Raw genomic sequence first — 72,089 nt, forward strand, 5'->3', positions numbered from 1 at the left:
TCTAGGACATAATTTTTATATGGATTTGGAATTGTAATTATTATTATTTTTGAAACAATTTGTAAACTCTTGTGTTTCATTTTTTTGAACTTTTATTATTGTGGATATCGAAGAACATTTACAAAGTTTTTATGTGAACCTTTTTTACCAATGTTGAAAAATTTATTTTATAACGTTGCATTATTCCGATATATGAATTGAGGTAGTAAAAGTGTCACAGTATTATTTTATATATTTTGGAATTTTGTATTTATAGTTTTTTATTGTATTATTTTGTATATTTTAGATTTTTTTAAAAGAGGAAAAGAGTTGTATTTAGAGTTTTTTTTTTTTGGTTTTCGTTTCTCAAAATATCTTCACATTTAAATATAACTAGATAGATACTATATTGTCTAGAAAATTGTTAAAGAACTTATAATATTACTTTAGCCATAATTTTCTAGACAATATATAATAGTTTTATGTTGTTATGGTTTTTATATTAAAATTTATGCATTTCCTGTCCAACTTTTATCTATTAATTTTACATCATGTGTAGGAAGTTTTCTTATGCTTTGTTACATAAATCTACAATAATTTAGTGTTAAAAAATAGTAAATATAGTATTCAGTAATATAAATCCATAATAATTTGTATATAAAAAATTATTTACATTTTTAAATAATATATATTTTTTAAAATATTTATAAAAATATAACTATTTTAGAGGGATAAAATTTAATTAACATAAAATTTTAAAGGAAGTTTTTTAGAAGATTTTTTTGAGGGAAGAAGTTGTTCAGTTTTTTGAGAGAAAAAATGGTTCCCTTTATAAAATTAAAATTACAAAAAGATAGTGGTTGAATAATAAATTAAAATGATTTTAATTTTTTTATATAAAATTTATATATGAAAACATGTTGGAGGGAAGTTTTAGAAGGAAACAAATACTGAAAAACTTATTTTCTTTATATATGCCATAGATATAAATTAATTTATGATATTTCTCTCTCGATTAATTTTTTAAAATCTTATTTTTAACTTATATAAATTAATTTAATCATACTCAGGCCGCTTCATATATATCCTTAGTAATTGAAAAAAAAAAAAAAAAAAAAAAAAAACCTTTTCCATCTCGTGAGAATGGGAACTGCAAATTAAGTCATCATGGTTGATTCGATTCAATTCATCAATCCAAAAACCAGTGCACTTTTTGGAAATGATAATTTGAAGATGAGAATGAGACCACTTGATCATCATCATGGCATGCCACACAAAAGCAAGTTGAGAAAACAAACAAGCAAAATAAAAATAAAAATACTCAATATATACGTAGTATGTTCTCTATTATAAAGGAAAAAAAAACATATTTTTATTTTTAAATATAAGTAAATTTAACTATTTTTATCTTATTTAATAATATTTTTCTAAAATATTTTTTATTTAAGATATAATTTTTTAATTCTATTATTTTTTTATATACATTTATAACAAAGATAATTTAAAAAGAATCATGTGAATAATAAAATTTAAGATAAATAACTAATTTTTTTAATATGTGTAAAATTAGTTGTTTTTAATAAATAAAAAAAATGGAATAAACATTAATATATTGCAGTTGCTATCCATTCAGGGCGTTAGCAACTTAGCATAATTTAACTTTATTTTGTCCTTGTATTCCTCATGATGAAATTTTAGCATCATGGTCATGGCCGAACGGAAAAGTAGAAAGAAATAATTTTGAACATGCAATTATTAAAGGAATAACAATGATGTTAAGCTGTTTAACATGAAATTTAAGATGGTATCATAATATATAGCCTATCTCCATATATATTCTCCCATTGCAACTTATTTTAAGAAGGTACCATAATATATTTGAGTATATTCACATAATATAGCAACCTCGGTTGCGACGGGACGGCAAAAAATAAATTGAAAAAGAGGAGTCGCCACTAATGTTATTTTTTACGGAAAAATATTGGAAAAGCCATAAAATAGAAAATAGTCTATGATAACCAAATTTTTGAGTTCGGAAGTCGATTACGTGTGAAGAAGGTATTAGCACCTCACAACGTTCGTCCTAAGACGATTACCTTTAATTAATTAAACTAATTATTTATAATTTATAAAATATTTATCTCACTAAAATGATCAAATATATTTTATTTAACTAATTATTATTGTATATATATAAAAAAAAAAGTAAAAATTATTATTGTTATATAAAAAGGAAAATAATATATTTTTTATTTTTTGGCTCGACAAGATTTAATTCTTGCTCCTACGTATCTTCATGTGTAATGAAGAATCAGAGTCACGTAGTTCTTTAGTAGAAAATATTTATGTGTTGATATTTTTTAATTAAATTTTATTTTTGTAAAATATAGGATTTTTGAACTGTCTCAGCTCATTCACCCTAAAAATATAAAATTGACTAAGGTATACACCAAAGTCAATTCAATAAAATTTTAATTACAATTATTGCTAGAGATGTTATGATGTTAAAAAATTTATTAATTGGACATTTTCATTTTTGGAGAAAAAATTTAAAGATAAGCTGTCACAACTTGTACTTTAAATTCAAAGGTTAAAAAGATGTCACATCTAGTTAACCATTCCTTCAATAAAATTTTTAATACAATAATTTCATATATTTACATTAAATATTGTAACATTATATTTTGATATTTAATCACATTTTGGATTTAAATAAAGATTAATGACAGGTATTATTAATATAAAAAATAATAATAATAAAAAGAAGTGAGTTCGATGTACTCACTATTCTTCGTCCAAGAAGTGGTAACTCGCTGGTCTCTTCCTCCGGGTTCCCTCTGGTCCAAGGTGGAGATGTATGTGTCTAGGTTAGGGGTGGGTATACGGACCGGTCCGGCCGTTTAAGGCCCGGTCCGTAAAACCCGCGTTTTATACGGGCCGGATAAGTCCGGTCCGTAAAATAAATGGACTTATTTTTTAAGTCCGTATCCGGCCCGCCAAAATCCGCGGATAACGGGACCGGTCCGCGGGCCTAAATAATGGTTCAAAAAAATAAATTTTTAAAAATAAAAATGCATAAAATTAGAAGAAAAAAATATTTTTTATTTATAAGCTAAATTTTATCATACTAAAATTTATCAATAGTTAAAATAGTTTAAAATACTAAATATTAAAATATTAAAATAAAAATAATTACAAATACTTAAATAATAGTAGCAAACTTTCAATAATAAAAGCATCAAAATGTCATAAAAATCATTCAAATGACTAATATATACCAACTAAACATAATTTTAATGTCATAATAATTTTAAAAAATTAAATACACAACTTAATATTAAAATCATAATATTTAAAAATATTAAATGTGAAGTCCGCGGACTAGCCCGCGAGCCCGCGGATTAAATCCGCCAAGTCCGCGGACTTAACGGACCGGGCTCAAAAATTAGACATAATCATACGGATTTGAAAAAACGAGTCCGTTATCCGTGAAATCCGCGGGCTTACGGACCGGTTCGCGGACCCGGGTCCATCTACCCACCCCTAGTCTAGGTGTTTGTAGGTGTGTCTTTGGGAAGGCAAGGGCCACTATTTATAGACTTTCAGGAGGGACCGGAACGACTTGTTCTGAATCCGGAATGGCCCGTTCCGGGGTTACAATTTTACTCCCAACGGCCAACTTCGGAACGGGCTGTTCCAATTTCGGAACGTCCCGTTCTGGGCTAGAATTTGGAAACGGCCCGTTCCGGGCTAGAAATTATAATTCTTTTTAATAGGTTGGAACGGTCCGTTCCAGTTTGGGAACGGGCTGTTCCAATTTTTGGGAACAGCCCGTTCTAGGCTAGAATTTATAAGTCTTTTTGGCAAGTTGGAACGGCCCGTTCCATTTTGGGAACGGCCCGTTCCAGGCTAAAAATTTTAGGTCTTTCTAGAAGGTTGGAACGTCCCGTTCCAGTTTTGGAACGGCCCGTTCCAGACTAGAAATTATTGTTGTTTTTGGAAGGTTGGAACGACCCGTTCTAGTTTTGGAACAACCCGTTCCGGACTAGAAATTATAGTTGTTTTTGGAAGGTTGGAACTGCCCGTTCCAATTTTGGAACAGCCCATTCCGGACTACTAAAATCATATAAAATTACTAAATTACCCTCCATAAAAATATAAAAAATGAGGTGTTACATTTGGCTTACATATTTTGTCTTTTTTATTCTTTCTTGTATATACCTTTTTTGCTTTTTTTTAAACAAAAATTGACATTTCTCGAACGAAATTGGGTTACTACACATAATCTCAAATTATTTCAATTTAGGTTATGGAACTTGAAAAACCTTTTGAATCCAACTTCACTGATTCATTTATTAACTGTTTCTAAGTTATAGGAACTTTTTTTATATATATATAAATAAATAAAAGGAAAAAAATGCAAGGATTTACAAGTTTATTCAATAAAAATTCGTTAAAAAATAATAACAACAATAAGTTTAATTGAATAGTTTATATATGACTTTTTTTATTTTGTTGATAAAATAGTTTATTTTTTTTTTAGGGTAGTTTATAGGAATTCAAAGTTTGAATACTACAAATATACTTGAAAAAAAAAAAGGTGAAATTAACCGTCAATATTTTCTATATATCTTGTGCATTAAGTGCCTTGGTTAAGATGTTACAGAGAAAAAATTGGTAGAACGAGGTTAAAGAAGTTTAAGAAAGAAAGAAATATTAATTATCACAAAGATAGTAAGAAAAAAAATGTGTATTACATTAAACTCTTTTTTTACTTCGATTTTTCTAATCTATAATCAAGGTGCATCAGGATTGAAAAACTGATAAATAAATAAAAAAAAGTTGTCTTTAAATATTTGTCAGATTTTTATATAAAAATATTTTTTAGATACTCCATACGTTTATATCATATTTAGTATTGGAACTTTCTTATATCAACTACGAAGTTGAGTATAGTAAAAGGAGTTAGTTTTTCATAAAACGTGCCGAATTAAATTTTGTATTTTTACTTTAAAACGTTCTTATTTCTAGTGTCTAATAATACATTAAACAAAATTATCTCTAAAAACAAGTACACGTAGAAAACAATGATGAAGGATTAGGAGCAAGATAATATACGTTAATTATGATGATTTCAAGACCCACAAAAATACTAAATTTTCAAAACACACGAGGGGGGAAGATAAGATTCTCAAAAGACATCATGGGACGGGCCATAATTTCTTGTTAGGTTTTATAGTAGTTGTGTTATGCATCATAAAGGTCAAGGAATATTATTTTATTGTAAGGTAAATTAAGTTTGGCATAATAGATATTTTATTGAAAGGTGAATTATGTTCGGTATGATAGATATTTCATTATCACTTATATTACTTTCATAAAGGTCTAAAAGTTGGTCTTTTTAGTTAAACACGCTTCTTAAAAAGCTTAAACCCAATATTTTTAATAAACAAGTTAGATTAGATCACATCTTATGTAAGTTTTGAACAATTTTTTTACCTTGATTAATAATTAAATCTTATCGTGAATGATCAAAGATTAAAACAACTAAATTGGACAAGATTTTTTAAAAGTCATATGACATTTAAAGTTGTCCACATATGTGTTAATAGTTATTTTATGAAAATTATATTAATTTTTTATTTTTAATTTAAGCTTGAGTATTTCTCTTTCATACACTACAATAACACATGTTAAATATATGTAAATTTAAATAATTATTTTGAATTAAAACAAATTTAAAAGTATTCTTCAACAAAAGTATTTTTATAAGAGTATCTAATCAACGAAAATGATTTTAAGAATTTTTTTTATTGTTAACTTATTAAATTTTAATTTTTTTTAAAGTTATCAATAATTTTGTATTGAATATTTAATCATATATTTAAAACATAATTTATATATTTAAGAATTAAAATTTTAAATATAATATATATATATATATATATATATATATTCCAAGTTTTTGTATATTATAAATTTTGTGTCCAGATACCTTTAAAAATTCTCAAAATCAATTGAATTTGTATTTCAAGAAATATAACATTCACATATTTCTATGAGTCATAACATAAATTACTACATTCAAGCCTTTATTTAATAAATGAATAACTAATTAATTATATCAATAAAAAATTATTTTAGTTAATTTTAATTAATAATATATTAATTTAATTTTTATTTAAATATATATTTTGAATTAAATAATATAAGAGATGATTATATTTAGCAATATTACGTACTAGAAAATTGTAAAATAGCGACCGAAATTTATCAGTCACTATTTAGGGACTGATTTAGTGACCGATTATGAATAATCAAAATAACGACTGATTTAGTGACCAAAATAAGTCGTTGCTAGAAAATCGGTCGATATTTCGGTCGTTAAATAATTTTTTTTGATTTTTTTAGTGACAGAATTAAATTTGGTCGTTATTTCGGTCGCTAAATAAAAAATTTTGATTTTTTTTGTCGCTAAATATTAGTTAAAATTAGCGACGAAATTTTATTCGGTCGCTAAATATTAGTTAAAATTAGAGGCAGAATTGAATTCAGTTGCTAAATTAGAAATTTTGATTTTTTTAGCAATAGAATTGAATTCGGTTGCTAAATATTAGTTAAAGTTAGCGACAAATTGAATTTGGTCGCTAAATAGTAGTTAATTTTAGCGACCGAAGATATTGATTTTTTTAGCGACAGAATTAAATTCGGTCGCTAAATATTTGTTAAAATTAGCGACGGAATTGAGTTCGGTCGCTAAATCAGAAATTTTGATTTTTTTAGCGACAGAATTAAATTTGATCGCTAAATATTAATCACAATTAGCGATGGAATTCTATTCGGTCGCTAAATATTAATTAAAATTAGCAACAAAATTCTATTCGGTCGCTAAATATTAGTTAAAATTCGCGACGAAATTCTATGCGGTCACTAAATAAAACTTAAAAAAATTTATAAATTGCTTTAAAGTGATGATAATATTGTTGTTGAGTATCAATCCCATTTTATTTTTTTGTAAGAGCAAGACATTAATTTATAATAAAAAAATATTTTATATGCACTCCTACATAATTAATACCAATAGTTATTTATGTGAAAAATATTTAGAGATTTTTTTTTACGATTAGATTTTTAGGCATTTTTTTAATTAGAGTATATGAGTTTTTTAAAATTTCTTATTTATTTTGATCCATATTTATAATATATATTTCTAACTTATGATAACTTTATTTTTAAATAAATTTTTATATTTAAATTTTATTGATAAAAGAGATGTAATATTTTAAGGAAAAAAAGAATTATAACATCTTCTCTTTTTCTAATAGGAAAAGTACAAATGTATTTTCTTAACTATTAGTATTTCTTTATTGTTGTGTGATAAAATTGTTTATTTTAAATTATTTAAAATTATTTAAGTAGAGTCTTATTAATAATTTATTATATGATTTTAATATTTTTGTATAACTAATATCTGATTTTAAACTTGATATGAAAATATTATGATATAACTAGATAAGATTTTAAATTAGTATTTTATTAATGATTGATAATTAGAAAATAAAACAAAGATAAATACATTTTTTGAATTTTATATCTTAGATTTAAGATGAATAAATATATTAAGTTAATTAATAATTTATTTAAAATGTTAAAAATTTAATTTATAAAAATAATATTTTAAAAGAGAAGGGTTATAATAACATCGGTGTAACTTTTACTAAGTATTACATCGCTCAATAACTTTATAATAAATGTGAATTTTATATATTCAACCGTTAGATTGAAAGTTTTTTTACTCTTAGATCATATATACAAAATTTTATATGAATTCAAGATGATTTGATACTTCATTCTTATAAAATAAAATTGACGTAATATATACATTTCAAATAAAATATGAGCACTTTGATTACTTTTAAGTTGTTATTAAATTTTAACAAAAAATGATATAAACATATAAAGTGATATGAAATTTCAATCTAACAATTGAATTTACAAAATTCACATTTAATATAAAGTTATTGAGCGGTGTAATACTTAGTAAAAGTTATACCAGTGTTATTATAACCTTTCTCATTTTAAAATATATAAATTATTACTTAAACTTTTAAATTTATAATAAATAATTTAAATAGTATCATAAATTTATAAATAATGATTAATTAAATATAATATAATTATTATTATTAGTAATATAATTATTATATATATTATTATGTATTTATAACGGTCCGGATACACCAAAATGATAAGGATCCAAAAATAATATAAGTATGAGATTGGATAGTTGAGGATGACTTAAATGAATTAATTTGTACTACTTATACTAACAACATGCATTTGCTTTTCGGTAGCTTATCTCATCAGAACTTCATAGTTAAACGTGCTTGACTTGGAGTAATATAAGGATGGGTGACCTTTTGGGAAATTTCCAAAAATTGTGTAATTAAGGACAAAACATGATAAAAAGTTAAGTATTGTGAAATAAAATCCTTAAGAGGCCAAATATGAGTGGTTCGTAGCGACCAAATTTGCGACGTCTATAAAATTTAATAAAATAAAAAATAAATATTTAGCGACCGATTTATTCGGTCACTAAGTTGGTCACATACACTTTAGCGACCAAAATAATTGAAACCATTTTGCGACCGAATTAGCGACAGAAAATTTTTCCGTCGCTAAATAGCTTAGCGACCAGGGTTTTAACGACTGATTAAACAATATAAACACCTTAACAATTATTATGGATAAAAATAATCATAGATTAAGCAAATAAATGAGGTTAGGGACACCTCACTAGATAAAAATAACATAAATATAAAAGTATATGAAATTAAAGAGATAAAGTTCTCCTCCCCCTTACCTTAGTAGATATAAAATTGTTTCTAACACAGGGTCTTTCTTTTTCACGTACTTCTCTTTCTACGTTCTTGTTTTTTTTTCACAATGCTTGAACGGTTCAATGGTAACACCTATTTATAGGGGTGTAATACCCCTTGAATTACGTAAGGGCCTGCGTAACCTCTGTGCTCTTCAATTAATTACACTACACATTTACATGTTATACATTATCTACTGCGGTACTTGCTTAGCTTCTCCACCTCCCGTTTATATTTATCTTACTCATCATTTCACTGTCCTTATATTCCTTTTTTATCTATTCCTATTTCACATGCCACGTATTCACTGCACACACATTTTTATCTATTCCTATACACGTATAGCATTCTCCCCCCATCATTCACTGCACACACATTACACGTACCCCATTCACATTATCTACACTTACACACACACGTAATACGTATTACATCACTTGTCTTTTATTTATTTATTTTAATTATACCAATACATTTACTTTCTTGTTAATATATAAGTTATCATATACATTATAATAGACAATCTTATTTATAATTATAATATTATAAAAATTTATTGGATGTCATCTATATATATATATATATATTTAAATATGACTATTTATATATATATATATATATATATATATATATATATATATATTTATATGATGATTAAAATATTATTCTAAAAATGTAAATTATAATTATCCAAAAAAAAATAATAGTACCACCAAATTTATTTATTTTAAATAGGATAACTAAAATTTAAAAAGAAATATTATTATTATTATTATTTTTATATATAATATAATATTATAAATTCAGAATATTCTCTTTTATATATATATATATATATGTATGTATATATATTATCATAACTAAAAATTTTAATATACTTAATAATAATGTTGAGAATATTGTTATCTAAAAATATTAGGATATTACAAATAGCGACTGATTTTAGCAATTTAACGACCAATTTTGATGGCCGCTAAATTGCATATGTTTTGTAGTACATTTAATTTAAAAGATAACTTTTTTTATAAATGAGTTTAACTTTTATTATTATTAGACAAAAAAAATTACTTCAATTTGGTTGAAGCTTGGATAAGTATTTTATTAATAAATTTTATCAAAATTTAATAATGGAGAGTTTAGAGTAGATAAAGACTCAAACGCTATCTTCATTATTTTTATTGTACATAAAAAAATAAAAGCAACATAATTAAAGAATATAAATGAAAATAAAAAAAAAATGGTATAGTATGAAAACAAAGTAACAAAGGAAATTAGACAATTAAAAGGGAATCCTCCCCTACTACTTGTAAAGTAAAATCTGGAGGACTCATCTATCCTATATTAAAAGCATAATTTCTAACATCCATCTTACTAGGGTGTAAGTAGGTATGGATAATTTGTGAATTCAAATTGATACAAACTAATCCTATGAGTTTGGATTAAATTTTTTCAGTGTTCAGGTCAGACCCAATCCAATCCGATCAAAACCTGACACTGTACGGATCGGGTGACAAATTTTGTATTTTTAACCTGTTACCGACCCGACCATACCCAATCAATAATAATAATAATAATAATAATAATAATAATAATAATAATAATAATAATAATAGTGTTTGAATGATCATCTGCTCAAGACAATATTCATTGTCACTCTTACTTAATAACAAGTTTTGTATTTTAGTTTGACAGTATTATAACAATATAATATATTTATTTTAAATTTTATTTTGTATTAATTAATGTTGAGTTTTTGAGTTGATAATAATATAAAAAATTAATAAATTTATTTTAGAATTTAATTTGTATCATTGTTTATTTTATAAGTTGATAACATTAAATTTGTAACAATGTATGAAATGATTTACTTCTATTTTATAATATTTACATTTTAAAAAATAAATAAATATAATTATGTTGGCCCGATTAATCCAACTTAACTCGTTCATGATTAGATTGGGTTGAATTGATTTTTTTTTTAAATTTCACAAATCCAACCCGTTAAATTTTGATTAGGTCGAGTAACGAGTTTATCTAAACACAAGCCAACACAACCCGCTTACACCCCTACATCCCACAAGAACATGGGCTACCGAGTTGATTTCTTAAGGAATGTTGACAACAATGACCATCCAATTCCGTGCCACCATATCCTCAATTATGTCAATGATGTCATCGGGTGTAATGCATATCTTCCCTTTCTTGTTTAACTCCTTGGACTGCATTCACAACTCCTATGTAGTCTAATTCATAATTTATGTTTCTAAACCCTATTTCTCAACCAAAAAAAGGAGACCTTCTACATTGCTAAAAGCTTAGTTCAAAGAGAATCTCCATCTTTGAATTAGCTTGTGAACCCTCCCTCCATTTGCCAACTATATCTCTTACTACCCTGTCAACACCCATGATTCTTGATTGGCCAAGCCAACTATATATCATCCGCATTCAGTTTTAAGCATGGATGATGGAGAGGAGACTAGCTTGTGTTTGTTGTCCATAATACATGTTTTTCTAGGTACATATTATTTCGTGCGGTAGATATTGCAATCATGCACTTCATGTACTACATGGACCAAGGTTGGCCTTGAAAAGCCACATTGTTCCTCTAGATATCCACCAAGTGATCATGGCTAGTCTAGTTGCTTTCGGGTGTAAAATGATTACTTTGAATCACGCAAAGCATTCGTTGTTGTAATAACCCACCATGACCATTACACTTACAAATTACAACTACAAGTAGTGGAACTATCTCATATTGAAGAGTTTATACTCAAAATATTGGATATGCACACTATAACATTTATATAAATATAAGTAACAAATAACAACCCTACAAATATATAGAGCATATGTACAATCATCCAGTATAAAGACAATATAAAATTCTAAGTACTAGTCAAACACAACTATATACAACTACCACATGGAGTTGTATATAAAAGTATCGTCATTCACCATATGGCCTCCACTGCTTGTAACATCCCAAATTTTAGTCAATGAAAAGAAATATTTTTTATGTATTTATTATGTGAATAAGTATTTTATTTATGTATTTTACTATTCACATATACGTATTTTACTATTTATGTATACGTATTTTACTATTTATGTATACGTATTTTATTATTTATATATACATATTTTACTATTCATATATACGTATTTATGAATAGTGTTTTACTATGCAAATAGTGAATGGCTGCGCATGAGGGGCGGCTACGAGGGGCTGCGGATTCTTAAGTTTCAAAATTATAATTAATTTGAATATTTTAATGAATAGTGCATAGTAACTTATAATATTATTTTAATAAATAGTGCATAGTGCATAGTAACTTCAAAATTTCTATAAATAGGGGCCTAAGGTTTTGAAAATTCAGAATTCTAGAGAGAAGGAAATTCTGGAGAAATAGAGAGAGAAAGTAAGAGAGAGAAAAGGAGAAAGAAAAGGAGATTCTGCTCTAGTGTCTTGTTTAAGGAGAAAGAAGAGGAGATTCTGCCCAAGTTTCTAGAGAGATATTGCACTAGTTTCAACTCCTACTTATCTAGGTAAGGGGGAGGAGAACCTTATCTTTTTAAAATTTTATATACTATTATGTATAATTATTTATGCATTTATTTGATTATATTTATTTAGTGGGGTGCCCCTAACTTCACTATATTTATATATTTATTCAGTGAGGTGTTTCTAACTTCACTATATTTATATATTTATATATTTATTCAGTGAGGTGTTTCTAACTTCACTATATTTATATATTTATTCAGTGAGGTGTTCTTAACCTCATTTAACTACTTAACTTTAATGTTTATTTATGTTATTGTTATATTTATTCAGTGAGGTGTTCCTAACCTCATCTAACTACTTAACTTTTAATTACTATGTTATTGTTATATTTATTCAGTGAGGTGTTCCTAACCTCATCTAACCACTTAACTTTTAATTATTATGTTTATTTATTTATGTTATTTTTATTATTTAGTGGGGTGTTTCTAACCTCATATATTTGTTTAACCTTTAATTACTATTACTTATTCTATGATTATCCTTATCCATAATAATTATTAATATATTCATATTTTATATTATTTAATTATTTTATAATAAATATATTTATTATCAACTATGACATAGTTCTGTTAAAGTCTCTCTGACTCAAATTGTTATTATTTCTTCACGTATTTATGAAGATAAATATTGTTCTATGGCCATAGACGATAAAGTTTGAATTATTTGTAGCTGGAGGTTTAACCTTGGGGATTTAAATGAGTAAGAAATGGAGGTGAAATATCTTTTGTTGGTTGGTGTTATAATGATGCTCATTTATCCTGACTAGTCACTACAAGTATAATTCAAATTTTATTGTATCAAGAAAATCTAATATTTAATCTGTATATATATATATTTATATATATATATATATGTTAAAATTTTGTTTATAAATAATTATGTTTATTCGTTCGAATTATTGTATTTATTGGATATTGTTCTTACTCCTTTCTTTTCTTTGTTTTTAAATTAAATATATTTTAAAATAGATGGATCAACTTGAGATTCCAGATCATTTTGCTGTTATTGTTACTGCTGTCCTACATGGAAGGAAATTGGAATATGGAGGCTATTTGATGGATCTGTTATAACTTACTTGTCAATCATATTATTTTAATTGTAATTTTCTTTCCGTTATGAATATATATATATTTTATTAAAAGAGTAAGGAAGAGGAATAATGTGTAAAATAATACGTTATTCTAAATATTTTAGAAAGATATGTCATGTATTAAATTCACAAAATATTCTTTTCTTTACTTTTATTTTTATTAAATAAATATATAGATATTGTTAATGATATAATTTTGAAAAATAATTATAAAATTTTATAATTTGTATTAAATAAATTGGGTATTAGAATTAGGCGTTACATTAATGGTATCAGAGCGGTCAATCCAATCGGCCGTGAGTTATGAGTTTACTATGCTTGTTTGGTAAACGAAGTCTATAGTTGCAGTGATTAAATCCAAGGAGGATGTATGTCGAGAATTGGAGTTTTAAATTTTTTTTTTTTAAGGCTAAAGTGTACAATGATGATGTTTGTCTTGTGTTGATGTTGTTGAATTTGATATTGCTAAGTTAATTTGTAATTAGAGGAAAGATAGTCATGATAGTGTTAGCCAACTCGAATTATTAGAACCTTGGATGGGAGGTGATATATTGAGTGTACTAAGAGTTTATGATTGGTGAAGTTTCTGACATCTATAGTTGTAGCAGGTTGAATCTAAAGGTGGTTGTCTCTTTGGTGAGAGATCGAAATGATGGTAATTCCCTTAAGTGTTATTATTGGTATGTTAATTATTTAAGGTTTAGGTAGCATGTGAGTTGTTTTGATTAAGAAAAGTAAGGAGACTTGAATGAGAAATTAAGGAGTGAATTTGGAAAGAGTTGAGGTATTTCGTGGCATTAGATATATTGATACATTATTGCTATTTGGTGTCGAAAATATTTTCACTATAGTTTGTTGTGATAGTATGAGTATTATATCGACAAAATTTATATTTTGAGGTCTTTATGAAGAATATGGCATTAGATAGTATCTTTTCAATAGAACTAGGATAAGATGAAACAAAAATCTAGAACTTCAAGTTATGACTGCCTTGGTTATTAAAAATTTAGTAAGCACTGAATTTATTAGTGGTGATATTTAAATCTTTAGCTAAAGAGATTATCTCTTGGAAATCTTATGTCTTCATAAAGAGTTGTAGCTTATTCACTTAACTTTCGTTTGAGATAGGTTTGAAATCACTTGGATGAATACAACTCTGTGTGTCAGGTAGATATATGCTATCATGATATTTTGAGTTGTTAGGCATAAAAATAGATTTAAATATGATATTTTGAGGTTTTGTATTTGATAGGTCGATTAAAATGATATAATGCAAAGTAGTAAAAAGTTGGTTCTTGTACATGCTATAGGATGTAAACAATGATCAAGTCATACATGCTTAGGAATGATATTTATGAAAAAGGTATTCTAATATGATTTGATATACATGTATGTAGAAATAATAATAGATGACTTTATGGATCAATCAGTGTAGGGGTGTGATAATAAAATGTTTTTGACCTTAGGATGTGAGATGATCATATTAGAGTATAGATTTAAACTAGATTGTCTAAGTATGAATTTGGATTGTATGAGGTGAGTATTTTAGACCATGAAATTTCTTGCGGAGGAAGATCTACCTAAGTTGTGCTTAAATGAGAGATACTTGAGTCAATTAGTAAAATCAGGAGTCTTGTTTGATAGTTTATATGAAAATTCAGTGAGTAATTTTTTTTTTAACAGCTGTTCATGGTTTAAACTGCTCTCACTATAAAAATTGCTTTTGCCTTCGTTTCTTTGGTTATTAAGATATTTCAGTTCACTAGATTGTTTCTTGCCTACCCTTGGAATTAACCGTAAGGATAATCTATATCAGGAATTCTTGAACCTATGTATATTTTTAAATACCCAAATCATTTCGTTGCTTACTTCTTTGAATTACTTATTATTACCTTTGACTGAATTGACTAGAAAGGAGTTACATTAGTATGGGATAATAATTGAGGAAGTAGTTTTCAAACTCTTAAGGAAAGATTGACTAGTGTTAATATTACTAAGATTTGGAGACACTAACTATATGATTCTATGGTTGAGGTATTTAGTGATCATAAGAACCTTAAATATCTTTTGACCAAAGGGGTTGAATACGAGATAAAAGAAGTAGTTGAAATTTCTTAAGGAGTAAAATTTTGATCTTATTATTTGGCTAAAGCCATTGTGGTGATTGATGTTTTGAGGAAATCTTTATCTTTCATTATGATTAGAGAGATGAATCTTTTTGGCTCAGATTAGAAATTTAAGTTTGGATTATAAGGTTACTTCTAGTATTGTGAGATTAAGTATGAATAACGAATGGATTGTTGAAGAAAATTATAGGAGCATAATTAGTTGATTTATTTTGGTAACAAGTTATAAGGCTATAGGTTAAGGTGATGGATATGATTATGACTTGGGTGAAGATGAAATGGTGAAACTAGAAAACTGATATGGATATCGAGTGTACATTATGCTTAGGTACCTGATCTTTAGAATTGATCATAGAAGAGTTTGAATTGGTTGTAGATGAAGTAATAAAATTAGTGATCTGATATGTGTATCTAATGATTAGGTGTTGATATTGTGGCAAATATCTGGATTACGATGATAACCAAATTATTATTTTGATGATTTAAGGATTGAATTTGATTGCAGAATTTAGAAACTTATGCTTGATGTATAAGATTACCTTAGTAGCATTGAATTATTTATGTTGGAAGTAACTATCGGATTAATAGATAAGATTAGAGGAACTAGGAGTTAGATCCTTTATTAGTGACCCAAGTAAGCAAGAGATTAAAAAGGACACAGTTGGATGTTTAGTTATAAAACTTGAAAGGACATAAGAGTACCCTTAACATTTATTTAGGAGTTACTAAAATGTATCAGAGTGGCGCAGGGGAAGCATGATGGTCTAATATAGAAAGAGAAGTAGAGAACTTGAATCAAGGTAGGAGAGTGAGTTTAAATTTGGAGTGGATGGAGTTTTGAGATTTAAGGATAAGTTGGGCATTCCTAGTGTGCTAGAATTTAATAAAGCAATCCTAGAAGAAGGTCATAAGAGTATCTTTAGTATCCATTCAGAAACTACTAAGATGTACCAAAATCTTAAGAAGATATTTTGTGACCTAAGATGAAGAGAGGAGTAAAGCAATTGTATATTTGTGGTTAGCATACTAGAAGTTTTTTTTTAAGAATCTTGTAGCACTTAGATGCTCCATTTTGGAAGTAAGATGGTGAATAGATAGACCCTAGTGGAAGATTTGTCTAAGACGCTTAAGAAATTGATTTTGTTTGTGTTTAAGTGGATAAATTCGTCAAGATCTTTCCCTAAGCAAATCCTTTGAGGAAATTGATAAAAGTTGTACATCAACAAGGTAGTGATGTTGCATAAGAATTAGAAGTAAGAATGCGAAGAGTTTACCATTGCAAAAATTTCGGGGACGAAATTTCTAAAAGGAGGGGAGAATTGTAACATCCCAAATTTTAGTCAATGAAAAGAAATATTTTTTATGTATTTATTATGTGAATAAGTATTTTATTTATGTATTTTACTATTCACATATACGTATTTTACTATTTATGTATACGTATTTTACTATTTATGTATACGTATTTTATTATTTATATATACATATTTTACTATTCATATATACGTATTTATGAATAGTGTTTTACTATGCAAATAGTGAATGGCTGCGCATGAGGGGCGGCTACGAGGGGCTGCGGATTCTTAAGTTTCAAAATTATAATTAATTTGAATATTTTAATGAATAGTGCATAGTAACTTATAATATTATTTTAATGAATAGTGCATAGTGCATAGTAACTTCAAAATTTCTATAAATAGGGGCCTAAGGTTTTGAAAATTCAGAATTCTAGAGAGAAGGAAATTCTGGAGAAATAGAGAGAGAAAGTAAGAGAGAGAAAAGGAGAAAGAAAAGGAGATTCTGCTCTAGTGTCTTGTTTAAGGAGAAAGAAGAGGAGATTCTGCCCAAGTTTCTAGAGAGATATTGCACTAGTTTCAACTCCTACTTATCTAGGTAAGGGGGAGGAGAACCTTATCTTTTTAAAATTTTATATACTATTATGTATAATTATTTATGCATTTATTTGATTATATTTATTTAGTGGGGTGCCCCTAACTTCACTATATTTATATATTTATTCAGTGAGGTGTTTCTAACTTCACTATATTTATATATTTATATATTTATTCAGTGAGGTGTTTCTAACTTCACTATATTTATATATTTATTCAGTGAGGTGTTCTTAACCTCATTTAACTACTTAACTTTAATGTTTATTTATGTTATTGTTATATTTATTCAGTGAGGTGTTCCTAACCTCATCTAACTACTTAACTTTTAATTACTATGTTATTGTTATATTTATTCAGTGAGGTGTTCCTAACCTCATCTAACCACTTAACTTTTAATTATTATGTTTATTTATTTATGTTATTTTTATTATTTAGTGGGGTGTTTCTAACCTCATATATTTGTTTAACCTTTAATTACTATTACTTATTCTATGATTATCCTTATCCATAATAATTATTAATATATTCATATTTTATATTATTTAATTATTTTATAATAAATATATTTATTATCAACTATGACATAGTTCTGTTAAAGTCTCTCTGACTCAAATTGTTATTATTTCTTCACGTATTTATGAAGATAAATATTGTTCTATGGCCATAGACGATAAAGTTTGAATTATTTGTAGCTGGAGGTTTAACCTTGGGGATTTAAATGAGTAAGAAATGGAGGTGAAATATCTTTTGTTGGTTGGTGTTATAATGATGCTCATTTATCCTGACTAGTCACTACAAGTATAATTCAAATTTTATTGTATCAAGAAAATCTAATATTTAATCTGTATATATATATATTTATATATATATATATATGTTAAAATTTTGTTTATAAATAATTATGTTTATTCGTTCGAATTATTGTATTTATTGGATATTGTTCTTACTCCTTTCTTTTCTTTGTTTTTAAATTAAATATATTTTAAAATAGATGGATCAACTTGAGATTCCAGATCATTTTGCTGTTATTGTTACTGCTGTCCTACATGGAAGGAAATTGGAATATGGAGGCTATTTGATGGATCTGTTATAACTTACTTGTCAATCATATTATTTTAATTGTAATTTTCTTTCCGTTATGAATATATATATATTTTATTAAAAGAGTAAGGAAGAGGAATAATGTGTAAAATAATACGTTATTCTAAATATTTTAGAAAGATATGTCATGTATTAAATTCACAAAATATTCTTTTCTTTACTTTTATTTTTATTAAATAAATATATAGATATTGTTAATGATATAATTTTGAAAAATAATTATAAAATTTTATAATTTGTATTAAATAAATTGGGTATTAGAATTAGGCGTTACACTGCTCATCTTCATCAACCTATTCTTGCCCTACTTTCATACAAAGTATGATCATTACAGTTTATCCACATGAAAAACATATATAGTACTCACCAACATGCAAATCATTAAAAATCACCACATGGTTTACAACATACAATAGTTAACATGTTTGAAAACTAAGCACCCAAGCAATTCAAACATTCGCCACAATCACATAGCACAACAATATGCTCATCAATGCATATGAACAACAATAACGACTCACACCACATCATATGCATACTCAACAACTAATACATATTCACGTATTTATCTACGGAGATCTCATAATACATTAGAGCAGTCTAAGTGACTTGACCTTATCAAACCAATTCAATCGTTTTCATACCTAATGCACCCACTGGATCAAGAACTAAATGGGATACAAATATCTACCTTTGATTTCTCAAGTGTTGTCACTTATAATAAGAAAGTCCAATTTTAATGTCAAGACTAATATAGTTGGGTATAAGTGTATCACAACTTTGACATGCTTTATCAAATCACTTATGGAATTAGTCCTTTAACTATCGGCAAGGAACCACACAACCTTTCCAGGAATCAATTAAGGATTGTAACCCTTGATTTCATACTATTTTACATTGACTAAAGGCTTAGACGAGACTCAACATTTGGCCTTTTAGAGCCCCAAAACAAGATTCCCTACTTAGAATCTTCAACTTTCTAAACAACATCCTCTCCTTTAGTCCTAAATCATTTAACATGCTTTAATGCCACAATATTCTTAACATCAACACCTCAAGAAACATCTTCTATATACATTACCCCGAATTAATGCATATGGAGATCAAATCACACCAATCATGTATAACATATCAATCCTTAACACCTCAACCAAAAATAGTATATCAATACTCAACATGTTACTCAATTAAAACATACCAATGCTTATAAATTCATCCAAGTTTAATATATCAGTCATACATAACATATCAATGCTTATCACCATTTTAACTACACAAATATAGCATATCATTATTTATTGTCATCATCCTACATCACTCAACGTGTAATAGGCTTAAGCATTATATTCATGTTCAGCATACATCATGTACTCATCAACAATTAAATCTTCATCATACAATATCCCAAATTAACATACAAGGTATTAAATTAAACCTTTATTCAAACTGATGGATAATTATAAAATTATTTTATACATTGATTTAAATTAATAAAATGATTTTCAAATTTTTAAAAAATTTGTAGACTTGATCTATGCATTAAAAACCTTAAATTTAGTGGTTAAATCGTTGAAATTTAATATAAAACATAAGTTACTGAATGGAGTAAGTTTAGATCGACTTATTCTTAGAGTAAACAGACCTTTTATATATATATATATAACCACATGTCTGTAAGGTGAAATCATCTCGCATTTTCAATAAAAGAATAATTTTTTGTGTGAAAAGAAATCTCAAAAGAGAGGTCAACATATATTTTTGTCACCAAATATTTTAGGTGTTATATTTTTTATTATTGATACTCCGTATCAATATTATGATTTAAAAAATTATAATAATTAGGACAAAAACGTCTTATATGAAGGATTGAATATAGTATTTTATTTTTATTTATTTGTAAATTATAAGGTTTTTTTTTATTCTAATATATATAACAAGTTTGAATCTTTGTCTACTATGTTTTTAAGAGTTATTTTATAATAAAAATATTTTTAAGAGTTATTGTTACTCTCATCAAGAGACGTGTGAATCATTTACTTTATTATTTTATTCTTTTCAAATATAATCCCTAATTTTAATTTCAAATTTAATTTGATGCGAGTACAATTCTTTCTCCCAATCATCTTCTTCAAGGTATTATTAATAAATAATAATCTATCTCTCTCAATTCGTTCGTTGTATTTTAATTTTAAATTAAATTTATATATTTTAAAATATTAATAATTAAAATAATTTTATATGATAATATAAAATATTTACCATAAATATAAAATATAGCTTATATATATGTTTAAAAAGTATTTATAACAAATTATAACATAACATAATTTATATATTAAAAATTTTAATTATACAAAAACAAACATTTATCATATACTTTAAACATGCTAAAATACTGTTTTTTTAAATTGATGTCATTAAAATTTTAATTAAACTACCAAATTGTAATGAAATATTGTGTTATACAATCATCAATAGAGATTAATCATTTTTGACAGTAGATACTTAATAATAATATTATGATTATAAAAAAATATAATATTTGACATGAAGAATCATGATAGTAATGCTTTATCTAAACTACATTTTTGTCTCTCTATTTAAATATTTAACATTCAATTTAGTTGTCTAATTTTTTTAAAATGTTAAATATTATTCTTCCATCTAAATTGACATTAATAATATTAATGAAATATGATGGAAGGACAATATTAAACATTATTTTAAAAATTAAATAATCAAATTGAATCATTTAAAATGTTTAATTTGACCTATTATTTTTAAAATGTTTAATTTAGTTTTTTAATTTTCAAAAAAATTATTCATTATTATCTTTTCATCTAATTTTATTAATGTCATTAGTATCAATTTAGACCAAAGATTAATATTAAATATTTTTTAAAAATTCAAAGTTAAATTAAATCTTTTATTATACTAAATTAAATTCTAAAAATAAATAACACTCTACAGATATAATTTATCCTAATACTTTTTGTATGCGTTGGTGAAAACATGAAGGTGATGGCTCCATGCTATTTTGATCAGACTTTCCTTTCCCTTACGTGTTATCGATCACTGGTAATCAATTTTTCAAAAGTACACTTTGACAACATATTTTTTTATTTTATTTTGAAATTGGGTCTCCTTTTAATCACTATTTATTTTGAGATAAAAAAAGTAAATAATAAATATTGCACACTTTTAATTTTTATAGGTATTGTCCGTTTTGACAGTCGTTGGATCGTCACGGTTTTATCCTTTAAAAGATACTTCGGTAGGTTAAGGAGGGAAGATGTTTATAAACTACCCTTAGTCTCGACTCCTAAGCGATGTAGGACTTTTAGGCATACCGGAACAAGCATCCCAGTCGATGCTAAGGGGCAAGAGCGGCCTAGGCACTCCTTCTAATGTCAAATGTTCCTACCGTAAGTATGCTGTCATCGTTAGGGTCACCTGCATTCGAAGTATTGTCCACTTTGATGCTCGTTGGGTCGTCACGATTTTATCCTTTAAAAGGCACCTCGGTGGGTTAAGGAGGAGGGTGTTTATAAACTATCCTTAACCTCGACTCCTAAGCGATGTGGGATTTTTAGGCATATCGGAACAAGCCCCCCAGTCGATGCTAAGGGGCAAGAGTGGCCTAGGCCCTCCTTCTAGTATCAAATGTTCCTACTGTAAGTCTGCTATCATCGTTAGGGTCACCTGCATCCGAGGTATTATCTGTTTTGACACTCGTTGGGTCATCATGGTTTTATCTTTTAAAAAGCACCTTGGTGGGTTAAGTAGGGAGTGTGTTTATAAACTACCCTTAACCTTGACTCCTAAGCGATGTGAGACTTTTAGACATATTAGAACAAGCCCGCCAGTCGATGCTAAGGGACAAGAGTGGCACAGGCCCTCCTTCTAGTGCCAAATGTTCCTACAGTAAGTTCGTTGTCATCGTTAGGGTCACTTGCATCCGAGGTATTGTCCGCCTTGACACTTGTTGGATCGTCACGGTTTTGTCCTTTAAAAGACACCTCGATGGTTTAAGGAGAATGATGTTTATAAACTACCCTTAGTCTCAACTTCTCAGTTATATGAGACTTTTAGGCATACCAGAACAAATATTAATTTGATTAAAATTATTTTCTGAATAACACTCTAATTAAATTTGATAATTTAAAATTAGTTTTATTTGACTTTAAAAACAAGTGACATAAGTTGATAATAACATGTTTGTTTGCACTTAAAATGGTGGGATTTTATTCTTATCTCTATTTTCTATAAAAGAAATCGCTATATTTAATTATTTGTATAAGGCTAAAGTTTAATAGTTTAAAAAAACAGTATAATTTTTTTTTAGAAGAAAAACTATATACTTAGGGATACAACTTTTCGCCCTATCGATTATATAAAGAGGTATCAAATTATATTATTACAAGTTATATTAATTATTATTTTATTTGTTAATTATTTATTGGATAATTTTATTTTGAATTTATTATCATGTAAGTTATATTTATAAAAAAATTATATTAATATAAATTATTTAATATTTCATTAATATACATTAAAATTGACATATATATTTTAAATATATAAAAATAAAAAATATTTAAATTATTTAATTATAATTGTTAATTTTAACAAAATTTAACAAAATAATTAAGATAATATATATAACTATATAGTTCAATGGTTTCATCAATAAAACTCATTATATATAAAATAATTCAATAGTGTAATAGTTAGATCCTTATTTTATTGTGTGTGAATATATAATATCCATATAGTTTTATTGTGTTTGGATGAGGAATTTTACAAATTCAAGGAATTTTAAATTCTTGGTATTTGAATTACTTTGATTTCAATTTCTATCATTCTTGAAATATTTTGTTTGGACGAGTCAATTCAAATTTCTTAAATTTTAAATTGTTAGGTTGAATATGATAATTTTATTCCATCATAATAAAAATTGATTTTAAAAATATATTTATATGTTAAGATTTTTAAATTAAATTTTATAAAAATAAATATTAATCTATTTTTAAATAGTTAATAATTTTAAAAATTAATATTAGATAATATTTAATAATTTTAAAATTTAATACTAGATAATGTTTAACAATTTTAAAAATATTTTTGAATATCCAATAATTAAAAGAATGAAGAGATAAGATAAAATATATAGGTAAAATAAGAAAAACAAATATGAGGAATTTCAAATTCTCCCATTTTTGGAAGAATTTGAAATTCTATTATTTTAAGGAATTTCACAAATGCTTAGATTTCAAATTCTTTGTAAATTCCTCATTCAAACAAAGCATTTTACCTCAAAGAATTTGAAATTCTTCAAATAAATGAATTACCTTATATAAATTCCTCATCCAAACACACCATTAAGATATCGAATAATTACAAAGTCACAAGAAGGGTATTAAATTGTGACCTTGTTTGGTCTAAACTTACACACTTTAATAAACTTTTTCTGAGATTGTTTCCTCAAAATGTCTCCTAGCCTATCAAAAGATTGTTAGGAATGAGGAATTATATTTTACCCACTTGAACAGGTCATGTATAAGAAGATAAATAAAATAAATATCTAGAAGGCATATTAACAACTCTATTTGTTAAAAAGTGTTTCTAGAAACTATCATAATATTTTCCTAATATAGAAGGTTTCAAAGTTGCTTTTGAAAGAGTAAATCAAATTTGTTTCTCATGAAACTCTATATTTTTAATAAATAACTTAAATGAAACTTGTTTCAACGATTAAAACATTGTTACGGGGTAAAATGATAGATTCTGAAACCAAAAGACTAATTCAAGAGTTAAAAAACCAGTAAAATCAAGTGCAACAACTATAGGAGAAGGGGAAATATTAATAATACCGCACACAGAATTTTAATTAATATATTGATTCATCCATAAATCACTTCAGCTACATCAAATCGTATATTAACTTAGTAGATACTATCAGTGTAATCGTTCTCAAATTATAGAAAGTATTCTTAATTTCTCAAGTATCTTAAAGCTCAATTCTCAACACTAACTCACTCATTTAGCTTGATATAAGCCTTTTAACAAAACTAATCCACCTAATTAGCCTTTACAATACCTTGATGTTCTTCAAGCTTAGGTATTCCAACTTTTTGCTATTTCTATCACTCAATGAGTGAAATATACAGTGTATTATGACAAAGTAAATAATATCAAAAGTATAGTATTGGTGTCTAATAAGTAAATGAATAATATTATACTCTCTTTTTTATAATACAATGTTAAAAATAAATTAGTAAATTGAAAGTAAGAATAATAATTATCGTTCATATGATATTAAAAGTTAAATAAATATAATATTAAGTTATATGTAGTTATATTATATATAAAACAATAAATAAATTACTCAAATGAATCACACACTTAAAAAAATATAGTTATCTTAATTTAAGACAGTATTTGTTACCTTAATTAATATTCTTCATTTTATTAATCATGTCAACATTGAACTAATTAAAATTATTGATAAAGATTAAAAAAGAAAACTAAAAAAAGCCAAAAACCTAAAAATAAAAAATTGCAAAAACTAAAATTAAATAAAATCATATTTACACATATTTAAGGCTTCAAAAGATTTCATGAGGATCAAATTTTCAAAGCACGGTTATTCACTAAACTTCTATTAATTAATATATAAGCCAAAAATCACTTCGAGAATGATATATAACTCTTAGAAACCACTAAAAAATAGGTTAAAGAAACATTTTATTTTATTTGCGAGAGAGAAAAAAAATAACATCATTAAGAAAACATTGTAATGGTTCTCCTAACCTCCAAAATATAATTCAAGAAAAAAATACATGTATGAAGAGTTAAAAAAAAAATTAAGAAGACTTGTGACACTGGCTAAGAAGATTTACGAAAAATTAAAAAAAAATGCAATTATTTTCAGCTCGTTATGTTTGAGGATTTAAGAGATGTGTTTAAAAAATTATAAATTAATGAATTACAAATTAAAGTAATAAAACAATTATGATTTAACAGGGGAAAAAAGGGTCTAAACATCAGTGTCAATAATATTTGCAGAAATTTAAAAAAAAAAAAATCACTTGTAGCAGCCATCATTGTTTATGGCCACGTTTGCAGTTTAGCTGCTTCACATCCAAATTTTGTAACAATTTAATTAAGACCTATTTCTACTTGATTGAATATGTGATAATGATATATATATAAATAAATGGGGCTTGTGGCGACCATAATGTTTATTATCATTCATTTTCACTAAAATCTCGTTAATTATACATCCACCAAACAAACTCCCTCGTAGTCATGGCAACGGGGCGGGGCGGGTTTTACGTTCCCCGCCCCTACTCTGATTTTATCAATCGGAGAAAATTCGAACTCGAACTCGAACTTGATAAACACGAGTTTTTCTCATCCAAATCGATGCGGGTTCGAGCGAGTACCCACAACGGCGGGTTAGATTGCCATGCCTACTCCCTCGTCTTTCATTTTTCAATTAATTTGATTTTGTTGCCAAATAGATGTTAACATCTAGTTAGTTCAACCACCCGAAAAATGTTCTAACTTAATAGTTATTCCTCTTTGAAACATTCCTTGTTTCATTAGGGTGCGTTATGTATTTCATTTTTAATTTTTAAAATTATTTTGTAACATAATTCTAAAATGAAATAGAAAAAAAATGGCGAAAAAAAAATTGAACCGTATAATCATGAGTTTTAATTTTTATTTAAAAAATAAAATATATTTTAAAAATAATTTTCAGAAATTACTCTTATTAACATTATTTTTTTTAGTTTTTAAAAACAGAAAACGACTTTTGTAATAAACGCTCATTATCACAAAAAGTTTTTTTTTATATATTTTTTAAGTAACAGAAATACAATATATATATATATATATATATATATATATATATATATTCTTTGTTGATTTATTCGTTCGTGTGTCATCCATGATTTTTCTCTTTTTTTTTTAATTAAAAAAAGTCATAGAGGAAATCAGAATATTATACTATTATTTGTGAGTTAACGCATAAAAAAAAAAATCTGAAATGTTACATGGCGCAATATCTTCTCTTTGTCCTTTGTCTCGTAGAACAGGTAAAATGAATGTGAATTTGTCATTTAATTCAAGAGGTAAAATGATTATATATATATAACGCGTGGTGACGCATAATGGGTCCCTTTGTTTATTTTTCTTACCTCACGATGGCTCTAATTAAAACAACAGTCTAATTTCTCAAAACCAACAGTCTAGTCTAGAGTGGTATTTGTTGCTCCCACTACAAACTTAAATAACTTGCAAACAATTGTTATTTTATTTTCTCATATAATTTATCAATGACTTTAATGATGACATATCAAATTTGTTTTGCATTCTTTTATTCGTAAAAATAAAATAAAAAAAATATTTATAACTACTCAACTAATTGAATTAAATTCCCTTGTGTAAAATTTGTGTTTGTATGCATACTAGTTAAAGTTTCTATATCCAAGAATTATTGATTAACTAGGAAGTATTAATTTTTCGCTCACAGGAAGTAGCTTCAAAAAGCAGGACTATTTTGACCCAAAAAACAAAGGTGTATTATTCGGTGAAAATAAAAATTAAAAAGGAGCATCTAAAATCTAAGAGATATGCAAACCCTCGTATTCAGGTATGACAATCTAACCATTCTCGTGAGTACTCATCTGAACTTGCTTTGATTTTGGACGGGAAAAACCCGTGTTTATTAGGTTCGGGTTTGGATTTTCCCCGATTGATAAAATCGGGAGCGAGGGCGAGACGGTTATGTTAATATCTGCCCTGCTCTTGCCCCTACCCTCACCCCCGTCCTGCTTAATAATATAATTAAAAAATTATTTTTATATATAAATCAAAATTAGAAATATTTATATGTAAAAAATTTGTATTACTTTACTTTTTTTATTTTTTTAAAATTTGTTCATATTTATTTATTTTTAAAATAAAAAAATTAGGAGCGGGGTTGGAGAAACCCAAACCTTACTAGGAACGAGAACGAATACCTAGATTTTACTCCTCGCGAGTATCAGGGCGAAAGCAGGATGATTTAAATTTGCGAGAGCAAAGGCGAGGAAGGTAAAACTCGCCCGTTACCATACCTACTCATATTGTATAATGATGGTATGCATGTTTGGTTTAACTTCACTGAAATTTAGATTCACAATTTTGTTATTAAAAAGGTATAATTCAGTTGAATAAGATATGTAAGTAATATAAACTCTCTGAATATTAAGTTTGATTATCGATAATATTTTTTTTTTACAATATAATTTTATCGGATTTGTGTTAATTTAACGTGAGAACATGTTGTAGCCCAAATACACAATATCACTATGCCATTCAACTTTTTTATTTAGACATTTGATTTTTGTTCTATTTATGCATAATTATAATGGTCAATTTTCTCGTCAACATCAAAATATCTTGTTATATATTTTGAAATGAATTATTCACTTAAAGATACTTTCACGAGTATCATTACTATAGACAATAATTTTTCATTGAATATTTAATACTGATTAAACTGAAATGATATTTGAACAATTTCGTACCAATTGATTTCCTCATTCACTCATTCAATATCATTGTTTACATTACTCATTTTCATTTACTCTTAGAGCATAAAACTAATAGCACCCCAAAAATTTTGACATGATTTATGTTTTTATTTAGTTTTTGTTATTTGATGGCCACATATATTTAGGGGTAAGCAGAAGCTCATCCATTTGTCATGCATGACAGCAAGAGCCAATATTCAAGATGGATGAATGTGGAAAAAATCCAAGAGACACTCTTATCAAAAAGAGCCAACCGTCCATTCCCCTAATTGCATTCTTTCTTTTTCTTCTCTTTATTAAATGAGTGCGCACACCAACAAAAACAACGAGATGTCATTGGTCAAGTAGAATGCATAACTATTGCAAGTAATTGCCGGTGGAAACCGGAAAGAAGACTCATAAAGAAAAAATTGGAAAAAAATATGCAATCTGTTTCTACATCATTTGTCAGATCCATTAACCATTATGACTGATTAATAGCAAAAGATATACAATATAGTCTCACTTCACCTCCCTCCTCCACCTATCTCTACACAGTTTCCTCTTAAACTGAGGCAATTTGCAAGGAGGTAACTCACGAGTCACACCCTTTTTTTCTCGGTTTGAACCTAACGAGAGGGTTGGTCCTAAAATGCTCTCAAGGGCTAAAAAGACCAACAACACTATCCCTCACACTCCCTCAAGAGAAAAGAAGAAAAAAAAACATAAAAGGCGCAATTAATGGTCCAAGAAAGTGCACACAAAAACCAAACATCCGAGAAAAGGATGGTTTTAGGCTATGCAAGTGCGAATTCTTTGTAGAGTAGTGGATTAACCCTTTTAGCCATGCCGAATGCCCATGAAGTGATTAAAGTCATGATGCTGGACCCTTAATTGCTTCAACCATGAATCTGCCACACTCAATAGTGACAATAGCCTTTCTTGGTCCCGACCACAATTTCCTCCAACCCACACATTCCCTCCTTGCATCTTGTATGTTGCCAAACCAAATGCTGGCAGAGCTATGCCTTCCCCTTCCTTCTGCTTCTCTTGGCCACCTTCAATATCATCTTCTAGGTCCATCCCTAGACAAATAATACAATTTCCATCATTTTCTGCATATTCTTTCACAAATTTACAAATCTCTAGGCTAATCAGAGGCTCTTTTGGGCATTTAAAACATCCTCATTATATACACTCTTTTTTGGTCATATCAATGTTTGATGTGAAATTTTCAAACCAAAATACCTTGAAATGAAGATGAAAGCGTGTGATAAGTGAGAAAGCAAGTAGAAAGGTCTTTGATTGTTCTTCCCATGGGGATATGATAAATTGGGTACCTGAGAAAAAGTATATTCGTTAATGAGTTATGTCATAACTCATAAATGCTCATGGTCATGACCCTTGAAAGCTTAAGGTCAAGGATGTACGTTGGAAACAATTACACATGTATTTAAGCATTGGGACTATAATTTGGTGACCGAGTTACACAGAGAAGAAAAGAGAAAATAAATCATGTTCAAGGAAGTAGCTATGGTGGGATGAGACAAAATTAATTACCACGCAACGGCCATCCAACTTGCTGGTGAAAGATCAACACTTCTCAATGACATCAACCCTGGGTATCTTTGAGCTAATCCAGTAATCTGAAAGTAAGATACCATCTCAGCAAGTCAGCAATCGAATCTTTATACTTTTGTGCATTACTGGTTATGCTACACGAATATTTTTCTTGTTTTTATGTGTACTGGTTATGCTACTCGAATATTTTTTGTTGTTTTATAACAATCGCAATAATCCAAGCAAAGAAAACTACATACATTAATAAAGAACATATGCTAGACACGCATAACAATTACATTGATATGAAATAAAGAAAAGGGAATATGCATAATTTCCATTACCACTTGGACATATCTGAGGAAAAAATGAGCCTCTCTCCACTCATGTTGAAAAGTCAATGTATATATCTACTAAGGATGTCTATCCTTAATTAAGGGCTTTTGGTAATTACATGTTCCCTTTAAGCACTTTCCCATTTTCCATACCCAATCAATTAGTTAGGGTCTCATTTATGAACACATAAAGCAGGACAGACATAGATGAACAAGAGAAAAGGTGCTGAAGTAAGATAAAGGCAAAGAAAATTATTAAACTAACAACCCACCTTATCCATGAGAGGAACTCTTCCATATGGAGTTGCTCTTTCAAAATACTGGCAATAGAGGTGACCTAATCTGTCATTGAAATGCCAGAGAGAGTCTTGCTCAGACCCTCCTTCTTCTGAAGAAGTTCCATCCCACCTCCATAGCTTGTCACACTCACTCTCTTCGCTGAAAGAATCACTATAGGAATCCCTTGTCTCACAGTCACCTGACTCAGTCTCTTCCCTGAAATGAAATACTCATATCAGCTTTTGTTTTTTGCATTAATTCCTAGCTTAATTACGCTACCAAATCATCAAGTTAACAATGATGCACACAATAATTCACCAAACCACTTCAACAAAAACCCAAAAAGCCCAACAACCCATGTTTCAAAAGCAACATCATGGAACCCGCGTGGAAGTTTGACCATAGCAAACATTATCACCCAAATGGTGTATCTGTCAGAAAGTGAGAAAACTAAAAAAAACTCTTTTTCCCCATTTCAATTCCAAAAATCCTCTTGTAATGAAACATGTTGGGGACACCAAAGAAGCAAAAGCTTTCAAGTACTTGATAGAGATATTCATGATGGAAGCTGAATTTGGTAAAAAAAAACTAAAATGATCGAATTCATACCTGAAACTATTGCTAGTGAAAATCTGAATTGCAGAGAGATAAGGCACGTAGTACTGCACAAGTGTCTCTCCACTTGTCAAGGTGATGGGAACTCCTGCTCCATAAGCACTCCATTCATCATAGCAATTCCAAAGATCCCCCAACGTGAAATATTCTACGGTTTCTCTCTCCCACGGATGCCACAAGCGGTTAAGGCTTGTAATCTCGGACTGCACAAAAACACAGAATTTAGGACAACAACATAATCTATGATCGTATCATATCATATCACAAGGAAAAATAAAAGGACATGACCTTAGGAAGAAACTGGGATTGAACCACAGGTGTGGTACATCGTACGAAACAGTCAAGGTTAGAACGAATTGACCCTTTATTAAAAATCATGGTTTTTGAGAGAGAGAGAGAGAGAGAGAGAGAGAGAGAGAGGAGGGAGGGAAGATGGAGTTTTGAGCTTCTCTCCCAACCCTGAAAAACAGAGGGAAACCACCCAGATGGGTAAGAAAACAAAAAAAAGAGGGAAGAGAGAGAGATTGTGGGGATTGCAATTTTTCCTTTGAAAGAGAATCGAAAATGCAAATCGCCCCCACAATGAAAGACTCCTATTTTTTGACGTTAGGACACCGAATTTCCCGCAAAATCTCAATACCGTTCTTCTCTTTTTATCTCTCCATGTCTTTATCCTTCTCTCCTCAACAATGTTGCAAATCCAACACGGGGGAGACAGATTCTTATTATGCAAACAAATTCACAATGCTATTTTTCTCTTTCTCTCTCTATCGCTGTTAAACCAAGCCTTCAAGAAAACTCAAGACAAGTCTGCTTTGTTCAACGTTTAAGAAACACACTTCTCAGGAGATCCATAACAATAACACGCTGACGCATCAACCTTAAAATCTTTAGATTAAATCAAACCACACAAACTAAGTCACCTTAAAAACAAAACAAACGAGAAAGAGGAGGGACAAGGTCAAAAAGTAATTATAAATGTATCGGAAACTTTCAAACCGAAACAAGAGAAGAACTCTTTGGTTTCGGAAGTTGTGAATGAATTCTGATAAGGTGATGACTGAGTAACAGAGAGAAGATAGATAGATGATACGTATTACATAGCCATAATTAAAGCATCAGAAATTCAGAATACATGATTTATTATTTATAACATTTATGAGATTCATCTGTCTCTCCCAATGGTCTCACTCAATGAAATACTTTTATACGCAATATAAATATTATATAATATACTTTTTTATGTTTTATGATTTTATTATAGGACAAGGTTTGTTACTATACCACAAACCCGTAGCTTTCATCTTTGAAACTTTGTTGGTTTAGTTCATAGATTTTAATTTAACAGCTAATGCTCTTTGTTACAGAAACAAAGCGGGTTGGTAACTCATTAACTTTCATATTAAAAAAATTAAATATATGGTAGATTCTTTTTTTTTTTAATAATTCTTTTGATGTTAAAGTATGACCACAGAGAAATAAAAAGGTAGAAGTATATATGCAGAAAGAGAAAACACAAGAAATGGTATGAGAATTGACTAGTCGGTTTTACTAAATTTTGTGCATAATTAAATATAAGCCACGCATAAACTTAAAGTGGTTCAGTTTGAACTCTGAACGATTGAACTAAAATAATCTTTAACTGCCAAGCATAAGGTTCTCTCTCCTTTTCTATTTTTTTTTCTAATGCGTATTAAAACTGATTAGGTTGCTGGTTTTAATGTAAAAGTAACACTCTTCCTAGTTTCTTCATCCGTTAACTTTGATGAAATTAAAGTATTATGTGACTCCCAAGTAAGTTTATTAAAACTGCTTTGAATTTACAAGCAAATAATCAATAGTCTTATAATTAGGTGTCGGTTACAAAACTGCAAATTAAAAAATACTGTTATCTTAATGCATAATCACATTTATGGTGATAATAATAATTATAATAAGCTTATAAGTTTGATCTCAGTTGCTGCCATCCACTTCCTACACCTATTGATGTTAAAAGGAGACTAATTTGACTGTTAATGTTTCTACATTAAACCATTGATGGCTTCTTATGTTAATTTATTGCTCTCAGCTGTAAAACCCCAATTTCAGTTAAGTTTTCGCATCTTTAATTAAGGACGGGGCTAGCTAGTTAATTGTCTCATATTAGGGTTATCTTTATTTAATTACAAGATCTTTTTAGTGGGTTTCAACATATAATGGTGTTAATAATTTTAATTAGTTTTATAACAAAGGAAACATTAATTATTGAAAGCGAAATCCTTGTGTGAAAGCATGCAATTAATCTCTTTATCCACTATCGACTAAATTTAAGTGTTTTTAAAAACTTGTTGGTTAGCATAAAAAAACTGTTTAGAGCAAAAGAAAAGGTACACCTATAATGATAGCAGTTTCTATTTATGCTTCTAATTTGTATTTTACCTCAAGTGTAGCGATAAAGCAAGAAAGGCATGGAAGTTGGAAACCGCGTGAACGCAAGTGCAAGAATAAGAATAAGAATACTAACTAATACTAACACTTAATTATACTATTATTTTATTGTATGTACCCATAAAACTAAGCATAACTTAACCATGACATAGGGAGAAAAAAAGGGTGCAGTGTTGAATAAAAGAAAGCAAAGCCAGAGTTTTGACAGGTTCTAACTGCGCAGATGAAACGAAGGGCTGGATGCATTGTCATTCAACACCTGGATTAGCCAGCACGGCATTGCATTGGAAGAAACATGAAAACTGTTCAAACCAAACAAATGAAATAATGAGATGATTATCATCACATACAATATACCACATTCACATTATTGTGACTTCCATGAATGTGTATTATTGCATTGCGTTTGTAGTTTTGTGACTGTAATTCCAACTTCTAATTTCAAGGGAAAGCCAAAGTTAGGAATTAAGGGAAGAAAATGCCGTTACTAAAAAGATGCAAAAGCTTGTGTGGACCCTCTTCTTTGAACAGTCTCTCCTTGATTTTCTCTGTGATTTTACATGGAAATTTTTATTTATTTTTTTAGTTAGTACCGTATAAATTATGTTTATAAAAAAAAATTCATCTAAAATCACAAAAAGTCTAAGAGCGACTGTTCAAACAAGAGGGTCCACACAGGCTTTTACATATTTTAGATGAGAATTTGTTACAACATCACGTGGCATTTCAATTGTTTTTATCCTAAACCTCCAAAATTCAAAGACCAAACGGATTTTGTTATAAGAATTTTAAGGACAGGTATCTTGTGGCCTTCGAATTGAGTATTCATATCGATCTAGGATTTTACGTTTACTTCACTACAGGAGACGAGTAAAAACACAAACGTGTATGACATTAAGATCTTGACTTATTCTTGTCAACTAATTCATTGGTATTTGATTGTATATAAAAAAAAAATTATAATGCTTCTTGATTTAGAAAACACACACACTTCAAAATATTCCGTTGATTTTTCCTTTCGTTTACATAATTATCACTCCATTTTTTTCACGTTTAATACTCTATTTGATCCATAATTTTTTATGTTTAAAGCTTTCGTATATTTTAAGAAATATTTATAACTAATATATTAAGTTCAAAATATTTTCATTCAATATCCATAATAAAAGTAAGAGTGTTTTAGCTAGACATTTGAGGATCTTCAAAACTCTTTTAATAAGCTTATAATAAGTTACTTTGATCATAATAAACTTATATATGATATTTTTAAGAATTTATAATATATTTTTATAAGCTAATTGGAATAGCCTATAACTTACAAACTTTTAATTAATTAATTAATTTTTTTTATATTTTTATTTTTTATCTTTGTTACAAATTAATTGAAGTACCTTATGACTTATAGTTATATTTAAGTTAATTGAAATTCTAATTTGTCATTTTTAATTTAGGAATTATTTTGTCTAAATGTTATTGTCTCACTTTCATTATTAAATAAATAAATATGACATTAGCATATCAGTTAATATTATCAAATATTTTTAATTCAATTAGTTAGCTTATAACTATCGAATGAAACCAACTAATATATTAGTTTTAGCAATATTATATATATATATATATATATATATATATATATATATATATCATGTTATCAAATATTTCAGAGAGAAGTATGTCAAAGATATTAGATAGTCAATATATGTCCAAGTTATTGACAAACAAGTTGCATATAAATAAAAGGTTATACAAGCTAAAGTTACACAAGGGTTCTAATTTGCAACAACATGTTCATGTCTTCAATCAAACTATAAATAATTTACCATGGCTTAATAAAGAATGATGATGCCAAACTTAAAGTTATTAATTGTGGTAATGTCTATTTAGGTGATGATAAAACTTGTTTTATTGCTATAATTATATTAGTTTTAGCGATATTATATCATGTTATCAAATATTTCAGAGAAAAGTATATCAAAGATATTAGATAGTTAATATATGTCCAAGTTATTGACAAACAAGTTGCATATAAACAAATTATACAAGCTAAAGTTATACAAGGGTTCTAATTTGCAACAACATGTTCATGTCTTTAATCAAACTATAAATAATTTACCATGACTTAATATAAAGAATGATGATGCCAAACTTATAGTTACTTAACACATACGGGACATACAATCATGATAATGTCTATTTAGGTGATGATAAAACTTGTGTTATTGTTGGAATGAGACAATTCGTCAAGACACCTTCATATCATTATCATACGTAACAATTTGTACTTACAAGTACAAATTGTTACGTATGATGTGACATTGAGGGTGTCTTGAGGAATGTAGAGTGCCTTGACGATGATGAAAGGATAATGAATTGTACACAATATTTACAACCTAATCGGAAGAATTGGTTGTAGGTGGAGTTGTCTTTATTGAGTTCAATGATAATACCACAAAATTGTGATACATGTGTTTGAGTCATCTTAGCGAGCATGGGATAACAAAATTTCATAAGAGAAGTCTTTTGAATAGAGAGTTGCAAGCTAGGTTTGTGCGAGTATTGTATGCTTGGAAAATAGTGCAGAGTTCATATATTATTGTTAAGTCATACTAAAGATTCTAGAGTTCATATATTATTGTTAAGTCATACTAAAGATTCTAAACATGTGCATATTGATGTATATGGGCACTAGAAATTTGTCTTTGGATGTTTTCCATTACTTTAATACTCTTACCAATGATTTTTCTCACAAGGATTAAGTTTATTTGTTGAAAGAAAAAATATGAAGCATTTTAGAAGTTCAAATTGTGGAAGACTAAAGTGAAGAAGAGACGAGTAGAAAAAGTAACTATTTAAGGCTTGATAATGACCTAAATTATATATAAATTCTCGGTTTAAAAAATTTTGTGAGAAACATAATATTTAAAAACATTTTCCAAAGTGTAAAATAGCATAGTAAAATGGTGTTGCAAAAGGGATAAATAAGTCTATCACCGAAAGGATTAGATGTATGGGGTTGAATGTTGAGCTTTCCAAGGATTCAAGTGAAGATAGTGAATATAGCATGTTATCTCCTCAAGCAGCTTCATTAGATGGCAAAGTTGTAGAAGAAGTATATATGCACATGTAACCAATTAATTTTAATTGATTTTAATCATTTGAGAACTTTTGGGTTTCCTACCTTTGTGCATATATATATCTAGTGATGAAAAATTTAAACTTGATCTAATGTTGAAAAGTTGTGCTTTTGTAGGTTATGCCAAAGTTGTGAAGGGATTCAAATTTTGGAATTCACGTTTTAAGGAATATGTTGATCAACGAGAATGTAATGTTTGATGAGCAATCATGTTGCAACAAATACTTAACACATGTCAATACATGTGTGATAGATTAAGCCACCTCAACTCCAAGGTATTTTAGGCAAACATTAAGTAGTTATCAGTGATCCATGGAAAGATAGAAGATATCAATGTTTAGAAAGAAAAAAAAAACATGGATAAACACTTAAGATAACGTTTTATGGCATGTTAATACATTTTTCTAGGACTATTATAATTAGGAATATTGTGTTTTGGGTACAAATATAAAATAAATCTTTTATTAGATTTTAATATCTTAAGAATGTTTATTTTTAAAATTTTCAAATAATAAGAAGAAAAAAGTGAAAGAAATAAAATTTAAATTTAAATGTTATATATTTTTCGTCCATCTAAAATTTAAAATAGTTTGATTTTAATTCTTATAAAATATTTTTTTGATTTTTCAAAATCTAAAATCATTAATTTTAATTTATAATATTTATTTTAAAATAAATAAATATTATTTATTTTAAATATTTTAATTTTTTTAGAGATATTATATGCTGATAAAATATTACAGATACTCTTAGCATGGTATCACCTAAGATAATTATTTACTCTTTTATTTAACTTATAAAAAAATAATATCAAATAATATATAGTAGAGAGTTAAAACATTCAATTTTAAAGACAAAAAAATTATACAAGCTATTTAAAATTAAAATTCACTTATTTTTCATGAACTTAAAAAATAAAAACATATTTAAACTCATTAATAACTTGTGAAATTGTCATTCTTCATTATGAAAATAAAAATCGAGCATGCATGTAAATGTAATATATTACATTCTTATAATTCTTATAATTTAACAATACAGGAGATTTTCTTTTTTTTTAAAAGTATAACAAACATGAAAGGCTTACACTTTTAAGTTTAGTTATATTCCTATGAATCACTTTATTAGATGTTTTCCAAAAGCTAAAATGATTACATTATTACAAATTCTGTTGCACAACAAAGTCATGTGTAAATGACGTGGGATAATTTTTGTTATTTTCTCTAAATATACATGATTATCTGCTAAAAGGTAACGAGTAGGATTCGTGCAATTGTTTAGGAAAAATTTCTTACCAAATAGCTTCCAAAATGCTGATAAAAAAAACGTATTTTCCAAAACTCTTCATATAGTTCATATATATTAAGGTTATTCTTACCTTATGGGTACGTACCATCATGACAACTCTAGCTTCAATCATACATGGTTAGTGATTGTTAGTAGGTAGTATTATTGACGTTAAATATATATTAATGAGTATTTTTTATACACCAAATGCATCCTATCAATGAACGCAAAGCTCTGTATCTATCGCTGTATACTCAAATTTAAAGTTAAAACCATAAGTTAAGTTAAAATAATCGTAGAAGTTAAACCTAAAAAGACAAAAGAAATGGAATTAAGTAGTCCAAAAGTTTTATTGGATAGCATTAACTATTTATATCATACATTAATTTTTTTTTAAATAATAATGTTGACACATGAATAATTATTATTCACTGTTTACTATCAATTCGAGTGATATACATGTACCTTTTCTGAAATTCATTATCAATGAATAAAAAATTTGAACATTTATTTTATAGTTTTATTTTTATTTTTAATCTCAATTTAGAAGTAAGCAATAACATTAACATAAATAATAATAATAATTTATATCTTTTAATTAAGTTATTTAAAATTTAAATTCTATTTTAAGTATGACATATAGAATAGAAATAATCTCATGATTTTGATCAGTACCAATACTATAATTACTTAACCTATGCGTGAGAGAGGAAAAAAAAAATAGAGGAAAATGCAACTTTTAATCTAATAAATTTGGAGTGAGTTGATTGACGTATCCATGAGTTGTCGTTAATATTAATGTTGAGTAGTGATGAGGAAGAACATTAATTTGTTTTAAATGAGTGTCGGAAGAACACGACTTGAACGTACTGCAGATGGCCTACAATGAATGCCCTCTTATGCTGCCATGACATGCAATGCATGCACCATGCCACTGTCTTTTGGCTGTTTATGGTCGACATAAAGAGGCCATAATGATGCTGACAATTCACCTTCACTTCTACCACGTGCTTCAAATCAAAAACCAAATAGTTATATGTCACAGAGCAATAATTTTCTAGTATATATATTATACCACATTTTTCAAATTTACTTGTTATCAAATCATAATGTATATATCTCACTATCTTTATTTTTACTTTTTTTATTCAATTTTCAGTATATTTTTATGGCGGGTTTGTTTGAACATGCATGTGCTACTCGACAGGATAAAATGTGTGAAAAATTAATCCTAAACACTTGTATCAACTTATGTGAAATGTTTCGATGGTAGTTCTCAAATTCGAATCTTAGATATATAAATATATTAAATATTTAGAATTAAAATGATCTCATCCACTCAAAAAAAATATTTTCTATTAGAGATACTGCATGTTCATACTAAGAAAATAGGATAAGAAAGGCTGAGTTTGGACACATAACATTTCACATATTTAAAACGATGGATGTTATATATATATAGTTTTTCCTGATATATAAATATTATAACGATGTTTTTAAAGGTATGCAAGGTCTCATAGGATAAATTTTTTTCATTATCCTCTAGATTAAATTTCTCTAAAGAAGAAAACTAATTAATTAAGCACGCATTTCTTTAGACAATAACTACTGTCATTGCTACTCATAACATCGTATATCAAATGGTACTGCTTTTCATATATCAAAATGAATCAACTCAAACATTCTTTTGGCAATGCTACTAATTAATAACATCAAATGGTAATGCTTTTCCTGTCTTGCGTACTTACAAACACAAAGCATTAAAATTAGTAAGTGGAACTTATGACTATTTATTATTCATTATCCACAGTCGATTACGATTGGTTGATCAAATATTGTTACTAATATATCTTGTTTTCTGCACACTTTTATTTCAACTATATCATCACCTCCCACAAATGTTAGGTAACAGGTAATTGTTGGGGAGAAGAGATATCTCCAAGATCCAATCTATCTTATATGTATTAATAAAATTATGCTTTATTATCATATTTATTGATTATAAGAAATAACTAATATGATAAGGTTTTTGATTAAAATTAAAGACTTCTTTTTATAATAGAGATTATAATAATGAAAAAATGAGTTTTTTTTTAATTTTATCTAAATTCTTGGTCATAAGATTATTAAGGATAGGACATCATTAATCCAGATAAATCAATATATGTGTAATAGTTTTTATTGGATAAAGATTAATAGATCTCATTTATTAAATCATTCATATAAATAATACATATAGGGATGTGATTATTGAATAGACTCTATAAAGAAGAATTCCTAATGGTTATGTATTACCTTAAAATTTTGTCAATAAAAAATTCTTAATTATAAGAAGAAATATATAATTTTCTTAGAGTTGGATTGTCATAATAATTAAAAAGATATTTATTATACTTTGATTTTGGACACCTAATACCTTAAGGTGTTAGTTGAATGATTATTATGTGTAATTAAATTCTTGTAGAATTAAATAATTAATCAAGAAGGGATTCATCGAGTCTTAGTAATGAGTTTGAGTTTTATAATGAAAATAAGGACCTTGGCCAAGACAATTGAAATAAGAAAAAAGAGTTTTTTCTTGTATTTTTCATTATATGTTAACTTATTAGAATTTGACAATTAAACCATATTCTAAAGTTAATTTAGAGCTATAAAAGATGGAAGAAAATTTGATGTTAATCTTCTAAAGGTTCTTGAAAATATTATTTTATACTATCCGGACATTAAAGAGTGTTGCTAGATGTCAACCTTGATTAGTAAATTAATGTAATTAAGTTATTATTGGTTTAGTTTTGAACCTACATGATCACATACTAAAGAATATTCTAATATTTGTTCAGAAAAATTTATTATTTGATAATTAAATTAAAGAATTTGATTTTATCAAATAATTACTTTTTTATAAATAAAATATTATTTTTTTTACTAGCATTAGAAATATAAATAATGTTTATTTCTATTAAGATTAAAAAAAACACGTCAATTTTGCAATTTCAAACTAAAAGATTCAATTTAAATTTTGACCTGATCAAAAGTGGTTTTGATAAAAAAAATGATAAAAACTAATTTATGAATATTTATTAATTCTCATTTTTTAGAAGATAAGATACAGATGTTGTTACGGAAAGAATAGATATATTTACATGTTTATAAATATACAACTCCACAGTAGAGGTGTGGCACAGAAAAAACATAAGAAAATTTAGTTTTTTTCTCTCTTATATTCTTTGCTAAAAAATTGTACGGTCAAAAGATTGACAAGTAAAGATTAATTTTAATATAGATATACTTAGAACCTTCACAATTTTGAAGATTTTTTTAAATTTAGGTTCCAATAAATAAATTTTATTTACTTTCTTAAATATTATTACGTGTGATTTTAGCATAAAATAGATTTTTTAATTTTCTCTATACATGTGTAGACTACACATGATTGAACTTTCGGTAACGTGATCCTTGAGATTGTAAATCGATCAAGCATTTTCCTAATTCGGCCAATCAGATATGGAAATCATAGTGTACAATGCGTACATACCACATGTATATGATCTTGACTTTGATCAACAACTTGTAGAGAAGTCAATAGGTTCAACCATTCACATCAAAGGGATTTACAAAATTTGGTTCCAATATCCTTTGTAGGGAAAGTTTCAAATGAAATATTGTGATTGGTCCAAGTGCTTAACCGGTGGTCACGTGCAAAACCCACGTCACACTCACATGCTCCAAAATGGTTTAGAAAAAGAAGAAGAAGAAGAAGAAAAGTTACACCCTTGGCAGATAATGGGGAATAATTATGAAATGGATATATATAATGCAAATGCATCACTCTTTATCATGTTGCATCGAATATATTTAAGAAATTAGTAAGTGTTAATAATTTGACATATGACATGGGACATAGCACTACCCATATAGCATATTGCATCAGATAACCATTAAATAAAGATTATTTGAAAGTCAGGCACCCGAGTTAAGTGCCAATATTAGTGGGGATGACTTACAAACACTATATATGGGGGGAAATACATAATTAATTGCTTAGGTAAGATTTGCATAAATATCTAGTTTAATGTCAATATTAAATGCATTAAATTACTCATATCTAACGTGGCTAAAACAACATCACCATCGTATTTTTTTAAGAATATCGTGGCCTGAAGTTTATCTGCATTGTGTTGAAGCCTTGTTATCCAATTAGATATCATAGTACTGTCCCAACTGTTTGCCTAAACTAAAAGATGATTGAAGCGCATAGAAGAACCTAATAGTTGGAAAATTAGAATAAGTGTATGAAAATATAAGTTCAATTTTTACTGTCGGTTGTTGGAATATATTTTTGTATTTTTGGATACTAAATATCGAAAAACATTTGATTAACAGATGTTTAGTAAAACATTAAAGGGAATTTGATCGGAGAAGAAGGGCCGGCTGTCATGTTAATTTGGTCAATCTTTCACTTTTGGTTAGATATGGTTTAGATGTGTTAGGTAATTTATTATGAGGGACTGATTCAATAGAGGACTCATCATCATAAACGTGTTCCTCACTTTCCCTACTCCTCCATCCCATAACCCCCACCAAATGTTATCCTACTTTTAATTTTAATTATTATAATCTTACTATGGAGTGTACAGTGTGATTATTCCAAGCTTTTGATTCGTGATTCAGACATTAAATTAGTTTAAGCACTTATCAAGCCAATTCTTTTTTTCTTTTTAAATCATAGTATAGTATTCATCAATTACGATAATCACTAATCTTTCAAGATATTTGATTAATTAATCATTTTAATTCAAAACTTTATTTTAAAAAAAATCGAATTTAATAACACATAAAAATAATGATTTGTTAGTCGAAGCCAAATTTGATAAACAGTGAAAGTAAGTGTTTAACAACGTTGTCCATATTCATCGGTCTGGGAGACAAATTCATGATACATTTATGAAAGATTTCCCCATGTCGGCTTATGTATTGGAGATATGTCAAATTGTTGATTTTTATAGTTTCCCTTTAACACAAATGTAGTTATATCTACAAATAAAAAGTCCATAGCCAACTTTTATTAATTTTAGTGTTGCTGACAAGGCCACGATGTCTATTAGTAGAGAAGTCATACAAAATTTATCTTCATATATAAATTTCCACTGCCCGTAGTGTTGGACCGATGGGAAGGGATAGTCACAGTGGAATTAGATCAAGTCTCATGTTTCACCAATGGAGGAAAATAATTAGAAAAGAAAATAATAGAGTAACAGATATACTGTACATGAACAAAAATAACAAGAAAAAACTCCATTTATTCGAATAATTGAAAAAAAAAAGTGCAAAAATTAGATAAATTATGGGAACAGTATTTGTATCATAATTAAAATTTTCATCTTTAATTTATTATTTCTTAACATAAAAATATGTTATTTTTATAAATTATATCATAAAAACTTAAAATCAAAACAAAAATAAATAAATAAATAAGAGAAAGATCATCTCTCTCTCTCTCTCTCTTTTAATTTCTTCATTCATTACGATCTAAAAGGAAAGTGTTTTTGTATTTTTTAAGTTTTAGGGAAATAATTTCTCTCCTTTTGTTTTCTCCTATGGAACAAACAATAAAAATTAGTATTTGTACTTTATATATTTTAATTCTTGTCCATGTTCTTCGGCGATAATTTGGTTGCATGGCTTTATAATGTATATAGGTAAAAAGCAAGTAGCAGCATGAAGGCTCAAGGTCTCATCTCACCCATTGAAACAGCCAAATATATTATGAACAACTTTCATGCTTACGCTTTCTGTTCTTTTGACTTTCCTATCTCCAAACATTTCGGTTTTAACAGAATTAGTTTAGTATAAACTCATCTTTTTATATGCCCTAATCAATATTCTCTTCCTTTTTTTCCCACCCCATAGATAAAGTCACCTGAATGGTCAAATTCAAAGTCGAACATTTTAAATAGTCCAAGAAAGCATAAATCCGAAGGATCAAAGCATGTCCACAGAAAACTGAAAAACAATTTGGACCTAAATTTTTGCACAATCATTTTGGGACCTGAAAAAGTGGTTGCCCACAAAAGTGTCATCAACAGGGATTATGGCAAAAGTTGAAACTCAAGCCCAATCAACCATGGTCAACCTTAGGCCTAGGCCTAAACAGCGATGGCTAATTGGAAGAGGCTCAAAATTCGACGTTTATGAAGAGGAAAATAATACCTTTAAACTTTCATTTTTCTTCTATTTATAATTTTTCGCAATCTTGCTAAATATTTAGTTGAAGCCCATCGCATGGTTTCTTTTTCAGTTTTCCTAATGCAATAAAAAGTTTTATGATTGTTCGTGGTTGCTACGAGAATTGAAGGATTACTTTACTTTGTATTGTATCTACCTATTTTGAAGGAAGAAAAAGTGTTGAGATTGGGATTGGGTAAAAGAAAATATAATTTATGCATTTGTAAATATATAAATTACTCTATCCTTATTATATCTCTTAATGTTGACGTTATCATCAATAATTTTAAATCACAAAATATCAAAACAATTTGTATTTTAAAATAATTTGGACATTTTGTTTAGGATGTGATAGACAATAATTTAACGAATAGGAACCTATTTGGATTAACTTCTTCAAAAGTACTAAAAGAAATAAGAAAATAAATAAAATAATTTTTTTACAAGTTAAAATTAATTTATATATAAGTTATTTTTTAGAAGCTCTTTCTTATTTATTTTTCTATATTTTTATTTTTAACTTATACAAAACAAAAGCTAATTTCTCTTAAAGAAAATCTTACTTCCATTTTTCTTTCTATTTTTTTTTCCTAAAAGTATCTCTAGAGAATTTTGTCCAATCAAATTCTAAATTGAATGAGAAGTATGATAAATCTGTTAAAATTTGTTAAAGCTGTGCTTTTTTCTTAATATAATAAAAGCGTATAATTTTCAATTAAATTACGTGTTTATTATTTATATTATTATTATTATTATTATATTATAAAATAATTATTTATAAGATGTCTCATATGTTAATTCGCTTTAAAATTCATAAAATATTAAACTAGGCTTGAAATCAAACAAGTTTATGAATCTTGGGCAAGGTCAGGAGTTCGAATCCTGCCTTGTGTATGCAGCCGCGTTAAATCTAAGGGCCAACTATCCCACCTTTTGAGGTGCCTCCAACGTAGCGAGGAGATTAGTCACCGCTATCAGTGGTGGATACTCCAAGGACGAACAAAAAAAAAAACAAGTTTATGAATAAATATATGTTTTTGGGATGATAAAAATTACCTGACCTGCTCAGAAGGTTACCACCCTAAATGAGATAGACATCATATGAATGAGGTTTTACCAAACTTTACATTAGAAAAATGGTTATGATAGACTACAATATGTTTTGATACCATATTAAAAAAATGAGTTAAAAGTCTAACTCAACCTCACACAACTATCTTATAAGATAAAGATTGAATCTTACTTATATGTATAAGATCTCGAATAATTAAAATAAAATAAAATAAAATATAAAATTAACAGGAAAAATAATTATGAAATTACATACATAAAAAAAGTAATCAAACTAAAAAAACTTGAATTCAAACAAATTCATTTGTATCTTATTTTTTCTTGAAAATTATGGTCTTAAATATAATCTTATAGAACATAATAAATTAGTGTGAAAATATAGGTGATTGTATGATGACTTGTTATGTTGACACTACTGGTTTTGTGATTAGTGTGGCCTAACACGTAAGTGACAAGTTGTTTAGTCTTGATCCAAAATGACCATGGGCATGGGCTTATTGTCTAATGGTAATTACGGGTTCAACAAAAGAGAATTAAAAGGCGCATGCAGGCAGTTGAATTAAAAGGAAAAGGAAAAGAGAATGATGCCTGGATTTAGTTTGACTCTATGATATGAGTGCACATAGAAAAAGGCAATTAAGTTAGGAAATCTATCTTCCCCTTAGAAGCGCCTTCTCGGCAGTGTCCACCTCCTCCAAAATCCTGTTCCTTCGTTTGACAGGAATAGGAGCGGTGGCTCCGAAACTAATGTAGTGTCCGGAAACAGCGTTCAGAGCCGAATACATGTCTCTGAAGGAAGCCCTTCCCAGAAGCGCTTTCTCCCTCCGGTACTTGGCCACCCACGAGTTCGAGCTTTCTCTCAGCTCCGCAACCGCAGAGGCCACGTTCGGGTCATTCTTCTCCATCGTTATGGTCGTTCTCACCTTCCCGATCACCTCCTCCGTCTCCTTCACGTACTCTTCGTCCGACGCCGCCACTGCCCCAACCACCCATGACCCACACACGACGGACCCACTCACCAAGGAGAGGAACTCGCGCCGTCCAGGCTGGCTCATGGTGGTGCTGCTTCTGCCTCTGGCGGCGATGCTGGTGGTTTTGGGCTTCATGGGTGTGAGTGATTTGGGTGTGGATGTTGGGGTTATTAGTGTTGGAGAGGCCATGGTGTTGGTGTTGGTGTTGGTGTTGGTGTTGGTGTTGGGAACAAGAACAACCAAGGGAAAACAAGGTGGTGTTTTTGTGTTTAGGAGCCACTGGGTTTTTGCCACGTGGCCTTATCCTCTTATCTTCGGATCAGAAAGCAGCCAATGGTTTCTCACCTTCAGATCCACCTCCTCACGTGGCCTCCTACAATTCCATCTCCAAATCCTCCGTCTATTCTACTGTCACCGAGGCCCAACACATAGCCTTCTGTCTTGGGCCCTAACTAAAGTCCAGCTCAACCCTCAATGGTCCATTAATACCAAATGGACCTCAATCAATTCATGCCTTTAATTACTTTATAGTACCTCTCCCTTTTTTATACAACTTTATACCATATTTGGTTTACCTTATTAAAAACCAAACCATAATTTACGGATTTTCAAAAGCAATTCCAAGAGAGATTCACTTTCTGTCACCTAACTCACCTAACTCATCTCCTACTTGCCTACCTAGTACTTACAGTGGTTTATTGAATTTTTTATTCCATCTCTATAATTTATACAACAATATTAACTACATATATTTTAATATACTCGTTATTAAAATATATTATATATGGCTCACATTAATTTTTAAAAAGTGGTACGATGGATAGATATAAGACCTATTTGAATTTTGAACGACAGCATACCAAATACCAGTGGTCTGTCTTCAATTAGATTTGTCTACTTGTCATTAGCGTATTTATTAAATAAATTAGATTTAGATATTTTTAAGAATTTATTTGGTTCAAAATATTTTTAAATTTCTAATAAAAATAAAATGAATAGACTAACTTATTCATGCACATATAAATAATATAATAATATATCATTAAATTTATTAATATTATTATATTTTTTTATATAACATTCTAAAATCATATATCAATTGATTTATTTAAAGACATGGATCTATAAATATAGTGTATATCTTCTCTGATATTGAAATTTATGGTAAGAGGAATTTCGAATGAAAGAGAATTATTTTTCTTATCACTTAACATATTTGTGAATATCTCTCTTCTAAAAAAACATTAATATCGGAGAGAATTCACACTCGTCAATATAAAGACTTTGGTTCGTAATATATTGTGATTTATAAGTTGGGTTGTTGGTTAATTTAAGCTTTCTTTAGTTCATAAGAAATATGATAGAAATAAAGGGCGAAGGGTAAAAATAAAAGTGAGGTGAATAAAAAGTTAGTTTGATAAAAAAAAATTTAATAAATAAAAATAAAAAATAGATGCTTTCATCTTAAAATATTTTCACACAAAAAGGAGTAATAATAATATTAATAGATCTGATTAGGGTTAGGAACGAAGTTAAGGAGGAACTCGGATTGCCACCAATCCCCCAAAATTTGTAAATTTCTATAAAATTTGTATATAAAAATATTTTGTGACCCTCTTAAGATTTTTTTTGAAAATATAAATCCCTCTAAAAGAAATTATGTATTGCCTATGTTACAATGATTAAAGTATAGAGTATTTTAAGATTAACTATTGAGATATCTTGAGAAACATCATTAGAAAAACAATAAATCTAGTTTAAAACAATAAAACAAAAAAACAAAGATAATTTTTAAATTTATAGTTTAATGATTTTTCAAAATGAAAAACAAAATAATAAATTAACATAAACCTAATATAATAAATGTGTTTTCCTTATTTAGTTATTTATATAAACATTATGTAACTCTCTTAATTTAAAAACAACTTATTTATCCCCCCTTATTCCTTTGATCCTTTCTTTGCCAAAAACCTAACTCTAGGCATACTTTTCATTACTCTCGAGTCACTCTTCCCTTTCACTAAAAAAATAAAAAATAAAAAAAGCAAAATGAACAAAAGTAAGCAGACCTACACACACCTTATGGGTCCCCATAGAAAAAATTCAAAATTGAAAAAGCAAAGTGAGTTGGAGATGAAATGAATTAGTTGACAGAATTAAAGGAGCAAATGAAATGACTTGCTTTGTGAAAAACTAACATTTTGTCCACACATTCCTATAGCCTTAGGTCCCTTTACAGATATCAAGTGATCTTTTAACTAACAAGCCTAGTCTGTAGACTCAATTAAGCCAAACATGTACATGTAACATGCCTTTGCATGCCAAACTGGATTATGTTTTAGTACACCAAAATTAAACACACACAATTCACAATGACGTTTTATCTTTTTTGTTTTGTGTGCCTGGGAACCAATGACGTGGTAAACAGAATTTATTTTGACAAATAGTTTTTAAAATAATTTATTTTTAAATCTGTGTTTTATTTAATGTGGGGAAAAAGGGCAAGTATCCCATGGGTGATGCTACATTATTACTATTATTTATTTATTGCAGTTATTTGCAAGTACAGAATCACAGACACGAAAATATATACAAACGGATAGCTCGTGACAACACATAAACCTTCAGGCTGGCTTTGCAGAAAGTTGGTAGCACCCTACCTATATACTGTTATTATTATTTTACATTTAACTAGCTACCCTTCTTCTATTCATTACATAAATTCAATATAAAGTGATTTATATTTAAAAAAATTTATCAGCAAAGTCGTTTATATATTTTTTTTTATAAGCAAGAGGAATTTAAATTAAGAGAGAGCAACCCATTCCAAGAAATACAAAAATATAATTATAAATCAAAATTAAAATCGAAATTATGAGAAACATAAATTCAGTTATGATATCAGTTAATGTAACTAAAAGAACATCCAGGGACATAACTAGTTATCTACTTCCATGAGCGTAGTTTAATACTGTCCAACACTTCCTTGCAATCCGTAACACCTTGCTGAAATGTGATCACATTTCGATGAAACTATAGTGACCAGATAACAGAAACTTAAACCACCAAAAAACACTAAGAACGTTTTTTATAAACCCAAAGTTGTTTATTTGGTTTTTATTTCCCTCAAAAAAAGAGTATCTTTTATTAAAAAAAAATTAAAAAAAAAGATTATGTTTCATAGTAAAATTTAATACAAAATTCTTAAATACAAATTATATGATAATTCTTACGGATATTAACAAAGCCGGAAAACAGTAATGCATAACCAAGTATAGCCAAAAAAAAAAAAAAAGCAAACAACTGACAACTCTATACCATTTCGACTCCTAAAAAAGTTGATAGATTAAGTTAACAATTTAAAAAAAAAAACGCAATTGTTGAAAATTGAAGAATAATTCTTAAAATATTAATGTTTATTTTTTTTAAGATATAACAAGAAAACTGTTCTAATTTTTATATATGAAGGTTATTTATATTTGGAAGATGATATTTGTATATTCAATCAAATCTTATATATTAAATAATAATCTAAATTTTGTACCGAAGTAATTTTAAGAGTTTTTTTTTTTCCACGAGATGATTTTTAGAAATTTTTTAATTTTTTTTATATAATTTAATTTTTATTTATTATAATTATTTATGAAATAAATTTTTAATATTTTTAAAATAAATTATCAATAAATAAAAATAATATTATGTTATAATATAAATTATTTAAGATAAAACTAAAATAATTTAAATTTTTAAATATTTATTTATATAAATTTTAAATATGATTGACATAACTTTCAACCCACACTTAACATGACCAAATTAGAAAGTTCTCCTCTAACTCATATCTAATGTTACCAATCTCATATTCGATATTAGTGAGATAGAAAGCCTCTAACTTGCATCACATATGTTGCCTTGAAGTTGTGTCCAATGCTATGATAATTTATATACTTGACAAAATCACAAATTTACTCAATTCACCTAAAACTCTGCAACTCACGAAAACAACTATATACTTCACAATCACTTTAACTCCAATAAGAAATACAACATGCAACCAACAATCAATAGAATGATCAAATTTACCTCAATATGCTTCAAGAACAACCAACTTCAATCTCAACTCAAATCAACAACATAATTCAACAATTTAAGAATGATTCATGTAGAATCCAACTAGAACAACACAAAATCAACAAAGTGCAAGTTTCCTTTATCACTAAATCCTTTATAAATAGGAAAAAAAAAAAGAAGATGGACAAGACTTTTCAAAGAATTCTGGACAAATCCTCCAATATTTTTAATTCTCAGCTCTAGGGACTTTGAATCATTACTCTGCTACTCAACAATGACCCTCTATACTCTCAAGAAAGAATATTTTTAGGATCTAAAGTTTCTCTCTTCAGGTTTTCTCTAAGGTTTTTAAGAATAAACTTATAAAACTCAAATATTAAAGAAAACCTTGTATAGTTTCTTCTTAACAGATCAATTTGAACTCTATTTAGAATAACTCTTAATAACCAAAAATTCCTAATTTTTTTAAAAAAATTTCTAGAGTTTCTTAACAATCAAATAATATATCACAACAATATATAAATTAATAAAATCAACAATCATTCTTAAAATTCACACGTTAGAAAAGCACATAATAAAAATAGAAATATGGATAAAAATAAAATAAAATAATTGATGTGATGAAGAAGAGTGAAAATAATATTATAAATATTATTCGTTATATAGTTGTGATTTGAGAAAGTTAAACATTGTATCGTTATAAATATACCTAAAAATTAGATGACTTCCTTAGTAGAAAATAAGTAATTAGGACATGGTTTGTCAGCCACAGGAGCAGTAACTGGATAAGGATGGTGATCATGCAACGATGCACCTAATTTTTTTGGTTAAATTCTTTGCTTTAATTGGTTTACACTTTACACACACGAAGAGTTTCTCATATATTCCCTATTCACAATCCTTTGTTTTTTCTCACTTGCACCAACATCTGATTAAATTAACACATCACACCCATGTCACTATAACCTTATCCATTGCTATAGACTCTCCACTAGAGTCTAGAGGATGGATCTATGTGACGTATTCATTGGTTTGTGTTATTAATTTATATTCTTCTTATTTATTAAATACACTTTTTATGTAAAATTATTTGAATAACCTTTTTTTTTTTCTCTCTCTTTTTCAAACATTACTTTTAGTTTGATTCATCGCACACCCTTGTTGTTTCTTATCGTTCTCCTCATCGACCATGTTCTTTCTTTTGTTTCAGTACTACTTTCCCAAACAAATTTCTCCACCGTCAATTTACAATTTACATTGGAACAACAATTAGGATCATCACCATCAAAATGCTGTTCCTTATTTATTTATTTTTTCATCACGTCTCGTCTGTTGCTGAATTTTTGTTGTATATTTTTCATCAAAAACCTAGCATTAATAAATTTTATTGGAAGTCAGAGGTAATTGAAAAAGTGCTACAAATTTGGGCACTCCATTGAAGTCAAATTTGTATAAGCTACAATTATATATAAACCATAATGTATATTTTAATTTTTGACATAAATGTTATGTGAACATACTTTATACAAAAAAGTATAAACATACTTATAGCATTTCTATCGGTAATCATATACACAAAAAGTCGTTAAGTTTAAATATTTTGATACTTGCTCTTTTAATCAAGAATTAGATTCGATTATTGTCTTGAATATATAGAGATGTATAGCAATCGAATGAGTGAAAATGAGGTACACCCATTTATTATAAAAAAATAATAACATACGTGTTTTCTTAATTTTTTTTATATATATAATTTTGACTATTGCATATCACTGGGTTTTTATTTCTTAACTTTTATTTTATTTTATTTATAATTTAGAGTATTACATATCATTGATTTTTATTTTATACATAGTTGTAACTTGTAAGTCTCTTTTGCAGTGATCAGTTTCTGATGAGTGATGAGTGATGGTGGGGGACCTTTCCCTGCCTCTTTCGCTGAGTTATAAATTCCACATATTCTGGGCCCATTTTTTTTTAAATAATTGTAATGATTTCTTGTGCTAGATTGAATTACATAATTAGTGTGCCAACTCATACATATAACTCTACCAGTGTTACTTTATAAAAGCCTGAGAAGAATAACAAGGTGTGGGTACTACTTGTGTAGAACATAAAAAATAAAATAAAAAAATTGTAAGATTTAAGATTTTTACATTTTAAGTGTAAACCTTTTCTCATAGAGGAATTAAGATTTTTACATTTTAAGTGTAAACCTTTTCTTACAGAGGAATTTATCTTACCATCTCCTAAGAAATAAGATATTACACTATATATCCCCTCAAAAAAAAAAAACGATATTACACTATATTCTTTTCTTATATTAAAATATATAATTTAATTTATTTAATTTATGATCGTTAATATAAGTTATATTTTTCTTTTCTAATTTTATGTTAAAATATATAATTTAATTTATTTAACTTAATACCATTAATATAAGTTATATTTTTTTGTCTAAGAAATGTAAATATTATATTATCTATTTTTATATCTTAAAATATTAAATAAATTACATTTTTATTCCTTAATATTCTTAGATATAAGGTGATAATTTATTTATATATATTTAAATATTATATTAACACTTTCCTATTATATTAACTTAACATTGTTAAATAATTATAATCATTATAAGATTTTAAAAAATACTTTTAATTTAATTACTCATAGAAATATACTTTTATTTAATTATTCATTAAAAATATACTTTTAATTAAATATATTTTAAAATATTTTTAGTTCATTGTATTCATTCACTTGATTAAAAAAAATTTATAAAATATATAATTAAATTTAAATTAATTATTAAAATAATAAATGAATAGAAACTATAAAATAAATTATGTATGTATATTTTTATATACAAGTCAATATGTATAATATAAATTAATTTATATATATATCAGTATTAAATTTTGTAATAATTATATTTTCTTTAATAATATATTTTTAATATAAATACATTTATTTTTAAAAAAATATATTTGATATACATGTTTTAACATTACATTAATTAAATATAATAAATAATAATTTATCATAAAATATTAATTTATTTAGATATTATTAAATATTGTATTAGTAACATCTATGATATAGTGAATATCTTATTTTATTTAAATATTTATAATAATAAAAAAGTATTACATTAACTACATCAATTTAATAATATCTTAAAAATTTATATTTTATTTTATTTGTATAAATATATTATTTTTATTTTGATATATAACTTTAAAAATATTTTGTAAATATAATTGTAACACTACATATTTTTGTTAATTATTGTTAATTTTATCAATAATTATGTGTTGTTGTATCTTGGGGTCTATTGTTGAGGGGCTCTAGGAGTTAAGGAACCCTTGAGGAATTTTTAGGCATTTAGAGAATTTTCTAGAGAGAGGTATAGTTTGATCCTAAGGAAAGAGTTTATAATAGTGAAAGGGACTTTGGAGCTCTAACTCTTCCTTTCTTCTTTCTATCTTTCTCAGGTGTGTAAGAGATCATTATTGATCTGTATAGTTGTGATTCAAAACTATTGGAGCTAAGGATCGATGTTGGTGTAGATATTTAATTTAGGTTACTAAGAGCTAATTATTCTTTTCTTTCCTCGTTCTCTTCGAATTCAAGGTAAGGGAAGTTAGGACTTGATCTTTGTTGATGTTGTATTGTCCATGTTGAATTCTATTTTGAATTTTTTTTCTTCTTGAATTACATGTCTTGATGGATGTATGTTGTTGATTTGAGGTTTAGGTTTTTGGTCCATGAGGGTTTGGTGCCTTGATGAAGATGTGGAGAATGTGAGCTATTTAATGGTTACATGTTGAATTTGTTGTTGGATACGAGTTGATATTATTAGTTTATACATACTATTGGATGTGTTGCATGTTGGATTTTCTAATTTTCAGGTCAATAGAGGCAATTTCATGGATTTGCAGGTGCAAAATTCACCATCATGCCAACGTGCCTTCATTGTATTGAGTGTGGTTCAAATTAAGGGTCATTTGTCTTACTCGCGTCAAAATTAAGATTGGTGACGTCAGGCATGAAAAGAGACTATTGCCTCTAAATTGATCACACTAGGCGTTAAGTTGAATGGCGTCAAGCGTGAGTACCAGAGAATCCAATCGTAGTTACCATGCGAAGTAGCCAGGAGTAGCTCAAAGTGGATGTTTCACTTTCTCCTACCTCCTTTCTATTTGATCTTGAGGATGCTTCGACATTAAATTTGTATGAGTTGATTGACCTAAGACTAGAGAAGGATTTTTTTTTAAAGTTGCATATCTCATTGTGAGGATATGGTGTTGTAGTGCTCTAAGAGTCTAGTTTGTTGAAAATCTTTCTTGGGAGATTGACCCTAGAAGTGAATAGTTAAGTCTTCTTTAGGACCTTACTTGATGTGATATGTGGGTCAAGTGTAGGCATACTGACTACAAACGACTATTATTGATCCGTATGTGGGCAAAATTGAGACATACGTGTATAAAGTGACCAAATTAGAGTAAGATACAAGGTTAGGAGCAAAGATCCCTAACCAAGTACTAGAAGGGTGTAGTATTTGGAGGGCAGTCACTGTGTTAATCCCATAGATGACTTAATTATACAAGTTAATGTCATGGCATATTCACATCCAAGTGGTTCTACCATTGTAGGAATACTAGACTTCATAATTTAAGTGACAAAATATGAAAAACCATGTTGTTGTGGTTATTATCCAAATTGGTTGTTGATCTAGCTGGATTGAAAATATTAGATTATTGGTTCGGTAGGGTTAAACCACTTAAATTATTCACCTATGTTGTAAGAGATTTACATAGTTGAATGCATGACAATGCATGTAGTCATACGTTGTGTGTTGCTTAAGTTGATTAATGTGTTGTGTTATTATGAGACATGTTGGTAGCTATGTAGCCATATTCGGACAAGATATGGAGATACGACACGGACATAGGCATGGGAATACGACAAAATAAAAAAACATAAGATACATGGACACAACGTATATATATATATATATATATATATATATATATATATAATATAAATAACAAACAAAAATATTATATATTAATATAACAATAACCTACTAGGTCTAAAAAAACATTATTAAGAGACATCATATTCATAATTTTCTTTTTAAATCTCGAATCCTCCCTTCATTGTTTTTATTTTTATTAAAAAAAATTATTTTCTATTACGTGAAAGTAAAGTAAGGAGAAATAAAATAATTCTCTTCATTATTTCTATTTTTACCAATTTTTCTTTTTAAAATCTCAAATCTTACCTTCTTTATTTCTATTTTTATCGAGATTTTTTTCTTTTTCTTTTTTTTTTTGAAAAAATCTCAAATTATCCCTTTTTTTCTTTATGCTTTTATTGAGATTTATTCTTCTTCTTTTTAAAAAAAAATCTTAAATCGTCCCTTCTTTGTTTATATTTTTATTGAGATTTAATAATTTTTTAAATCTTAAATCATCATTTCTTTGTTTAAGTATTTATCGAGATTTATTCTTTTTTTATAAAAAATTTCAAATCCACATATTGAATAGTACATCAAGATGGAGATGTGTTCATTTGCAGGTGTTCGCGATGGAGACACATCAATTTTGTAGGTGTCTGCAATAGAGACACGTCAATTTTGTAGGTTTCCATGGTGGGAACGTGTCCGATTTGCATGGAAATGGTCTGTCAAAGTGTATGAGGTGCATCCATGGTGTGTCTGCTCCTAAAGAGTGTTAGACTCAGGGACACGACAATCTCATGCCATGTCCGTGCATCATAAGTTGGTAGAGTTGTATGTCGAGGAATTGGTGGAGTTGATGGTATGTGTTGAGTTGTTTTTATTAGTAGTGTAGCAATTCCTACTTTTATACTATCTATATTGATTCTTTCGAATACTAGTTTACCCTTACATGTTTTCATATAGTTAAATTGCAATAATCATACTTGATACGTGAGTAGAGCAAAGATAGGCTACTGATGGTTCTTTTGAGGTCATACTGGTGGTGACAGTATTGATCTTTTTGGAGTTATCTCAATATAGTTCTTGTTGCATATAGTGGGTTTAACCAACTACTATGGTTATTATTTAGTATATGGATTATTATACATATTTATATACTTGTATAAAACTTTTATTTCTCTAGTTGTTGTCTCAATTCTTACACATATATATTATAGCACTTTATTTTCATATGTGGCTTACATAATAATTTTAGGTATAAGTTGTGAAATTATTTATCTACTACTAATAGTTAGACAATTAAGTGTAGTAATATGACAGATCGTTACAAGTACATTATTATTATTTTTAGTATTTTAAATAATATCTTTAAGACATTAATTAGAATTTGTCAAATTTTAATTATAATGAAAATATTTGTTGTATTTAAAATATAACAATCATTTAATATTATTAAGTAGTAAAATATAAGAAGAAGAAGAAATATTTTGATATTGTGCTCTTTGAAATATGATAGATTAAAGATAAAAAATTTATAAGATAAAGAAATAATAATATAAAAATATTTAATAATTATATTTTAAATAACTAATAATTTTTAATTTCTAGCAAAAAATAATTAAGATTACAATTCAACCCATTTAAAATAAGAAATGTAGAAAGTGTGTAAAATCATAATAATTAATTTAAATATTAAATAAATCCTCTAAAATAAGAAATACACTTTTAAATGATAAAATATTAAATTTCATGTTAAATTGTACTTTTGATCTCTCTATTTATGTTTTTTTTTATTATTATTTAAAAATAAAGATATTTAGTTTCTTTATTTTTAAAAGTATAAAATTTTAGTTCTACTTTCAATTTAAAATTCATTAGTCAATAAATTTTGACTTCTGTGCCACGATTTGTCATTATTTACGTGACGTGTTATTTGTTGATGCAATATATAAGAATAAAAATTAAAAAATATAAAAATTATTTGTTTGTATTTATTTGAATAAGTGATAAGTGTTTATTTTATTAATAAATTTTATTTACATTTTTTTCCTTATCTCCAATTGTTGTGTTATTAAATATCACATTTCTTAAGTAAAAAATAAATATTAAAATTTAATGATTAATAAATGTTAATTTGACAAAAAAATTAAATTTTTATATTTTTAGAATTAAAGAAACTAAATATCTCTATTTTTACTAAACTTGAAAATTGACAAAAAGAAAAAAAGAAACAAAAAAGAATTTAACCTAACCCCAAGCGTGTGGTTCAGCGGTAGGGGTTGATCCACGCTTAAGCAAGGTCAGGGGTTCGAATCCTGCCTTGTGTATGCAGCCGCGTTAAATCTTGGGGCCAGCTATCCCACCCTTTGAGGTGCCTCCAACGTAGCGAGGAGATTAGTCACTGCTGTCGGCGGTGGATACTCCAGGAACGAACCTAAAAAAAAGAATTTAACCTAAATTATAATTATTTATTGAAAAAATATAACTATTACCTTAATTTCAATACTTAAATATTTTAAACTATAACAATTTGATAACTTACTATATAAGTATAAAGAATTTTAAGCTATACCTTTTCTGAAAAATTAAATTATTTCCAAGAATTAATAGTTACAATTATAATAAAACATATACACGTATGTAATAAATTATAAATTTATTAAAAATCTATTAAAAGTTTGCATCTGGCAGCTTAATCTTTTAAAACCCCGTCTCATTTTTCACGTACCATATCCTAAAATATAAATATTAATAATATGTTATAATTTTTTTTTCAACAGTTATTATTAATTGTTACTGTTTTTTTATTTATTTTATTTGGACATTATGAAGTATAACAGAAGTTAGAGATGCAATAACTATGAAATTCAATTTTTTACTTTTACAAAATATATAAAGAATTTAAGAAATAATTAAGTATAAATGTATAATTAAAATAATCTATATTTGATGATTAAGTGGGTAGTTAAAGTTAAATGTGTCTTTAAAAAACATACATATAAAAAGAAACTAAAAGAATCTAAAATTAAAAATTTAATACATTATGGATGACATTTCTTAAATTTAAAAGTGAAACTAAACTTATCGAGAAACATTCATTAAGTTTCAATTATTATTAAAAAAACATTAAAGCCATACATTAAGGCTATATAACATGTTCCTCTAATCTGACTCACCTTAATTTTAACGGGTTTAAATTTTAAATTTTAAAGTTATTTTTTAATCCTTAGATAAATAATAATATTTTAAGAATTTATATAATTATAAATATTTGTGAATAACATCTAAGATGATCATTTAGTCTGATAATAAATAAAAAATTGTTGACAATTACATAAAAAATAAGAATTAAAAATAATATTTTATATTTTATAAAAATAAAAAATTATGAAAATAAAAATCAAAATTTATTAATTTTATATAGTCTAAAAGCATATTTAAGTTGATATAATAATATAATTTTATTTTAAAAACATGTCTTAGTTTAAGTGCAATTAATTTGTATTTCTTTAATAGTTATTTTAAGATACATAAATAACAATTATTTTAAGAATCTATATAATACGTTAAAAGTATCAAACATTGATATTATAATCATTTAGCCTATTAATAAGCAAAATGTATTTAAAAATATCACTTGAGAATTAAGCACTTAAAATAATAGTCTCAATTTTATGATAACTATGAGGATAGTTAGAGGGTTAATCTCATAAGTAACTTGATTAATGCAAGAACAAAATCGTGATAGGCTTACACTTAAGTTGTGTTGTATTTAAAGATAATATTAGACTTTCCTAGTTTAAGTGATAATATTTGAGAAATCAGATGATAGAGATTGATATCCCAATTTAGTTGTTGATCTAGCATGTGCGTAAGACATGAAAATGATCAAGTTGATTCGATAAGGTTAAACTACTTAAACTGCTTAGGTGTTGTAGGAGATCTTCGTAAAATGCATGATGACACATTAGTTGAGGTGTATGCATATGATAGGTGTTGATTGATATTGTTTATATGCTTAGTTGAAAATGATGTTGAATGGAATTGATGCGGTGAAATAGGAATATTCATATGCAATTGAATTTACTTACCATTGTAAGGTTGTTGATGCCATGTTGATTGATTCGTCTTGTTGATTTGTTGTGAATCATGAGGTGTTTTATTGTTGGTTTACATGTTGATGTTGATGATTAGTATAATTGTTTTTACTCTATACATTGTTATATGATTATTTCTTTTGAAGTCAAACTTATTCTTGTATGTTTTCTTAGTATTTGGACTACAATGGACATATTTATATGAGAGTGAGATAGGGTTAGCTGGAGGGTGGCAATGTTTTGTGGAGCCATGCTATTAACAAGTAGCTTGGGCTTCTTTTTGGACTAGATTTATTTAGAAGTTGTTTGACCAACAACTTAGGGTCACTCTTTTATATTTTTGGATTACTGTATGTGTGTGTCTCTATATATATATTGTTACAATAGTTATGTGCATGTACGTATATATTATAATATGATTAGTTATTTTTTACTACTAGTTGCTGATTTCGTTAGGTGCAATGACCATAACAGATCGTTATGTTTTCAAATTTTACAAGATATTGTATACTTGATTTATATATTAAGAAATTTCAATTTAATAATTACATTATCAAGACTATATATATATATATATATAGTATTACTTGTATTAATTACTCAAGTTGTTTTAATATCATTGTTTTATAAATATCTAATAAAGAAAATTATATTAACACTAATTTGAATTTACGTGAAGAAGGATGAATATATATATATATATAAATTCTAATTTGTACACTTTTCAAATATTTATCAAAAGTTTATATATATATATATATATATTATTTTAAACAAATATTTTTGCATCAAATAAAGATTAATTTATGTCTTATTGACATTTATGTTTCTAATTAATAAAATGTATTTAAACTTAATAATTAAGTATAAAACACAATATTCTCAATTTTATACAAATAAAAAAAATTTATGGAGACTATAACTACTTAAAATATATATTTAAGTGAATATAATAATATCATTTATTTAAAGAAAAAGAATTATTTATTCTAAAAATAACTCAATAACTAATATTTAAATCAAATTTTAATAATTTAATTATTAAATTAAAATTTTTAATGTATAAATCAATTTTATAATTTTTTTTTAAATTAAAAATTATATAATATTTTATTATATAAATTTAAATCAACGTATAAAATAATTTTTATAATTATTTATAAATTTGAGTTAATGAAATACAATGTTAAATAATTTTTAATTTTTTTAAAAATTTAAAAATTTAATTTATATACTTAAAATTAGAATTTAAGGGCAATTAATTTGTACTCCCTCTCCTCTGCTTTACTTCTGTCTCTCTCTGTCTTCTGTCAATGCAATTAATAACTTCACACCACACCGCATCCTCTTTGTTAACTCTCTTTCACTTCTTCCTTCTTCCCTCATTCTTCTGCTCTCTATTCTCCATTCTCCATTCCAAGAAAGGTGATCAATGTACTTCCACCACTTCCTTCTTCCCTTCATTTCCCCACTTTTCAACCATTCAATTCTTTTGTTTTTCCCTCCTAATTGCAACCTTCCAACACTTTGCCTCTATGGTATCAACTTGTTTGCTTTCTTTTGGAGAAAAAACCACCAATGCAGATGCAGGATCTGCATCTTCACTTTCTCTGCCTTCACTACTTTGTTTAAATTTAATTTAATTCATAATTAAAAAGTCGCCTCAGACTCATTGCCTATTGAATGTTTCTAAGTTGCTTTAAGTTTCTGAAAGAAAAAAAAAAAACCGTTTTTTTCCCTGCATTATTTTGGTTTTCTACACCAAAATCAATTTTTTATTTATTTTTTACTGTACTTCATAGTTCTGAACTGGTCTATTCAGACTTGGCTTGATCTCTTGCGCTGTTACTGTTGTTATTATTTTGGGTTAATTTGCTTTTAATTGTTCGCTTCACTCATTTCTTGGTCTCCTATTGCGACATTTGTTGTTTTCTTTTGCTTGTTATGATAATTACGTAATGTTTACTTGATTCATCTCTCTGTGAATTCTTGGTTGACGAGATCATAACATACCTTGCTTTCGTCCTTTTCTGCTTTTGCGTTATTTGCTTTATCTGTTGTATTTCTCTGCTGTGGGAAACCAGTGTCTGTTTTGTACCGCTTTTCTCTCTTTCTCTCTCTGAACTGTCATTTACCAAGTTTTCTGTTCTACCTGGTGCAGTGGTAAAACCAGGAAAAAAGCTTAAAAAATCAGAGTTTTTAACTATATATACGCTTTTGTATGGATGTTTATTCTCACTCACATGTTGATCTCATTCGGGTTAGTTAATTCAAGTATGTTGTGACCATTTTTCCTCATTTCTTCATTTTACAATTAGATGTTCCTTCTTTGAAATGCTTTACCTGCTTTTGGTTATTTTTTTTAATATTGTGGTTTACTTTTTAATGCCTATTCTTTATCCTCCATCTTGTAAGAGAAGCTATTAAGATAGTGGGGACTTGAAGTAAGTATCATAAGTGTGTTTTGGTTTACAATTGGAGATTCCATAGCCTTGATATCCATTTGATCTTCGATTCTATAAAGATCTAAATTTTGCGAAAAGGCAAAACAGTGATTTTTGGTGATTAACCCGTTTGAAATTTGTAGATACATAGGAGTAGGACACGGTCTGGTGTGTTCTCTGTCTTTGTTTTCTTCAATTTCTTTTTATTATACGGCTTCTTGATTTAATTATTTCCAACTCTTCATTTCGATGCTGTCAATGTGAATTCTGATGAAAAACAAATGACCGGACAGAATTTTAGTATATTCTATTACTTGTTCACATGCTTACATAGTTCGGTTAACTGAGTCTTTCCTTGCTTTGTTTTTTAATTCTCTACATGCAACAAGGGCTTGATTCTTTCAGACCATATATTAACTATAAAATTCTTGTGTCTTCTTTTGTTCAGTTGGTTTCATCATCCATTTAATTAGCTTCCGGCAAATTGTGTCTTCGACCAAGTACCAAAGACCCCAGTTTTCAACTACAAGGTGTAAATTGTCTAATACTTCCTTATGTTAGAGAATCTTTGGGGTTAGGATTGTTTACTCAGTTGAATATACATGGAATCTGAGAGTTTGATTTGAGATGTATGTAGTGGAAAAGGATGGAAGACATAGTTTACACATGATATTTTCATTCTAAAACTGAACCAAATGGGTTGTTGTGTCTCAACAAGCAGTCAGAGTACTTGTAGTAGCAGGAGCAATGTAGACACAATCACTCCAACGTGTCTAGAATTTGGATTCTGTGGTCAAAAGAGTGCAAAGAGAACATTCTCTGATCATGTTGTTTCTCTGCACCAATTACCATCCTTACCAAACAGAATTTTTACTAATGGAAAGAGCAGGTCTTCTTGCATATTTACACAGCAGGGTCGAAAGGGTGTTAATCAGGATGCCATGATTGTATGGGAAGTAAGTATTTTCCTATTATAGTATTGAGTATGAGTCTGTTTGGTTACAAGTTTATAAGAACTTTTGATAGTTTCTCTATTGAACAAAAAAACAACACTTTGTTTTTAGTAGAGAAATTCTTAAGAACTTTTCTAAACTTGTATCCAAACAAGTTCTATGTACTCTTCTCATTGAATGAAGGGAGATTTAGTTCATTTTGAAAGTTGACATTCTTGGTTTGGATCCTTATTTGTGTAGGATTTCATGTCAGAAGATGTGACATTTTGTGGTGTCTTTGATGGCCATGGTCCTCATGGCCACCTTGTTGCACGCAAAGTCAGGGAAGCGTTGCCACTAAAACTGCTTTCATTTTTGCATTCCTCCGAATCAGGGCGAAATGGTTCGGGTAAAGATTGTTTCAGAGGCAACATGAAGCCTGAAAGTGGAGAGTCTGAGAAAGATGTCCCTGCTGAAGATAAATTGAACTCTATGTGGAAAGAAGCTTTCATGAAGGCATTCAAGGCTATGGATAAAGAGCTGAGGTCTCATCCAAATTTGGACTGCTTCTGTAGTGGGAGCACAGCTGTCACGATAGTGAAGCAGGTATCTCAAAAGACTAGCATTTGTTCTGATGTTTATTTATTTATTTTTTTTGTGAATTTCATGTTTACCCTTCTTTTACACTTTTTTATTTTATTTTTTTTATTTTCTTCACTTTCCAGGGTTCAAATTTGTTCATGAGCAATATTGGTGATTCCCGAGCAATCATGGGATCAAAAGACAGCAATGACTCCATGGTGGCAATTCAGTTGACTGTTGATTTGAAGCCTGATTTGCCAAGTGTGTCATATACCATCATCATATATCCTTTCTCTGTCCAATCTATGTTTTTGCAAACTTACTCAAATTTGAATGTAAATTCTTATAGGGGAAGCAGAAAGAATTAAACGGTGCAAGGGTAGGGTATTTGCATTGCAAGATGAGCCAGAAGTTCATAGGGTGTGGTTGCCTTTTGATGATGCACCAGGATTAGCAATGGCTAGAGCATTTGGAGATTTTTGCTTGAAGGAATATGGTGTGATTTCTATACCTGAATTTTCTCATCGGCAGCTTACTGACAAGGATCAGTTCATTGTTCTTGCTTCAGATGGGGTAAGAATTTTCAATCTCATTTGCTTTTATTTTTTGTTCATTTTTTATGCTGTATTGAAAATTGTTTCATTAAATTTTGCTTAATGGAAATCTTGAAATGTGTTCCACAATTCAAGTTACTTTCTGAGGGTTAATAGGCGGTGGTGACTGCAATATTGTTTTTGTTGAAATTAATCATTACCACCCCGGGTCATGCTGTAAAAGAATGAAATAAGAATATGCAACAAGTAGACACAAATGTTTAGATCAGCAATGAAAGACATTGCATTAACTAAATGGTACTTCTGGTAACCGACCTTTATGGAGAACTGAATTTTGGCCCTCATGACAACTATTTACAAATTAGGAGTTGGGACATGATCTTAAAGTTATCGTCAACTCTTTTCAGGTGGTGTTACTCTTTCATGTTTAGGTCTGTGTGAAAGGCATCATAATAGTCAACTAACTTGCTTTAAGCTGTGCATAACCTATTGTTTTCCCTGCATAATAGTTCTATCCCTTGTAAACAGGAAAAGCATGTAGTCATTATGATATTTAAGCATCCAGAAGTGGCATTATAAGCCTACATATATAACAAAAGTGAACTGCATTGTGTAAGATATGATAAAAGAAGAAAGTTTAGAGTACCCTTTCTTCTTTTGACGAGGATACAATATGCATTGAAGTGGAATTTGCATAGTCCACAAAATATACCTCCAAGTATACAGTATAATACTTTCTCCTCTGGACCAAATTGTACATATTGCATTTCTGAATATTATTAGACTTTAGAGCACTTTATCAATATTCCTTGGTTTCCTGTATATGTTGACTTATCTACAAAAATTAACTTTAGAGTATATGGTTTGCTTTATATTCTCCTGAGTCCTGATTCTGCATAGCCAACTTTTGATGTTTTGTGCAGGTTTGGGATGTTTTGAGCAATGAAGAGGTGGTTGAGATAGTATCTTCAGCATCAACACGATCATCAGCGGCAAGGACTCTGGTGGATTCAGCAGCTCGAGAGTGGAAACTTAAGTATCCGACTTCAAGAATGGATGACTGTGCTGTCGTATGCCTATTTTTGGATGGAAAAATGGATGCAGAATCTGATTGTGATGAGCAATGCTTCTCTTCTGCAACCATCCCGTGCAATGATTCGGACGATGGTAAAAAGTCTGAGCCATCTTTGCAAAGGAACTTTACTGTGAGATCCTCAGAAGAAAGTGAAACCTATGGAGGAGTGGTATCTGTTGATGTTGAAGATGGAAAATCAGCAGCTGAAGATCAAAACTGGTCAGGTCTTGAGGGCGTCACCCGAGTAAACTCACTTGTTCAACTTCCTAGATTTTCTGAGGAAAGGCTAAAGTCTTGAGTTTTGTTGATTCAGTGGGAATGTAATACCTGTTGCTACACAGTGGATTCAACAAAGAAAATCTTTCTGTGGTAAATTATGCTTAATTAAGTTCACCAAAATATGGATTCAGCGTCTAATATTGCTTAATATCATATATGAATGCCTCAAGCCAACAAGTGTTGGTTGAAAGTGGCATTCCTGTTTTGCACACAAATGAACTCCATCTGTGAAATTTGAAGAGGCAAGATTAAGTATTGTGAATTAATTAGAGGCAAGATTGGGTATGTTGAGAGGTTCACCATGATAAAAAAATAACAAGAAAAAGAGAAAACTTAAATATATTTTTAGTTTATTTAAAAAAAAAGTTTTAATTTCTATATTTTTTAAGTACTTTTTAATTGGATTTAATTGGAAGTTTATTTAGATTTATTTTAAGACGTAAGTATTTGTGTACATATTTAGGAGAGTTTAAGAAAATAATTTATTTATTTTATTTTGATAAGTTATTTCCAATTTATTTCAATAAAATTTTCAGGATAACTTGTGAAATCAACTTATAATTTTTATGAAAACATTTTAATCCATTTTTTTTCAATTATAGAATGCATAAGTATTAGCATAACAAACTTTATTCAATAAATTACCGATTATGTTGTGTGTTTAAATAGATTTTTAGTGGTGATCCAACATGCACCTAAACATGTCGAATAAGTGATATTTTGAAGTTTTATGTAACATAACATATTATATGTATATAAGTCACACAATTAATGAGTAATGATAGAGTTTTTTTTTTTTTTTGTGGAAATTTTTAAATATTAAAATTCACAACTTTTTTGAAAATTAAATTTAATCATATTAACAGGGTTTTAAAACATTTTCCCAAAAACAAATGAGCTGTATTGAATTCTAGACTAGAAGAAATAACACTTCTTAGGTGATTAAGTGGTTTTTTTCACTTAAGCTTAAATCCTGCTCATGTAAGCTATATTGTCTATAATTTAATCATTTCAAATTTGGGCCCAGATTGACAGGGATATTTGTGGAACCCATTCTTGGTTGACCTCGTGCTTTTGAACCATGCAATTAATGCGCATTACTCTTTTTCCCCGTTTGCAGAAGCTGTTCTTACTTAACTAAACGATTTAAATGCAAGTTATTAGAGAATTAAAATCCACCACTTCATTTGCAGAGTCTTTAACACACAAATCGACCCTAATCTAAATAATGAGACAACGCAAATAACGAAGCTACTACAAGCAATTCCAACAAGTACTGTTCATATATGAATATGCCGGTCCATAAATAAGCCATGTGAAGGCTCCATTTAATAGCCGCCATCAAATTGGTGAGTAAATTCCACAAATAGAAGGGTAATAAAAGTGAGGCTAAATATCACTTTTTTACCATTGTCTGAATCACGAATGATCAACTACCAAAAAAACTCACTGGCATTGCCATGATCAACTACCATTCACCATATGATCACTTTTTACGATGCATAAGAATCATTGTCTATAAAACGCAGTCACTCCCTTTCACATTCAACACAAACACATCTCAGTCAAAATCTCTTCACATAATGGCTTACAAACCTTCCCCTTTCCTTGCACTTCTTCTCATCTCCACCATCCTTCTTGCCACTACATGGCAAGTTTCTGGACGCCACATTAGTCCAAAGAACTCAAACACTCGGGACAAGAAAGAACCTCAGTTTTTTTCCTCCTCTGATGGCAGTGTCTATATTCCAGGCATTGGGAGAGTAGGATATCCTCCTTTCTCTGGTTTTACACCTCAAAATCCAGACACTGGTGGTAGTGGTGGAATAGGGTCAGGATCAACAGGTGGTGTGTCTGTCCCAAACCCTGGTTTTGGGGTCCCAAACCCTGGTTTTGGGGTCCCAAATCCTGGTTTTGGGGTTCCAAGCCCTGCCAGTGGTGGTGGACTTCCAACTCCAGTTCATCTGTGAGTCCTCTTAGTCATGAGCCATCTTGCATTATGCATGATTGAACTAGTTATAAGGAGTAGTTTCAAAGCCTGCTATGCTTTTGAAATACTGAAGTGCTTGTACTAGTGAATAAGTTCTGTCTACATTGTCTGCTATATAATATGCAAAGCCTTTCTGCTCTGCTCTTGTTTAAAATGAATTAAGCATGCTGTACTGATGGTTGTATTACTCGGCCCTCAATCATTAATCATAACTCTTCAATTTTAATTGCTAGTGCCTCATTATAAATAAGAAATAATGAGTTAAGTGCTTAAAGTACCGGTAAAGAAATCAAAAGTAAAAAAAAAAAAAGAGAATAAGTTAATAATATACCTATATGTAGTTTCTATATCCTATTATGATTTGTAATGAAACTTTTCTATTTATTGGTTCCTGAACCAATATCTTGTTACACTTGTTAGGGGGAGCTTATTTAAAACTAAGAACATTTGCTCGGAATAAAAGTTCTTCTAGTTTCACTATTTTTTGCACGGAATTTATTAAATAATGGTAATATGGTTCACCACTACCCTCACAAGCTAATGCATGAATAAGGTCTTAAACAGCATAAATATTGTGTAGACATGCAAAAATAATAAATCCTACATGGAAATATAGTAACCCCTCACCTTAAATTCAAAAGATGCCATTCATGAAGTAGAGATTCCAGTTAGAATAAGTCTATGTCCTCCTAACCATCTTTCAAATACTTATACCATGTTAATTTTTTTCTCAACTTTATTATTAAAAAAAAAAAGAGTCAGTTAAATGAAAAGTGAAATCCATTAAAATTTGTTATCTACAGTAAATTCCAATTAATAGTAATGTTAGAGAGAATGTTCCAATAAATTTTGTGAGTCTATTTTGTATTTAACAAACCTCACTCATAATTTTATAATATTCAATAAATTTTAACCAATAATAAAATGTGTTACAAAATGGTAGAGAAGAAAAGTTATTACATGGTCCAAGCCTACCATCCAACACATGATTGAATTTTACTCTTTCATAAATTAAAAAACTCAATTAAGTGTCACGTTTTTCATCTTGCTAAAAAACTCAATTTTATTAACCAAAATCATAATAATAGTGGTGTGAAACTATGTAATAGTTTTTGGTTAAAGGGCGTATTACTAACATTTTTTTATCTTACAATTTCTGTTTTTAAAATATTGGTTGTTGCATTTCACATAATATCTTTTTATTCAAGTATTCAGATGATTATTAGGATGTTATCATAGGACATAACTACCAAGAGGATAGAAATGCCTCACATAAATGCTAAGTTGGTGTGTCATCACTCATCAATATGCAAGCGACCAGACCAAACTACTATAAGTTTGTCGCATGGCAAATAGAGGTTTCGGGTCCTCATCTCTGCTGTTCTACCCCACCCCAATAAACAAACCAGAAACAGAAAGTAGAAAATAGAAACACTTAGTCAGTATCTCAAGGTCCCCCTCCGAGAACAAAGCATTTCATCTTGAATAACGTAACAGTTGGCAAAGAGAAAAAATATTACTCTGCTGTCACTATCAGTTTTTAATCTCTGCAATGTACTTTGATATTGATTTTAACTGTCATCCTTCTTTACCTCAGTCAAGGAAAAAGAAAGAGAAAAAGGGTATGTGTAAAGATCAAATGTAACACACTACAAACAAATGAAATACAATAAACAGTCAAATGAATAGCGCAATTTTTGGAATTCCAGAGCAAAAGTTAAGAAAGATGATAACTTCAAGTATTACATCGTAGGATCAGATAAAAAATGACACTCGCTAGTTGTCAGTTGCCACCACCTTCAAGATTGGAACTAGGTTTGTGTATGGAAGCCTAGTTATGCCAGGCGAACTTCCTGCCAAAAGAAGTGGAGGTGAGGAAAGAGCATATTAAAAGGGAGAGAAGTGTGCAAAAAGCTTATTCATGTCACAGGGAGAGATAGGAAGAAAAATCAGTAATGATACCCAAACACTATCTCTTCAAACATCCTATTAACATTTTCCATTTCTTTTTATCTACGTCATATCATTTTATCATATTTACAATTCTTCCTTCAAGTGTCAATCATTTTCCAAGGAAAACGAAGCGTACAGAAAGTAATGTAAAAAGTTGCATCAATATATAACTCCAAAAAGACATGGTAATACAAAGTTCAGATAGTCATATTGGAGGAAAAAAAATACAACCTTGTATAGTTATGACTTAATTGTACTTTTTATCATTTATCTTTTTAAATTTTTACAAATTTTGTTGCCAAACTTTTAAAGTTATATATTTGTTACCTCAATTATTTGACGTCGATGATTATTTGCTAACATAATACAATAACTTTTGATGTGATAAGTTAATTGTTGGTGTTGGTATGAATTATTTATATGATATAATATAACACATTAACAACCTATAAGTCACATTCGCAATTAACTAACAACCTTACATATTGAATTAACAAAATGATCAAAAATGTAAAAATTTTAAAAATTATATGAAAAATGTGCAATTTTAAAAATTTGGTTACAAAAGTGACATTAATTCTATAGTTATTGAAGTTCAAGCCAACATTTCTTATAAAAAAAAATTGAGGATAACACGAATTTGTGTAAGAAGCATAAAGTAGAAGTACTAGCATATAGGGATACACACCAACATGCATTACAAACTCTTATGCAGATTGCAGAGATTCAATAACAATGTTAGAAGAAATCAGCATCAACCAGAAACCTAAAATGTATATAAAAATAAGTAGTGAACATTTATTACTTAACTCAGTATCCTCGTCTTTGAAAACATGGATATTCAATACCAGTACTTCTAGCATACTTCCCCATCTATTCAGTACGAACAACATTAATAGTGTTGATTCCCTGACACCCCTCAATCATGCAAACGCCTACTTAACATCCTTAATTTTTTTTACCACATCGTATGACCTATTTTTATCAATAACTTATTTCTCTCTCTGAGTGTTTATGTCAATAATTAATTATTTTTTTTTGACATTAATAATATAAAGTAATGAAAACTTAGAAATTTGAGGAGTTGAAGAAGCATCTTATCTCGTATTGAAGAAAGAAAATTGAAATGTTGGTGAGCGCGATTGGAGAAAAAAAAGAAGTGGGTGTGCATGATACGTACCTATGCGTGTGTGATTTTGGGAATGAAATCAAATGGTGAGAATCTTGGAAACGATGAAGGAGAGGAATCCGAGGAAGATGAAAATGAAAAGGTAATCGACAAAGACAAAGAATGTGGTGGAGCCATGATTCCTCTTCGACCTGGATTTGGCCAAGGAACCGTTCAGTTCTTCGATCTTCGCCATTGCAGAGCAGAGACTTCGGATCTTCACCGATGCGACCCAACCCAACAGCTACGCCTAAGGACAATAATCCCACTAACATTTTTTATTCCCTTTTTATCATCATTTTTACTATTTTAATTAATCTATTACAGTTATACTTCTACACTACAATTTGTGTCTTAATACCACATTCAATTTTCAGAAAATTTAGCTACCCTCTCTCTCTCTCTCTCTTATATTTATTGTTAATACTTTTGTTATCGATTAAAAATTATAAATTTTAGTTAAATCTGCTATTAAATTACTTATTAAATAGTAAGATGTAGAACTTACAAAAATTTATAATTTTTAATAAATTTCAATCCATGTAAAATGAGTGTTAAAAAAATAAAATGTTGGAAAAGGTATTGTTTATGTGAACTAAATGCTAACACAGTAAAGTGTCTATCCTTTGCATGGATGCCTGAATGCTGATGTGGAATTATGACATTATGAAATTAATATTGATTAAAAATTTAAAGAAAAATGTATAACACAAAATTTTGGCGAAAAGCACAATAGTGTGGCTGTGACAAAAATGTTATTTGTAAAGGTTAGGTGAAGTGATATAAATCACGGTTTTTATTCTGTGATGAGATTTTCTAAACACGCTTCATGATGGAATTTATTCGTAAATAAAAAATTATACGTTTATTTATTATAAATTCATTTTCACTTTCTCAAAAGTAATTTTAAACAACGTTGATTAATTTAATTGGTGTTACAATAAGTCTTCAAATTTTAAAATCTTAAATCAAATTTTGAGTTTGATAAAAAAAATAAAATACCGGTATTTGAATTTAACCCGAATTAAATACATCACAGAAGAACTTAATCTTCTAAACTTATTTGTTAACTTGATAAACCATGTTTTGCAAAATCCTCAAATACAATTGATGAAGGGAAAATGAAACAAATTTTAAATTTATATTTTCCTCTGCTTGAAGTATATTCAAGTCAGTGTTACGAATATATATGTAAAAGCAAATAATCTATTGATGGCCGGGGAAGGAGAAGCCTAAAAATACTCGAGGGCAGATAAAATTCCAAAGGGAATGTTGCGTAATTTTTCACATTTTCCAGCACTATATATTCTTTTTATACAGAATTGTGGATATATAAGGTAATCCAATACACCCCAAGAAAATGAACATAATTTAACTATAGTTCTTCTAAATGCATTTATATTATATATACAATCAACTATGTATCTGATCACTGAAACCTGAATAGTTGATCATATTCGGAAGGATGCTGTAAGTGTATATCCTGTATGAGTAGCAGATCACAACCCCGCTCCTCTAAGGTCGCTCAATTGGACCTTCAACTCATAGATTCTTCGAATTTTCAGTAAGGAACCAAAAGCTTTTGCGTGGTTGATTCTGTAACAACCATGAACCTAGATAGTTTTTTCCCTTGTTCTCAATTCGTTTATTCCTGGTAGTACACAAGTAAGAGACAATGAAAAGAAATAAAGGGTTATTAGCTCAATATATGAAGTAGAACATTGATGGAATACTCATCTAATTGGAACATAGACGAGGTACAGTGTATATAGTGTATTATTTTTAATCACAATTTGGATGAAAGATTTACCAAATCTTGCCCAACAAAAGAGAATTGTAGGCATGTAAAAGTGAACTGAATTATTTTTATA

The 72,089-nt window shown here is 28.1% G+C and overlaps 5 protein-coding genes across 9 annotated transcripts in view; 2 read left to right on the plus strand and 3 right to left on the minus strand.

Moving 5' to 3' along the window:
• Positions 1-28,632: 28,632 nt before the first annotated feature.
• Positions 28,633-32,179, minus strand: LOC109810429 (uncharacterized). The gene is made up of 6 exons (XM_020373898.3): positions 31,279-32,179; positions 30,985-31,193; positions 30,369-30,591; positions 29,762-29,847; positions 29,450-29,541; positions 28,633-29,286 (listed from the first exon to the last, which is right to left on the minus strand). Exons 1-6 carry the CDS (start codon positions 31,366-31,368, stop codon positions 29,042-29,044), a joined length of 945 nt encoding a protein of 314 aa, XP_020229487.1. The 5' UTR covers positions 31,369-32,179; the 3' UTR covers positions 28,633-29,041.
• A 13,490-nt stretch (positions 32,180-45,669) lies between these two features.
• PSB27 (photosystem II family protein) lies at positions 45,670-46,360 on the minus strand. Its single transcript, XM_020373868.3, has one exon. The coding sequence runs from the start codon at positions 46,294-46,296 to the stop codon at positions 45,787-45,789; it is 510 nt and encodes a 169-aa protein (XP_020229457.1). The 5' UTR covers positions 46,297-46,360; the 3' UTR covers positions 45,670-45,786.
• Positions 46,361-60,516: 14,156 nt separating this feature from the next.
• On the plus strand, positions 60,517-65,202 carry LOC109810395 (putative protein phosphatase 2C 52). Of its 5 annotated transcripts, none has more exons than XM_020373847.3 (6): positions 60,517-60,666; positions 62,134-62,641; positions 62,879-63,223; positions 63,343-63,460; positions 63,549-63,772; positions 64,677-65,202. In XM_020373847.3, the coding sequence occupies exons 2-6, from the start codon at positions 62,381-62,383 to the stop codon at positions 65,124-65,126; spliced, it is 1,398 nt and encodes a 465-aa protein (XP_020229436.1). In that variant the 5' UTR covers positions 60,517-60,666; positions 62,134-62,380; the 3' UTR covers positions 65,127-65,202. The 5 variants fall into 5 exon arrangements, with proteins under 5 accessions (XP_020229436.1, XP_020229438.1, XP_020229437.1 ...); XM_020373849.3 differs by having other exon boundaries at positions 60,533-60,675; XM_020373848.3 differs by lacking the exon at positions 60,517-60,666 and adding an exon at positions 61,207-61,515.
• A 1,433-nt stretch (positions 65,203-66,635) lies between these two features.
• LOC109810437 (cell wall protein precursor) lies at positions 66,636-67,323 on the plus strand. The gene has a single exon (XM_020373905.3). The coding sequence runs from the start codon at positions 66,691-66,693 to the stop codon at positions 67,075-67,077; it is 387 nt and encodes a 128-aa protein (XP_020229494.1). The 5' UTR covers positions 66,636-66,690; the 3' UTR covers positions 67,078-67,323.
• Positions 67,324-71,476: 4,153 nt separating this feature from the next.
• The window catches only part of LOC109810333 (protein SYM1), a 4,303-nt gene continuing 3,690 nt past the window's right edge, over positions 71,477-72,089 (minus strand). Inside the window, exon 7 of the mRNA XM_020373764.3 lies at positions 71,477-71,869. Within this exon, the coding sequence (XP_020229353.1) occupies positions 71,864-71,869 (6 nt within the window). The 3' untranslated portion in view covers positions 71,477-71,863. The remainder of the gene's footprint in view (positions 71,870-72,089) is intronic.

This window comes from Cajanus cajan, chromosome 10, assembly GCF_000230855.2.
Source record: "Cajanus cajan strain Asha chromosome 10, NIPB_CcT2T_4, whole genome shotgun sequence".
NCBI lineage: Eukaryota > Viridiplantae > Streptophyta > Magnoliopsida > Fabales > Fabaceae > Cajanus > Cajanus cajan.

Bases quoted from the DNA above. Each gene is read 5' to 3' on its own strand.
- LOC109810429 (XM_020373898.3), bottom strand. From the start codon at position 31,368: ATGATTTTTAATAAAGGGTCAATTCGTTCTAACCTTGACTGTTTCGTA. The intron at 31,194-31,278 runs GTCATGTCCTTT...GTTTTTGTGCAG, and splicing joins AATCCCAGTTTCTTCCTAAG to TCCGAGATTACAAGCCTTAA. The intron at 29,542-29,761 runs GTAATTAATTTT...ACTTTTTCTCAG, and splicing joins AGTTGGATGGCCGTTGCGTG to GTACCCAATTTATCATATCC.
- PSB27 (XM_020373868.3), bottom strand. From the start codon at position 46,296: ATGGCCTCTCCAACACTAATAACCCCAACATCCACACCCAAATCACTC.
- LOC109810395 (XM_020373847.3), top strand. From the start codon at position 62,381: ATGGGTTGTTGTGTCTCAACAAGCAGTCAGAGTACTTGTAGTAGCAGG. The intron at 62,642-62,878 runs GTAAGTATTTTC...TTATTTGTGTAG, and splicing joins ATGCCATGATTGTATGGGAA to GATTTCATGTCAGAAGATGT. The intron at 63,224-63,342 runs GTATCTCAAAAG...TTCACTTTCCAG, and splicing joins CTGTCACGATAGTGAAGCAG to GGTTCAAATTTGTTCATGAG.
- LOC109810437 (XM_020373905.3), top strand. From the start codon at position 66,691: ATGGCTTACAAACCTTCCCCTTTCCTTGCACTTCTTCTCATCTCCACC.